Below are 72,089 nucleotides of genomic sequence, written 5' to 3' on the forward strand. Positions count from 1 at the left end.
TCACTTTGCTGTGTACCTGAAGCTAACCAACATTGTAAACCAACTATTATTATACTTCAATAAGAAAGGAGAACAAGAAAATTTGAAAAATGAAAGCAGTATGTGAATAAAGCTATCTCTTCTTCTGTTATTACTTAGAACCACGGACCATCTGTGATCCAGGTGTAATAATCAGCAAAATTGTTTTTCCCAATTGGACGATGACTCCGGATCTTCAGAGCTGCAAGAGTTGCAAGAGTCTAGTGATCACTTTCAGTGGAAGCGTGAGCAAGCCACGGTCATGCCTGGTATCCAGGGAATTTATATATGTAACTTCATTCGTTTTTAATTTCATGAAAGTAAAAGAAACTAAATGGAAGCTAAAGGAATCTCTACACTTTAAAATAAACCTTTATCATAAGAAATTATTTTCTAATGCATTCCTTGAGGGTTAAGGAAAATTCTGAAATCAATTAAGGGATTGGAATCTTTGGGGTTTTATAAAACTAAATCATTCACGTTAAGATGAGATAAACTTTCTCTAATAATAGATGAAGTCATTAGCACAATGCCATGTCCTCAGCCCATCTCCTGATTTTTGTAAGTTATGTTTTTATTTTGTCAGGATAGAACGACTCACAATCTTTTCATTAGCCCAATTTTTGCAATTACATCATGTTCACTTGATGTTTAAGTGAAAGCACTGCTCCTCACTGGGCTTCCCCAGTGGCTCAGCGGTAAAGAATCCACCTGCAATGCAGAAGTTGCAGGTTCAATCCCTGGGTTGGGAAGATCCCCTGGAGGGGCACATGGCAACCCACTCCAGCATTCTTGCCTAGAGAATCCCATAGACAGAGGAGCCTGGCAGACTAAAGCCCATACAGTCGCAGAGTCAAACACGACTGAAGTGACTTAGAAGGCACGACTTGCTCCTCACCGATCATCATACTACAGCTTCCCAACAACCTGAGTTCAGTTCATCTCAGTTCAGTTCATCTCAGTTCAGTTTCTCAGTTGTGACCCCATGGACTGCAGCACACCAGGCTTTCCTGTCCATCACCAACTCCCAGAGCTTGCTCAAACTCATGTCCATTGAGTCAGTGATGCCATCTAACCACCTCATCCTCTGTCATCCCCTTCTCCTCCTGCCTTCAATCTATCCCAGCGTCAGGGTCTTTTCCAATTAGTCAGTTCTTCGAATCAGGTGGCCAAAGAATTGGAGCTTCAGGTTCAGCATCAGTCCTTCCAATGAATATTCAGGACTGATTTCCTTTAGGATTGATCTTCTTGCAGTCCAAGGGGGACTCTCAAGAGTCTTCTCCAGCACCACAGTTCAAAAGCATCAATTCTTCAGCACTTAGCTTTCTTTACTGTCAACAACCTAGATTCTTTATCTTTTTAGTTGGCTGAAGTTTCCAGCCAAGTAAGTTTTCAAAGAAGGGCTCGTGACCATTTTTTTATGATAGCCTTTGTCCTTGAGTGACATCTTGGCTGGGAATAACATCCTTCCTTCACACTTTCCATCCTCAGAGCTTCTCCAGAGCCTTTCTCTCTTGCCTTAGAATGTCACACACTGCTCTGAAGGAGTCTGACACCAGCTCCAAGTTCTACTCTGTAAAGGACTAGCTCTCAGCCTAAGATTTTCAAGGATTTTTCTTTGATTCTTGGAAATATCGCTGTTGAGTATATGTATCCATTTCCCTAGAAAATGATGAGATTTCTAAACATGTGTTTTGCTTCCTTTCTGTCTCCCTGTTTCACCTATTTCTACCCTACACTGGAGCCAGAAGACAATCGAGACGCTTCCTCATCCACCTTTCTCCATGTGGGTCAGGATTCTGTGGCTTCTGAGGAGGCGAAGGGAAAGGAGTCACTTCCCATGCTCTGTTGTCATTTTCTATTTTGTTCTCTCTGGGGTCTCCTGTTTCTTTTCTTTGCTGCCACTTTTCATGAGTGATGGCATTCTTTTACTCCTGATGATGGTTTTTGCTGGCCCTTTACTATGTCTTACATTTCTTATTCTGTAAGGCAGTTTGATTAGTCCATCTTAACATAAGTATCCCTGGAATTTATATTCTTAAGTTCCCCAGCTAATGCACACGCCCAAAAAGAACAGTGATGGATGTAGGTATGTGCTCAGTCGTGTCCAATTCTTCTGTGACCCTATGGATTATAGCCCACCAGGTTCCTTTGTTAATGGGATTCTCCAGAATACTGAAGTGGGGATTAGGCACGGGGCTTCCCAGGTGGCTGAGTGGTAAAGAAACCTCCTGCCAATGCAGGAGATATAGGAGACGGGGTTCAATCCCTGGGTTGGGAATATCCCCTAGAGGAAGAAATGGCAACCCACCCCAGTATTCTTACCTGGGAAAAAAATAAAGATAACAAAGCAGGTTGCCATTTCCTCTTCCAGTGAATCTTCCCAACACAGAGATCAAACTCCATCTCCTGGGATTCCAGCATTGACAGGCGGATTCTTTACCACTGAGCCACCTGGGAAGCCCAATGTATGTATTCTTATGCCCAACAGTACTACTCACTTTTCATACTTACCCTCTCAGAGATTCAGTGCGACTTTCTTTGCAAAAGGGGAATAAAATCTTCCTGGCTACAACTTGATTGTGAAGTTGTGATGACACACGAGTTAACATATAGTCACATATTTCAGAAAGTTTTCTCACACTCAAGAGAGCCAACAATATGATTGTATTTTCTGCTTTCTCTTTATATAAACTGAAGAATTACTCAAACTAGGGTATTTAGTTTTTACACCAGTTTGGGTCCTAGGGTTGCTAAACTAGTTACCAGATTTTTTAGGGATTTCATTCTCTACTACATTTTAGTTAGAATAGCTGTTACTGTGGATAAATGTAAAATTCATTCCTTTATTGTAATTTTTAATAACAATTTTTTATAGACCTTAAACCCTGAAAATAGTCAAAGTGGCGCAGTTTCAAAGATTATTTTTAAATGGCCGATTCACTTACTTGTAACCAGAAACCATGTCATAAATGAAGACTAAAGGAGAAAAAGAGAAACAAAGATGAAACAATAAGTTCTCTTTACAATACTGTTCATGGTGGGTGGATGACTGCAGAAAAACAAAGCAGCAAAAAGAATTTCCCTCCAGTTCCACCCCAGGGACAGGCAAAGCCCAAGACAAAGAGCTGAAAACACAGAATTGGGAGGTCCATGTGCATTTTACTATCTATTAAGCCAGGAAGGTAAAGGGCATGAAATACATGCTCCCACTAATTCCAGTATTCTTGCCTGGAGAATCCCATGGACAGAGGAGCCTGGCGGGCTGCAGTCCATGGGGTCACAGAGAGTCAGACACGACTGAGCACACATATACAACTAATTCCTAGGACCAAAAGCTTTGTGCTGGCTTGCGAGTGTAACCAAGGGGAAGGCCTCCTCCAAATGAAGCTCTGTTGGCTCCTTTAAAACCTCATAACTTTACACTGAAACAGATGCAAAGAGGAGTTTATCAGATGCATTTATTTTTATGGCTGAGTTTTCTTGTGTGTTCAGTCACTCAGTTGTGTCCAACTCTTTGCAACCCCATGGACTGTAGTCCAGCAGGCTCCTCTGTCCATGGGACTCTCCAGGCTAGAATACAGGAGTGGTTGCCATTTCCTTAGGATTCTACTAATATGGCACCTACCTGTTGAGTGCAGTGACAGATAAACTTTCTTTTCTCCTTCCACGAACATATCAGTATCTCTGTTCCTTGCTGCAGACTTTCCATCTCAGAAGACCAAGAAAGACACCTGGCTTCCAAACCTACTTACCTTCACTTCCTGAGATCAAAAGGCCACTTCTTAGCACACACAAGCTTTTCTGCTCACACCTCAGGAACCCGCATCCCACAGCCGTGTTCAGACAGGGTCAGTGACGGCCCATTAAGAAATGCTTTCAGGATCCCAGAATCTAGAGGTCTGGAAAACAGCCTTGGGATACCTTGTGGACCCGTATGAAAGGAGCCAAACAGTAGGGTGAAGAAAACTTGGCTTAAAATGACAATGTGTTTCAAAGCTGGGTATATTTTATTTATAAATAACATTTAGATACAGAAGTTAATCAGAGATTCTCCAAGATCCCCCAGAGTATTAGCACAGACACACCAGAGAGGAAAGAGAGCATGTTTATGGGTTTCTGCCATCTGGCAGCTAAACCCAAGGCTGGTTCTATCCAGACATCTCAGTAGACAGAGGGCCGGATCACTGGCAAACTACAAGCACTGGATTTATTTTTTCAATCGTGGATACTCCTGACTCAGTTCCCTTAATACCTTCATTCCTATTATCAAGGTTGTACAATTATATTCCGTCCATTATATGACTTCAACTTAAACTTGTTCTTCAACTGTCATGAGTATTACAGAAAGTTATGAATAAACCACATGTGAAGGTTAACTCCGCTGCTCCCTCCCTAATCATCGTCCCTGTGAATTTACTCCATCACATTCCACATGGTGTGAGAGCATCTAACAGAACTGTTGAGACACTGTTCTCATTCATTTCTCAACAGTATCCATTCTGGAAAGTGTAAACAGTGGGATTTTAGAAGTCTGTCAACATCAGCCACACTTCATTCGCTGGTACTTTGCTTTTTAAAAAACCATCAGATGTAGACACCGACACTCGGAAGCCCAAAAGTATCTAACAAAGGTCAGACTCTTCCTCTGTTCTCAGCAGCACCAACTCAGTAACTGTTGGGGAGCCCAGGAAACAGGACTGCAAGGACACAGAGGGCTGTGCGGCCCCCACGTGGGAGGGGCACAGAGCTCATTCCGTGGCAACATGGGTGGCTGTATTCATTTGCACACACGCATTCCCATAACTGCATTCACAGCACGGTCGCTTTGTTGATCTCACTGTATTTTCACATTTCAGAGAGTTGAGAAAATTATTTTTCCCATTTGACATGTCATTCGTTCCAGATAGGTATGATATTCATAGCCTCAAAAAACAAAAACCTAATTTGTGGATGGGAGAAGAAAAGTTCCTGTTTGCAAATTACTAGTGTATATGCATAGTCTGACGGCCACACGGCATTTATAAGGCCTCAGAGCTCCTTCCGAGGACCCCGCACCCCATAATCAGACCCCAGGGCATCTCAGGATGGAATCTACAATTCCAGCTGTTCTTCACTCATGCACTTAGGTTCACCTGTCTTACTTTCACTGTGAAATAGAAAAAGAAATCTGTAATATTTTGCAAGGCTTTCTGCACCGGGAGAAATACCAGCTATCAAACTGAGAGAATTGAGACTGAGTTCTTGAAAATCTAAATTCTTCCTTTTTTTTTTTTTTTTTTTTACAAAATAATATAAACACATGCCTCTGTAAGATCCTGAGGGACTTAGACTTTGCCTTTTCTTAATATGATCTTGGGCCTGAACCCACTTTATTAAAGCCTTCAGTTCCATATTTGAGGAGGACTGCAATGCCCTTCCCTCACCTTGCCAGCAAGCCTTGTTTAAATACTGTAAAGATCACAGTAGGGCACTCGGTGCTTCAGCAGAAAGAACTGGTAAGTTAAGTTACAGGAAGAATGCATACAAGGCCAAATAAACAAACAAGACAGAACCATTTTTTTAAAAGAACTTTAGAAATGAATTGTGCTGCAAAACTACATCTGTAATGGCAGTGTCTTGTCTGCCTGACTATTTCAGAGGCACAGCATTAATATAAACAGAGCTGTCTAATGTACTTTCCAGGACAGAGCCCCTCGGCCAAGGACTAGCTCGAATTCATCCTACTGCTGGGCGAGAATGACTTCAGTTTGCTTTACTGGCAACGTTTTTAGTGACGCATCCTACACTTTAAAAAGGGCTGGAAACCAAGCACGTGATAAGAGCCCCGTCTGTGTGTTACTTCTCCTGCTTCTTGGTTGATTCTCCCGCACCCGGCCGGAGGCTGCCCCGGGTGGTGTCACCGGCCCTGGCGTCCCTCCTCCGGCTCTGGCTCTCCCGGGAGACCTGCTGCACGGCCCGCAGGATGGCATTCTGCACGATCTGTCTGCTGGTGGTCTGTAGCTTCGCCTCTTCAGGCTCACTTCCAGGCTTCTCCCCTGGCCAAGAACAAAAAGGGAGGGGAAATGCACAAGGTTAATTTGTGGTGGTGGGGGGGTGGAGTTAAACAGGCCAGGGCTAGTAGGAAAAAAGAGGCTAATAAATAAGATTGCTAGAGGGGCCCACCACATTAGTTGCGAGGAGCCCTGCATAGCAGGGGTTTCCCTGGTGGCTCCAACTAAAGAATCCGCCTGCAATGCAGGAGACCTGGGTTTAAAACCTGAGCCGGGAAGATCACCTGGAGAAGGAAATGGCAACCCACTCCAGTATTCTTGCCTGGAGAATTCCATGGACAGAGGAGCCCAGTGGGATACAATCCATGGGGTCGCAAAGAGTTGGGCACGACTGAGTACCTAACACATACCACTCTTGTCTCCCAGTCTCCCTTTCCAGCAGAATCTCCACGGGTCTGCCCCAGTGATGTGCCCAATTTCTACTCCCATCCTCCCAGCATCCTCTGGTGGTTCTGCTCCTCCAGGTCCATCTCATCGCTCTGTCACTTCTGACTGCGTCGCCCTCAGCTGCACGTTGCTGCTGTTCAGTTGCTCAGTCGTGTCCTCCTCTCTGTGACCCCAGGACTGCAGCATGCCAGGCTCCCCTCTCCTTCACTGTCTCCCGGAGTTTAATCAAACTCATGTCCATTGAGTCAGCGATGCCATCCAACCATCTCATCCTCGGTCACTCCCTTCTCCTCCTCCCCTCAATCTTTCCCAGCATCAGAGTCTTTTCCAATGAGTCGGCTCTTCGCATCAAGTGGCCAAAGTATTGCATGAGTGGAGCTTATTAATGCAGACCCCCTCTGGGGCTGGAAGAAAGCCAAAGAGAAAAGGAAGGGCAGGGCATTTCCTTTGGAAGAATTGTTGCAGACCCTGTGAACATCACTTTGCTCACAATTTACTGGGGGAAATGGAACCACGTGGCCACACTTACCACACAGAAGACCACAAATACAGTCACCAACCAGATAGCCATGTGCCCAGCTCACAACTCAGGGAGGCTCTATTGCTAAAACAAAGAAATGATGACTTCCATGCAACAGCAAGGCTAAAGTGAAAAGCAAGAGGATGTATACTGGCAGCAGGTCCAACTGACCCTCGGGGAGATCAGCCTATGACCACCAAACAGCGTAAGTGCATGGGCAAACAACAAAGTACAAAAGGTCCAGGGATGTTCCTAGAAAGATTATCTCAGCCAAACCCGATCTGTGTGAACTCTCAAATGATCCCTGTGTGAAGTGACCTTCCACTCTTTGGGTAGAGGACGGAAGCCTCTAAGGCTAAGAGTAGGATAAGTTCTTAACAAGAGACAGAGAGAGAAAAGAAAATCTACTCTGAATTTAGCTAAAATCCAAGCTAAATCGTCTTCCCCTCCCTCATCCATTATGAAGGAAAATTGATTAAGAAGTCAGAGGCAGTCTGTGAGATGCTGTGTCTGGGGGATCCCTTTGGGGACTGGCAAGGCGGGTTTAACCTTAACTGCCCTCATCACCACTTTGCTCTGGGTCAGGAATTTCTACTTATGGCACAGCATGTGGGACAAAAGAGGTGCAATGAGCTCAAACAGAGAAAGAGAAGGAGGAAGATGAGGATAAAAGCCGCTCAGAACATTCAGTTCAGTTCAGTCGCTCAGTTGTGTCCGACTCTTTGCGACCCCATGAATCACAGCACGCCAGGCCTCCCTGTCCATCACCAACCCCCGAAGTTCACTCAAACTCATGTCCACAGAGTCAGTGATGCCATCCAGCCATCTCATTCTCTGTCGTCCCCTTCTCCTCCCGCCCCCAATCCTTCCCAGCATCAGAGTCTTTTCCAGTGAGTCAACTCGTCGCATGAGGTGGCCAAAAAGCAAAACAAGAAGTTATAAACGGAACCATTAAAGACTCCGAATAACCAAAGAGGTTCTGAGAAAGAAGAATAAAGCGCGAGGTGTCACATTTCCTGATTTCAAGCTATTTTATAAACACTACAGTAATCAAAACCATACGGTGCTGGCATAAAAACAGACACGAAGACCAGTGGACAGAAGAGAGCCCAGAAATAAACCCATGCATACATGGTCGACTAATACTTGACAGTGGAGCAAAGAATACTCAATAGATAAAAGAGTCTCTTCAATAAATGGTGCTGGAAACATGGAAGGGCCAGGGAGGGTCATACTGAGTGAAGTAAGCCAGATAGAGGAGAAATGTCATATGACATCCCTTATATGTGGAATCTAAAAAGAAATTATACAAATGAACTCACAAAACAGAAAGAGACTCACAGACTTAGGAAATGAACTTATGGTTGCCGAGGGAAGGGACAGTTAAGGACTTTGGGAAGGTCATGGACACACTGCTATATTCCAAATGGATAACCAACAAGGACATACTGTACATGGAATTCTGCTCATCGGTAGGTGGCAGCCTGGAGGGAAGCGGAGCTCGGGGGAGAATGGGTACACGTATATGTATCGCTGAGTCCCTTCATTGTTCACCTGAAACTGTCACAACATTGTTAACCAGCTATACCCCAACACAAAAAAAAGTTGAGAAAATAAAAACGTTTTAAAAATGGTACTGGAAAATTCAGATATTCACATGTAAAAGAATAAAATTAGGCCCTATCTCATGCCACTCACAAAAATTAACTCAAAATGGATTAAAGACTTAGATGTAAGACCTGAAACCATAGGGGAAAAAGCTCCTTGACAAGGGTCTTGGCGACAAGCTCCTGGCTAGACACCCACAGCCCAAACACAGCAGAAGGCAGAGCCCCAACCGAAACCCTCAGTGTTGCCATTTACTTAAATGTGGGAAACTTACTTGAAATTAATGAATCACCTACACATTGCAGGTGGCCTACGCCTTGCGTTAAATGATGTAAACGTCCGCTAGCCTACTTAGCATTTACCAAATCGTTTTGGTATTTCACAAAAGATGATGAATCGATTTAATTAGCTTTAAACTTGAAACACCCAATATAAACACGCTGAAATCAAGAAACTGAGATGTGACTAAATCTGTCTTCAGCATCTCATCTTTCCACCCTGAATGGTAACCCACCCCCTCATCCCCCCACACGCATTCAGGCATCCATCCCTGTGGTCAGTTTCTGGAGAGACCGCCCACCCCCACCCCGTGGGGCTGGCCTCCAGAAGGCTGCCACGAGCCCTCGTGTTCGCCTCCTCCCCTCAGATCCTACTGTTCCTCCGGGCACCTCCCCTAACCGGAAGTCATCAGAGGACCTCAAGCGCAAGGTGGTTAGTAACTGGTCTTAATTCCCTATATATCTCCATCAAAACCTTGCTTCTGAGGACCTTAGGAATATCCGATAAAAAATACACTGTTTTCCCCCCTAACAACCTAAGTGTCATCTGCCTCTATGACATTAACCCTATTATGTTCCAGTTTGGTGGATGTTGGAAAAGGTCAATGTTCCCATTTGTAAGGCCAAGTCCGATTAGTGATTTTCCCTGGATCGCACAGAGCTGGTGGTAAAGGCTGTATAAGAAGCAGCATCTCTAGCTGTCACCTTTCCCCACTGGGTCACTAAATATGCAAATTGCAGACATCCCTATCAGGGCAGCTCGGCTTTTGTTTTGGTCATAGACACACATATACACACACGCACACGGGGTGGGGGGCAGTTTTTCACTCGAGGAAGCTGAGGCAGGAAAAATGCTCGTGAAAATGCCACCTTGGAAATGAGTTGGGTATTTAATGTTCTGAACACCTGGATAGCAAATAACTCGATCAAGACTGGGTTGTGAGTTCAGAGAGACCCAAAAGGCTGTTCTGATCTCTACGTGGATTTCTGCAAAATTCAGATACAAGTTTCCCTCCTTTCACCCCAAAGATGCAGGAAACCAAGTCCTCCAGCCCCCACTTTCTTGCAGTGAGCAGCAGCTCTAGAATTTCTGTGCAGGAGAGATTCAGAAAGGGCAATGCAGAGGAATAGGGAAACCAAGAGTCTGACTCCAAACGAGGGTACATGACACTTTTCACAAGAATGAAAAGATGTCCATTCTCCACATGTCCATCCCTCCAACAGCATGGGGTGGGAGGGGCAGACCACCCTGTGACAGCCACCACCCCCTTCTCATCAGCTCATTTCTCCCGAGTGGCCATGTCACCCACTGCCCCTCCTCCCCTCCTGGAGCCCCCAAACGACCCCAGCTGGCCCAGACTGTGGGCTCCTGCAGTCCCCCACCCCAGGGATGTGCCAGGAAAGGAGAGCAGGTAGGGTCACGATGGCCACTCCAGGAACATGGGAGCCAGGTATGAAGGGGACAGGAAAGTTAAGAACCGTATGAACCTGTGTGTTTAAAAAGGTGACACACTAGGCCCGAACAGGAAGCAGAACAAGATGCTGGGAGAATTCGAACTCTCCTCTCTCTGGAAGCCAAGTCCCTACCCCTGGGGTTCCCTCCACCCCCAGAGGCTCAGCTCCCCGCCACCGCCCCTCCAGCGGGGCCGGCCGGGTTCTACGGCCTCTGCTGCCCCCTGGTGGCCACTCCTGGGGTTGCTGCAGACCGGGATGGAATGTCCATAGACATAGAGCTATCTGCCCTGCTCCCCAGATGGGGTGTGGCTGTGTACACGAATGTCTGTATGTATGAATGTATGTGTGAATGTGTAGATGTGTCAGTGTGTAACTGTGTGTGTGAATGTTGTCAGGGGAAACCTTAAAGACAAGACTGTGGTTTCATTTTATCACACACACTTAGAATCACCAGCGCATCCACGGTGCTTTCTGATCACAGAAAGCCTCTGTGCTATGCTTAGTCATTCACTCGTGTCTGACTCCATGGTCTGTAGCCCGCCAGGCTCCTCTGCCCATGGGGATTCTCTAGGCAAGAATATTGGAGTGGGTTGCCATGCCCTCCTCCAGGGGATCTTCCCAACCCAGGGCTCGAACCCAGGGCTCCCGCATTACAGGCGGATTCTTTACATCTGAGCCACCAGGGAAGCATGAGGCCATTTATAGTTTGTCCTTCCAAGAGCTCTGGAGCAGCTAGAAACACAGTCCAGAGATTTCCTGTCCTCATTCAGATGAGAATTACTTGACCGAATTACCAGCTCTCGTAAATATTTAACGAACGGTTCTGAGTTCCTGGTCAAAACTAGGCACACACTGTCCCTTTTTACTCAAGATGGAAGGGGGAGAAGGAGGCAAAGGAGGAAGGAAGGAGAGAGGAAAGGAGGCAGGAAGGAGCTGATCCTTGCTGAGTGCCTTCAGAGGAATCCTTAAAAAATAGAGGCAAAAACCCTCCTGTACTGGCCTCCTTAAAGATGAACAGCGTAATCCTCACAATCACCATTTTCTGCTAAAGAAGGAATCAGATTCCCAGCTGTGACAAGTCATCAGCGCAAGATTAGGGTTTAATATTTTACCTAAATAATCTTTCAGTAGTAATTCTTTGTCCCAGGGTGGGGACAGGCATATACAGCAAGAGCCTGAGAAGGACAAGCAGAGGCGCACTGTGCTCTAACATAAAGTAAGATCTTTCTTACTCTCCTTGAAGGAGCAGTTCCCACCCTTTTGAAGACAATTCCACTGTCAGCTTAAAATATTTCACAGATCTCCTCATGCACAACCCAATGACAAAAAGAGGCTATGAACCGAGAAATGTTTTCTGATGAACGTGAATGTTATTCATCTCAACAGAAAAGGAGTTCTGTGAGACTGTCTTCCAATAACAGGAAGTGGGAGCTACAGGCATGGGGTCCCCCATCCCCTGAAACAGTGCCATGGTCCTTGGGTCCTTCTGGTTCCCATATAAGCTGAGAGATGCTGGAAGCAGTGAAAAGCTGACAGATGTGATCTACGAATTCCTAATGGAGGAACACGCGCAGGAGCTGGGGCACAGTGTGGAACTAACCTTCCTCCAGCCACCATCCAGTTCTGCCCACTCCAAAGGGGCACCTAACCCCTTGCAGCAATGCCCCACTAGTGTTCTGACCACAGCCCAGAGAAGAAAAGCTACTTCCTTATGGAGTAGCTCTTAGAAAGTCTCCCATCAAGAGGGAACAAGTGAACGAATAGCCGTCAGGAATGAACCAGCCACCCGTCTGCCGACAGCGGCCTGACCTGTGCTGCTGGTCTGTCCCTCCTCACTAGACCATCAGCCTCCAGGACATGACCCCATTGGTCCTGCTCACCTGACCCCGGAGCCCAGCCCTGGTCCACAGCTGACACTCAGGATCTGCCCAGTGAGGGACTGCCACCCCAGGCCCCCAGGTTCTGTTCTCCAACCAGTTCTGTCTCCTCCCTTCTCTTGGCTCTTGGCTGCCTTTGCTACCTTTTGCTGCTTCACTGTGATAAAAGTCCAGCTCAGGAGGAAAGCGCCTGGGAGATGCCCTTCTGGCACCAGCCTCCATGCAGAAAGCACCCTGACATGAGAATATCAGAAAGGCTGCTCCAATTTCCTGGCCACATGTAACCTGGTCAATCACCGCTTTGGAAATTTTACAGCAAGTTCTCTCTCATTTCCTACCAGCCAGTTTTCCTCCTTTCTCTCCTCCTTTCCCATCCTTACAGGGCCCCTCCTTTCCCATCCTTACAGGGCCCCTTTGTGTCAGTTCTCAACACCCTCCACTTGGTTTCAAATACTTTTCAGAGCAAGGGAGTGTGGAAAGGCCCACCGGATGTTACTGGGTGATTTTACTCCTATTGGCCAAGCGTCTGCCAGAAAGACGCTCCAGGCAGGCGTTTATCAACCCCTGGAAACCTGCACAAACCAGGCTCGAATGAATCAGTTCACACGATGGCTGGGAGGCCATCAGCCTATGCAGAGGCCCTGGCCTAGAAGCACGGGGTTCAAAGTCCACCTTTAGGCCTTTCTGAGCTCATAGGAACAAGCCTCCCATTTGTCACACAATACACACAGAAACCTCTGATTTGTTTTTGAAGCAGAGGAGTGAGAAGGCAAGTCACCATTGCTTCCTCTACAAATTGGACAAAGAAATGAGTGGCCTTCCTCAGATATGATGTCGAGTCTCCCTTAGGGCAACAGTCTAGTAGATGTGGCTTTTCTTTTATTACGTGTTTTACAGAACCATAAGAATCTTGGCTCTTGTCACCATGTTGGGGTTAATTAGAAAACAAGAACAGGTGGCTGGAAATAGAAAAGGAAGTGAAAAGCAAGATCAGATGCTTTATGTCTTTTTTTTTTTCTTTCCAGTGATATTTCAGAGGGAAGAGAGACTGAAGGAAAATAAACCCTGACGTGAGGAGCGGCTGTCAGACCCACGGAACATGTATGTCACTCTGGGTCTCAGGGAGCCTTGGCAGTCATCCTCAAAACCCCAAGTCAGGGCACAGCAAATGCACCGCACACTTAGTGCAAGAATCAGACTCAGAGAAAAGAAGAAAGGAAGGGAGGGAGAGATGAAGGGAAAGGGAAACAGTACTGCTGAGGATGCAAATGAGCTACCCCAAAATAAAACTAAATTACTAAATTCTGATTGAAATTGCAGGCAGTGCCTGGAAAAGTTTCTTCCAAGTACATCTCAGTCAAGTTCCAGGCACTCTCAGGGTATCTCATTCCTCAATTAAATCTGATTTTTATATTAAATCTGATATATTATGCTTCAATGACAAAATTTTTTGATTATTCAGAAATCATTTCAAAAGGCACTATGAAAGGTACAGGATGAAGACTTTATACTATGTTTTAAAAATACAATCTATGGAAAAAGTCCTTCTCATATACATGCTTGAAACTCTTTGTATGTTAAAGTCATGTTGTCTTCTTGGCAGCCTTCAAGCTCTTTTTTCAATATTTGATTGGCCTTATGGTAACCCATTCCAGTATTCTTGCCTGGAGAATCCCATGGATGGAGAAGCCTGGTAGGCTACAGTCCACGGGGTCGCAAAGAGTCAGACATGACTGAGCGACTGAACAGAACAGAACAGAACAGACATGGATTAAAACGGATTCTAAGAAGTAACAAAACTAGAAGATACGCTCCCAAATCACTGAATGATTAACAGGTAGAATATTTGCAAATGAGTTTTTAAAACGCTGGCAGATAATGTTAACAATATGTGTGTTCAGAAGGCTGAACAATATGACTCAGTATCTTTGAGATCCATCTGGTAGACTTATGGGAGTCACATAATGTACTGGGCAGTTTATTTTAAAAATCCAATAGTACAACAATCAGGCCTTTTTAGAAAACTGGGAAAGGGGTAGAGGTTGTCATTTTATCAAATGATCAGAAAAGATATGCATTTGAATATATAGCATTGGCAGATATTACACCTGGAATATATTCTCTATTTGTGAATATATTTGGACTAAATTCTCTAACTGTGTGTAGAAAATTTATAGCAAGACGGAAATAAAGATGGCTGGGGGGAAAAAAACTCATATTTTAATTTAAAATTCACATGAAAAAAACAAAAAATAAATATACATGGAAATGATTTTATGTAAAATCATGTTAACCCAGGGGGAGGAATAAATTAATCCCAGCAAGATGATAAAAAGATAAAAAATATGCCCTATTAATGCCTACTCTAATTACAAAGTTCATTTGCCTTTACAGAGTAGAATTCTGTGAAGTTGAAAGTGAAAAAGTGGAGGTTGTTCAGTCGTGCCTGACTCTTTGTGACCCCATGGACTGTAGCCCACCAGGCTCCCCTGTCCCAGGAATTCTCCAGGCAAGAACCCTGGAGTGGGAATCCATTCCCTTCTCCAGGGGATCTTCCCCAGCCAGTGATGGACCCAGGTCTCCTGCATGCAGGCAGATTCTTTACCATCTGAGCCACCAGGGAAGCCCTTCTGTGAAGCTGAGGAGAAAGTAATTCAACTGCTTGTGACTGATGCTGAAGCTGAAGTTCCAACACTTTGGCGACCTGATGCGAACAGCTGACTCATTGGAAAAGACCCTGATGTCAGAAAAGATTGAGGGCAGGAGGAGAAGGGGGCAACAGATGATGAGATGGTTGGATGGCATCACTGACTCAATGAACATGAGTTTGAGCAAAGTCCGGGAGATAGTGAAGGACAGGGAAGCCTGGAGTGCTGCAGTTCATGGGGTTGCAAAGAGTCAGACATGACTTAGCAAACAAAAAACAACACACTTTAGAGCCACTGGTGATTTCAGATATATGAACATTTTGTACTTATTTTACTAAACGAATTTTTCATTCACTCAAAAGAAAATTAACTCAGGAAAAGCAAGTGAAAAATGTGTATCTAACTTCCCCTTCATTATCTCTAATCCAATGAACTCAACTGTTTTGCACTGAGCACACACTGATTGAAAGTGACCTTGGCTAATCCTCAGTCTCCACCCAGTGCTCCAGACAGCCAGTTGATTATTAGAAAAAGCAGTCTGCATTTCCCACAAGGCAGAACCCACACTGGGCGTTGATAAAGGTCTGATATGAAAAGCCAGCTCTACTCCTAAGCTAGTGAGTAACTTGATACAATTTACCTGACCTATCTGAGTTCAACTTTCCTTTTCTAAAAATCCTCTCATATTCAGTATTGTAAAACGTGCTATGCAATTACTGTGATTAGCTATTATTTTCATGGCTTTTAAACTATATGATTTTTAGTAAATCAATTACAATGTACACAGTATCCAGAAAGATTATAAGCATCTATTAGTGAGAAGGTTCCCTGAACTAAATAATTACCTAAATTACCTAAAGTGTCCCAAGTCCTCCTCCAAACCAAGCCCCCTCAATTATTATATTACCAATTATTGGTAGAAATTAAAATTCTCACATCTTAAAGGAAAGCAGTTGTGGGTTGTTTTGTTTTTTTTTTTTCCTGTTTTGCTGCAACAAAATGCTAGAGTTTTAGTTTTTCTGAATTCAGTTCAGTTCAGTTCAGTTCAGTCGTCAGTTGCCACTTTTCCCTTTTCGTTTTGCCCTCGGAAGCATAAAAAGTCTTCGCTACCCTCCTTCTCCCTCCCTCTCCTCCCTGACATCAAGCACCTACAACCACTGTCAAGGATTGCTTCATGGAACAAGGCACTATTTTTTGTCCAAAAACAGCAAATTTGATTCTCACCACCAGTTTCCATATGCTCCATGGAATAAGAACCATATATAAACCCCAACACCATGTTAAACACACAGGAAAGATGAAAGCTGCTGATAAATATCAACTCCAGAAAGAAAAGTTTGTTCGACATGGATAAAAAGAAGGTCAGACCCGGATTTCATTCTTGGCTCCTACTTTATCAATCCACAAAATGACATTTGAAATTATTTGCTTAGAAGTTGATAGAGTGTGATTTAAGGTTGCTGCTGCTGCTAAGTCACTTCAGTCGTGTCCGACTCTGTGTGACCCCATAGATGGAAGCCCACCAGGCTCCCCCATCCCTGGGATTCTCCAGGCAAGAACACTGGAGTGGGTTGCCATTTCCTTCTCCAATGTGTGAAAGTGAAAAGTGAAAGTGAAGTCGCTCAGTCGTGTCCGACCTTTAGTGACCCCACGGACTGCAGCCTACCAGGCTCCTCCATCCATGGGATTTTCTAGGCAATAGTACTGGAGTGGCTTGCCATTGCCTTCTCCGGATTTAAGGTTCAGTTCAGTTCAGTTCAGTTGCTCAGTCATGTCCGACTCTCCGCGACCCCATGAATCACAGCACGCCAGGCCTCCCTGTCCGTCACCAACTCCCGGAGTATACTCAAACTCATGTCCACAGAGTCGGTGATGATTTAAGGTTATGAGACTGTTAATCACAGTCAACATCTCCAGTAACTCTAAGCCAGAGTTCACTGAGGCATGTTTCCTTTTGAATTAGTCATAGGCACTACTTTTAAATATGTTCCTGCTCCTAGAGTCATGATAGTTTTCACAGTCTGAAAATTGTAACACGTGACTGGATTAGATGACAGTGACAGCAATTTACCACATTAACATATATAAATGTGCTGCTAGTTATTAAAGAATGGCCCCCTTGTCTATCATATTAATAAAAAGTGAAGAATTAAATAATACAGGAAGAGCATTACATGTGATTTTCATTTCTACATATTCAAATGTTTTTAAATGAGATAATCATTAAGGCAGAGTGATCCCAGCACCAAAACAGAACAGGTTAGAAAACCTGGAACCTGACATTTGGTAAAGAAGGCAGTTCGAATAATTAGAGAAAGGTAGTAAGAAAACTGAGTGGTTTTTTTTTTTTTTAATTTTTTAAATCTCTAACTCCAGATGGATAAAAACTGGTGAACGCTTTTCCAAAATGAAGAACATGCAGTCTATGTACGTAGATGTATATGGTAAATGTATATGTATGTAGATGTGTATGGTTGGAGAGGGAAATGCCACTGAGGGCAGAAGGCAAAAGGGAAAGGAGAAAGTAAAGAACAAGGGCTCTGCATGGACCAGTGATGACGGTGTGCCCTGAGCTGAAAGTGTGATCAGCTAAATTTAACCCATTTGAGTTCAAAAAGAAGGGAGGAAGGGAGGGTCAAAAATGTAATAGGGAATATACATCTGATATTGGGGAGAAAAAATCCTTCTAAGAATAAAAACAAAGAAAGAAACCACAAAGAAGATGGATAAATTTTACTACACCACAATAAAGTCTTCCATATGTCAAGAAACACACAAACAGTTCTCAAAAGCAATAAAGTAGGAAAAATATTGGCTATACATGGAAAAAATGACTGATATCTTAGTATATAAATAGGTCTTGCAAATCAGTGACAACTCCAATATAAATAGGAATGAAATATAATGAGCAGTGGGGATGTAGCTCAGTGGTAGAACACAAGCTTTGCATGTATGAGGTCCCAGGTTTGATCCTCGGCATCTCCACTTTAGCTGAACTACTGTTTCAGCTGACTTCTCACTGTTTAATCCTTGAAAGGAGCAATATTAAAACAAAAATAATGGAACTATAATAAGCAATTTACAAAAGAAGTAACCAAATGGATCCACTAAGCCCAAGCATTAGCCTGTGTACCTTCCAAGGCATAAAAATGTGAAAAAGAATAAACCCACAACCACAAAAAGAAGAGAAAATGGAACAGAGGACACCAATGAAGACAGACCTTCACAAATTTCTGGAAGAAAAGCATATGAGATTGAACAGACAGAGGAAATGGGGAAAAAGCCACATTCTAAAATATACTATAAGAGGACTGCCAGGAAAGTGGGACTCAGTCAGCCCAAGAGAGCAAAGAGACTCTGGGATTGGAACCGACACTATTATGGAACAGAAATAAGAAGTAGGGTTTAACACAGGCAGATTGTGAAAAAAAAAACAACAGCAAGATACATTCATCCAGTATAAAAAATGGAGAGATGATGGCATGCATCTCTCCCCAGGAAAAACTAAGCCAATGAAAATAGCAATAAAATGATGGCTAATCTCTCCCTCATGTCCACAATATGGCTGCAGTAGATCCAGGCATCACAACTTCATAAAGCAATCTCCAGAGGCAGAATGTAGCTATTTTCAAGAGCTGGGAACTTTTTACTAGATGCCTTCTTCCTTTTCCACCCTGAACCAATCATTGGCAACAAGAACAGAACTACCATTATAGCCTAGATGGTTATAGGCTACCTGAACTGCATGGATGAAAGGTTGAAACCAGGACAAAAACAGGACTCTTACCCAGATGAAGGAGAAGTTGCTATTGTCCAGGTGAGCATCAGTGTCTCCCGTATCAATATGATTAATTTTGCAGAAATACCGGGCAACCTCATCCCATCAAGAGTCTATAACAATTGACTTTACAACAGAAGTGATGTTCTACAGGGTAGTCTCATAAACCATTGCCACTTCATATAACAGGAGTTTATTAGTAATAACCATATGACAATATCTTGAGTTTGATGACATTGTCCTGGTTCTACCTTAAATATTTTACTTTTCACCAATGCCCACTGAAAACATTTCCCTTACAGTCCAGCTGGTGTTAGATTTACATTTACTTTTCCCATGTTGCCTTCTTTCATATTTCCCCTGCCTGAAGTGCTCTCTGCCAGCCTTTGATACTGCTGCCACTGCGGCTGCCTCGAGGTAACCTGTACCGGACACCTGCCACGTTCCTGACACAGTGAGCACGTTTCGTGAATTTTCTCCTTTGTTCCTCTACCTGCAGGAAGTAGCGCTGTTTCTCCTACAGCCAGGAAGAAAGGTAGGGCCTCAGGCACTGCAGACTGTAGAGGAGACCACCATTTCTTTCCCTGCCCCCAACCCAATGAGTCCTCCCTCATTAAAACATATTCATATTCTGTTCTGTTCCGTCGCTCAGTCGTGTCCGACTATATGCGACCCCGTGGACTGTAGCCTACCAGGCTTCTCCATCCATGGGATTCTCCAGGCAAGGATACTGGAGTGGGTTACCGTTTCCTTCTCCAGGGGATCTTCCCGACCCAGGGATTGAACCCGGGTCTCCCTCATTGGAGGCAGAAGCTTTAACCTCTGAGCCACCAGGGACCTACTATTACAGCCTATGCAGAGCAAGTAAGTTACTCTTCGCCTGCAGCACCTCAATCTCATACTGGCCTGAAGTTTTAGTAACTGTAACCACTGAAATTTTATATCGAGAAAATGTCAAATCTGCCTTTGGGCGCCAGCAGACAGACCCTGTTTTGCCCCAAGTTTCCAGAAGGACGACTCAATAAGCATTAGTTTAGCCAAGACCAATGGAAATGGGCTTTTTCTAGGGAGAGCACTGGCCAAGCTGTGCCAACATAATGATGATCACAGAGGCGTCATTAAGAAGAGAAACTTTATTTTCAAAGAACTGGTCCAAGGTAGCAAGACTCCCTCCTGCAGTCTCACATCAGCATCTCAGCCTGTGGGAGTGGGTTTGGGCTGGGGCTCGCTGGGCCCTGGGGTGGGAGGTAAAGGTTTCTGAAATGAACAAGGGCCGCCCCCCACCACATCCCAGCTCCCTCCTGCCACCTGAAGACCTGGACTGCGCCATGCACTTCTCATCTGCCCACTTCTTCGGGTACCGTCTCCTCGTATGGTTATAGCTATTTGTATATGAGAGTGGCAAGCCCTCACACATTCGGGATATTTTTTAAAATATTATGATTTTTAACAAAACTACTGCCTTGTATGCATTATGTGGCAAAATAAGTGGTATTAGCAGTTTGGCAGAATTTCATCTGATCCTATCAACCACAAAATAAAAGCAGAAAAACCAATTTTGCAACTGAACACAAGTACACTACAAGATAGAGAAAAGAGCTATTCCTTCTATAATCAGGCCTTTCATTCCAAAGCTCTCTAGAGACAGCATTCATTTCTTGTCTTAATTAATTATTTAGAGGTCTATTTCCATGATTGCCAGCTCTGTAAGTTTCCAGAGTCTGACCTGAAATAACAAGCACTCACAACTTTGGTCTCGTGACCTCAGTTCTTTCACTGTAGGGCTGGGCAAGTTAGCCTCTAACCCTCGGTTCCCTTTATGTCAAAATTAGGGACAACTGATAACTGCAGAGTTCTCTGTCTTTCTAACCAAAGAATTTATACAATCCCCTTAGCACATTTTACATGCTCTGCAATAACAACAGCACATGTGCTTACTGCTTCATATGTACTAAACATTTTATTTATGAACTGACTCACAAAAACCACATCAGCAAGTTAAAGGTTGTGTTTTCCCAAAATGACCACAACCATATCTCTGGTCTCCTGTGTTCTTCAGAACCTTGCCATCCCTCATCAAGAGATGGATTCTGTTCCCGTCCCCTTGACCTTGTCTGAGCATTTGGGAAGGTCTCAATGAACAGAATATGGGAGAAGGGATGGCTTGGCTTCTAAGGATAGGCAGTACCACATCCACATGGATTTTTCCTCCCTTGGGATGTTCACCGTGGATCCAGCCTCCACAGTGTACAGGAGGTCAGGCAATGTGGGAAGGCCACATAGAGGTGTTCCAACCAATAGCACCCAGGTAGAATCTCAGGTGACAGCCAGCATCAGCCATCAGTTGATGGAAGTGCACACGGCTTCAGATACTTGTCATCCCACCGAGCTGATGCAGTGGAGCAGAGACAAGCTATCTCTGCCAACTGCCCATCCCTAAATTGAAGATTCATGACCCAAATGACTAGTGTCCTGTTGCTAAAGCCACTACGTTTTGTGGTGGCTTGTGATGCAGTAGTAATAACTAGAATAAGGTTGGTCATGTTTTATCATTCTTTACACATGAGGAAACAAGCCAAAAAAAAGACTATGTAAATTGCCCAATATCATACAGCTTGTAAGCAGATTCAAACCAAGGCAGCCTGGCTCCATAAACTGGGCTCTGACTATACTGTATACTTACTTAATAAGTAATTATTGATAGAATGATTAGTCCTTGATTCATAGCCCTATTTATTCCTTGTGATACTTCACAGACCAAATTATTTAATATATTTTACATAATTTTAATATAATTATATGTATCGATATTTTCCTCCAAGAAATCATGTTACCAAAGGCTAAGACAATTCATAAAAATGTCTGAATAAAAAACGTTTTTGGGGGGGAAAATTTCCATCAGAAAAGAGTTTTCCTTGGTCTCTTTCTGTTGGTACTTTACAAGAATGTAAGAAATTGAATTCTTACTGCCTGGAGAAGCAATTTCTAAGGTGCCTGACTCAATTCATTTATACCAAATCTATAAAACTCCCTCCTTCATGTTAATTGTGAAGATCAGGGTCCTGCCAATGAAGAAAAAAGTCAAGATGGAAGAAAATAGAGATGGAATGTAGATAACACACTTCTTGTTTGAACGTTTATAGCATAATCAGATACTTTGCAGAAGGACAAAAGATCTGGTGAAAAGTCTTACTTAAATATTTTCTGAGTTCTAATGCATGAGGATTATTTCCTTTCACAACTGGTTAAAAATCATTTAATCATTGAAATCCTGCAAGTGGACACTGTAACATGCAAAATAAAGAGCCTAAGAAAACCATATTAATTACTACTAACCATGGAAATGCTCAGATCCTCTCCCCAGAACTTGCTTTGACTGACCAGACACTGCTGTATAATACATGTGAATTTCCTTCAGATGTAACGAACACAATCACTGAAAGCCTTTTGTAGAATTAAACAAAAGTTTTTATTTTTTTTTTAATGTAGAAAAGCAATTTATTCCATTATAAGCACTTACACAGTTAGTCAAGGAGAGTAACAGGCCTGCTGGTGAAACAGGTCACCCAAAATAGAGATGGTATCAAACTAGTGGTCAAGGACTAAGTCCTTAAAAAGAAAAATAAAAGCAACTCTTATCCTGGATTAATTTAATTTTAAAAACAAATACAAGCTATTGATTCACTCTTCTCAACTTAACTGGACAGTCTACCTGTGGTATAACTGTCAGGTAAAAACATACATCTTTACAACTTGGTGGTCCCAAGTTTTTTAAAAAACCATTTCACAGAAAGGAAAGAAATAATATGAAAACAGCTCAAGAAATACACTAACAAGCAAAAATATATGGGGAAGGAGGAACACATTGTTTTGACTTAACTGAAGAAACTGAGAGGAAACCGGTCTTTGTAAGGAAATGTGCATCCTGGAAAGTTCGGCGTGTAGGAATTTGTATGACTTGAATCTCCCCTATTTCCTGAATAAAAACAACATCTTGTAGTATTTATACTTCATGGCTCAGACACCTACCTCACTTAGCTCTATTTCTTACTCACTCTAGTCTTTACTTAAATGAGTCTGAAAAACTTGGGGATACAGCATAAGAAGAAAAATAACCACACACAATATTCCCCTTTTTGTGGCTACTTTTAGACCTCTGTTACTAGAAAATTCCTAAAGAAAATTTAAATATAAGTCTGTGGCTTTGCTGAATCAAGAAGCTCCCAGTTAATATTTAGAAAACACCTTCTGTTTGGACTAATAACATTGTTGATAGAACTTATTATAGAGGGATAACCAAACAAAGTCTGTGTCTCAAAACCAGTGTTAAATCAATCTCAGAGTTGAGAGGAAAAAAAGGGGAGTCTAAAAATCACAAGTGCAGACATGACCTAAGATCCTTCTCCTTCTGGATCCACGCTTCCTTCAGGGTCTTCATCATTATAAATATTCTCAGCCATTTGCCACACTTGCATGATATTGTCTTCTGATACAGAACAAATCACCCTAGGTTCGTTGGGATTCCAGGAAAAATCAGATATCTTCGCAGTGTGACCACCATGAATAAACAACAACTCTGGTGGCCCATCTTCTGCATCTTCTGGGGATTGTTCCTCTCCAATTTTACTTAAATCCCAGACATTCAGTCTACGATCAGTACCACTGGAAGCCAAAATAGTCTCATTGTGAGGCGACCACTGAACCTGGAATATTTCATCCTTATGTGATTCAAAGCAATGCAACTTAAGTTTCAGATTTCTCAGATCCCACAGGGCAACAGTCTTGTCAGCTGATCCTGTGGCAAGAATGAACTCACTATAAGGATTGAAAGAATGGCAGTTCACTTCAGCAGTGTGAGCATCAACTGAGTGGCTTGGTTTGGAAGTATTGTTAGAACGAGTATCCCAGATCATGAGTTTCTGATCATCAGCAACCGACCCAAAGAGGGACTCATGGAGCAGATGCCAGGAGACATCCTCTACTACTGCCATGTGCCCTGTGAAGATGGTCTTCGCATCCACAACTTTCCCTTCCTTTTGAACAGCACTTATGTCCCACAGGCAGATGGTGTGGTCATCTGAAGCTCTCAGTAAGTGCCCACTGAGATTAGGATTCCAAGAAAGCCCATAGCCTTCCTTCTGATGTCCATGGAGACGCAAGTCTGGGTTGCACTCTCCAGAAGGGTCTGGTTTAAAAGGATGTTTTGTATAGTCAAAAACAAGGACATCACTGGGTGGAGTCTTTGTTGCAATGATGCAAGGGTTCTGGGGCATATAGCGTGCCCTGCTTACCTCTCCTTCATGGTTGATCTTTATTTCTATTTCAATTTTTCCACTAACCGAGCCAAAACCTCCAAATTCTCCTTTTTCACTGTCGTAGTGTGAAGCATCAAACTGAACATCATCATTAGGGAGCTGCACACTGGCTATCACAAGGTGGTTTTGTTCATCTGACGTGTGTGTCCCCAGGACAAGTCGATGAATACTGAAATCTTTCCCTTCTGGTCTGGTTACATCTGGAAGCCGCTGTGCAGTTAGGCTAGGCCACTCCAGAGCATGGGTCATCACCAAATCGTAAAGAAAAGGGGTGTTCTTTTTCCATATTTTGTATTCTTCGTTGATCACACGTTCTTCTACTGCGTCATCAAAGGTTGCTTCCTTGTCTGCCATGGCTGGTAGGCAAGCCGGCGGGGATCCCAGGGCTGAGCATTGAGGGAAGGGCGGGGAGCCTGCGGGCGCTCGCTCTGCGCGCGGCCTCTATTGTTTCCTGCTGCCAAAAGTTTTTAAAATATCACATTATGGAGCATAGTAGGTGTTTTCTGGTGTGTGCTGCATTTTATTGTGTAGCTGCCTCAACTTCTGCATATTTTTTGTTTTCCAAATCATTGATTCAAGATACTGACATTTTCCCCACATCCAAAAAGATAATCAGCCATCAGTGACATGAAAGACCAACAAAAGCAGCTGGCGACTCGATTGTGAGCCAAAACAGAAATGAGGGGCTGACTTTGGTTATATTCTAATTGGAATAAAATCATGTCCTTTCCTTTGATGGAAAAAACAGAGTCAAGACACTGGGTAGTTATTTTTCTAGTCTCTGTGGGTCATGTCTGTTTTACAGGAGCCCAGGTCTGGCACAGAGTGTTTGCCTCATAAATAATTAACAAGAACCAAGTTCAGGGACTAGCCTGGTGGCTCAGGGAGTAAAGAATCTGCCTGCAATGTGGGAGACCTGGGTTCGATTCCTGGGTCAGGAGGATACCCAGGAGAAGGGAATGACAACTGGGAAGAGAATTCCAAATATTGGAATGACCCACTCCAATATTCTTGTCTGAAGAATTCCATGGACAGAGGAGGCTGGCGGGCTACAGTCCACTGGGTCACAAAGCGTCAGACACGACTGAACAACTCACATTTTCACTACGACTTTTTTTTCAAGCTCTGGGAATTCAGAAAGAAGCTTCAGAGAATGGTCTTGAATGCTGGGAGCACAGAGCAATCATTAAGCCCTGGACCACATGGAGGGCGGTCAGCGGCAACTGCCATGTGAGCACCTGTCCAGACTGGCCCTTCTTTGCCATCATCCCCACCCCTGCCATCTTCTGTGCATGGTTAGAGACCTCGAAATGGGATAACAACCAGAAAAGGGGTGGAGGATTGATTCTGGGCTGTCTGGGACCTTTGCTCACACCCGCCCCCCTCCTGCTGCACACATCCTGCTACAGGAAGACAAGCCAAGAAAAATACTTGGAGCACTTGCCCTGGAGCCTCCCTTCCCACTGCCCTCCCCACTGCACCCCCTGACCCCGACCCCCAGTTCATTCCACACCTGCTCTCTGCTCCCTGCCCTACGTTCTCTGGCTGCCTAAGCCAGCTCTTCGCCCATGGACATTTTTTCCCAACTTTGTGATGTGCACGAAAGTCACAATAGTGCTGTGGACCCTGGTACGTGGCCTGGCCAGGACAGCCCGGGAACCAATGCACGAGATGGGCCAGGCTCTGGAGGGCCACCGCGGCTCACTGTCCTGCCCTGAGGGAGAAGCAGTGCCCCTGAGGGTTCCCTTTCAAGGGGGGCACTGCCTACTGAGACCCTGAGGGCCATGCACCACATCCAGAAGCCGTCGAGGTCCACGTTGGAGAACCTGTCCTCATCAGCAAGATGACAGCAAAGAGCAATAAGCAGAACTGCCTGCTCAGACAAAGCAGAGAGGGGCCCGACGACTGCAGGGCGAGCAGAAAGCGGCGGTCTCCCATGAAGTGACCATGACACGGAGGATCTCGGAGCAGAGACCACCAGGGGAACAGCTCCACAGACAGAGAACTGGCGCTGTGTGCAGACCTCAGATGCTCTTCAGACACAGAAGACCAACCTTTCCAGCAGTGCCTTTGATGGGGGGCAGGACTGGCTACTGCACAATGTTCAGGGCATCCCTAGCCTCAAGCCAGGAGATATGCCAGCAGCCAGGGCCAGCTTCACGGGCATGTGACTGATGCAGTCACATGGAGCCCCACCTTCAGAAGGCTCCTACGCTGGATTTAATTCCCTGCTGTTGCCGCCTTGAAATCTTAACAATCGTATCAATGAACTTGAGTTCTAAAAGTGAAGTTGGATGAGAGACCTGCCCAGAGGAGATCCACGCAGCACATCATTCTCAGCCACCCCATACGCATGTCTGTGTAGCTTCAATGATGCCCCGTGAGCACAGAATTGCAACAGATAATGATATGTATTGCCAGGTGGCGTAAGTGGTAAAGAACCCACTTACTAATGCAGGAGATGTAAGAGAGATGTGGGTTCAATCCCTGGGTCTGGAAGATCCCCTGGAGGAGGAAATGGCAACCCACTCCAGAGAAGAGCCTGGCAGGCTACAGTCCATAGGGTCGTACAAAGTCAGACACAACTGAGCACGTACACGTGATATGTATGAATTCAGTGAGATGCAAGGCCCCCAAGCAAGGACTACTGTGTTTTGTCTACAATACAGGGAGGGATTGTGGGGGGCAGCCACACTTGCTGTTAGAACCACAGCCTGCTTGGAACCCAGGAAGAAGGCAGTGATGTCTACGAAATGTGCATGACCAAGGGACCCGATCATATTCTTTCTCGTTCTGGTAGGTTCCCCTGTATTAGCCAACAACCTAAGCTGAAAACAACAACACAGAAGGAGAAGGAAAAACAGGATGATCCTTATTTCCTTTTTATCAGGCCCTCCTAAGTCATCAGGAGCATAAGGTCAATGTTGGTAGAACATGAGCATATCATGAAGTGAAATAAAGACAGTTCAGTAAGTTTTGTGCAGTGTTTCCACTGTTCTGGTCAGAAGTACATATGAATGCTGCTGTTGTTGTTTCATCACTCCACCATGTCTGACTCTTTTACCACCCCATGGACTGTAGCCTGCCAGGCTCCTCTGTCCATGGAATTCTCTAGGCAAGCATACTAGAGTGGGTTGCCATTTCCTCCTCCAGGGAATCTTCCTGACCCAAGGATGAAACCCAGGTCTCCTGCACTGCAGGCAGATTCTTTATCATCTGAGCCACCAGGGAAGATCTAACAGATTGCATAAATATATGCAATACCTAAAGTATTTATCTCCCACCCCCCCCCCCCACACACACACACCAACCTTGGCATTCTCAACATCCCAGCTCCATTCCCACTAAGGCTACTAAAGGCCTCTCTCCCCAGGCCAGGAGGCAATGACTCTCACTAAGAGCTCTGCTCTAAGGTACTGGGAGGGAGAGCTGATCTGCCTGTTCTTTTTCCTGAATCCCATTCTCTGGGTCTTGAGCTCCACCCTGCTATCAGGGCCCCAAAGGCACAAGAAAGAACACATAATGAAGCTTTAAATGTTGTCCTTCTTGACTTAAGTTAATTTTAGAGCAAAACAACTATTACGTATGGATTTGTACAGCATGGCCTGATTGGTGGTGAAATAATTTATTCTGAAGCATGAGTCAGATTGCAATTAAGTCTATAGGGCACTTCATTCCAAATTCCCTGGCTAGGGGTGATCAAAATCTCATCTACTATACTGCAAGAAAGACTGGATTTCACTTTTTATTTCTGAAACAAAGTAAAATTTACATGGGAAGACAAACAAAAATTACACAAGAACATTAGAAATAAATTCCATGGAAAGAAAAATGAACAACTTCTATCAGACAACACAACACAGATGTGGACTCTATGAAGGCCTCTTCTCTAAATACCAAAGAGATCATTCAAACATAGTTTATGAGATGTGTTCAGATACATTCATAATCTGAATATATTCCACATACCGAGGCTTAAGGTCTACTGGAAGTCCACCATCTTGGACATAGTTGGGCCTAATCACTTTATGTCATGTCCTTGGGCTATGTCATTCTTGAAAAGGTTGTACCCTGCCCCCTTCCTGTCTCATGCCTAACAAGATTTATGAAGGACAATGTTCTTTATAAATAATGATAATGTGCAAAGAAGAGTATCTAAGGATGTGTGTGTGACCAAAGACATACAATCACAAAAAGGGAACTTAAGCCTCCAAGGGAAAAAAAAAAAGGCATAAAGAATGTGAATCAATACCTCAAATCCCAAAATATCAATTTACCCTAAGTAGCAGTTAAACATGAAAAATACACCAAATATTAAAGTATACCTTTACCAGAAAAGCATCATTCAGATTTAATTTTAGAGACAATTAGAATCATTCAGATCAGCAAGACAGCCATCTGCTTTCAAGTACGCAGCTGCGCGCCTCTGAACAGCAACTTTCCGTGATTCATAACTTATTCATCCCAGGATGCTCTCTGACATCTGCTTTACCATCAGTTCAGCTTGTCAGAGCATTTCACTTCAAAGTTTCATAACCTTTATCCAGGTGACACGGTGAACCAGGAAGGCAGTCTTCTTGCACAGAGGGAATCAACTCTATAGCTCCCCAAGACTGAGGATCCAATTGTGAAATCATATACATGCATAAGTGTATAAAATACACATTCTTGGGACATCCCTGGTGATCCAGTGGCTAAGACTCCATGCTCCCAATGCAGGGGGAGCCCAGGTTTGACTCCTGGACAGGGAACTAGATCCCACATGCTGTAATTAAGACCTAGTACACCCATATAAATAAATAAATAAAATATTTTTTAAAAAATACACATTCTTAGTCATTGCCTTTTAAAACAATGATGTCAGTAATGGCTACTGTTCCACCCCCTGTCAGCCAGGCACTTCAATTTCACCTTCATCACCACTCTGGAAAACAGATAGTCTGACCTTCAGTTAACAAGTGAACAAATCAGCAAGATAACATGCCTTAGCCAGTGCCACTAAGTGTGAACAAGGCAGAGGTGAGCTATTTGTGTCCAGGCCCATAGGTCCCCAAACCCAAGCTTCTGCAGCAACTAATTTGCCTCACATTTGAATTGCTATCAAATAACTGATATATTCTCATGAGTGGTATAGAGGAGGAGAGACTATACTTAACCCAGTGCCATTTATTCTCAACCCAAGGAATGTCTTGCATATAGCGATTAGTTAATATAAATACTTTAGAGATGATAAGGCCCTGTGTAAATCTGTTAGATTTTTTGCTCTCTAGGTCATCTTTTGCCAGTTCTAGCTGTCTACTCGGAGAAGGCAATAGCAAGCCACTCCAGTACTCTTGCCTGGAAAATCCCATGGATGGAGGAGCCTGGTGGGCTGCAGTCCATGGGGTCGCTAAGGGTCGGACATGACTGAGCGACTTCACTTTCACTTTTCACTTTCACACATTGGAGAAGGAAATGGCAGCCCACTCCAGTGTTCTTGCCTGGAGAATCCCAGGGAAGGGGGAGCCTGGTGGGCTTCCGTCTATGGGGTCACACAGAGTCGGATACGACTGAAGTGACTTAGCAGCAGCAGCTGTCTACTGCTTCACTCTCCATTACTGACAGCTGCCAGGAGAAGATGAAGAATCCAGCAAGTGTGAAATGACGGAGCCTGTTTCAGGGTGGTTGAAAGAGTACCTCGTGTCCTCTAACTTGGCAGAAGAGATGCTCAGGACACAGAGATTCTCCTCAAAGCAGACCGGTTTTATCTGTTTTCTTTTGTCTCTAATTCTAGTGTGCAATGTATTTTTAAAAGATATTGTGTACAGAAATAAGTGCATTTGACATCAAATCTTGGTTCTGAAACCTAAAATTGGTCAAGCATTCTGCACCTCACTTTTACCATCTGTAAAAATGGGAACAATGACAACTTTGCTCTATGCCTCTTTTAAAAATGACGTGCAGAAGACAACTGAATGGCATGAAAAGATAACGGTACATCGTGTAAATAGTCATGTCCAAAGATAACAGGCATGTCACGATAACTTTTTTGCTGAAAAAAGTGGGAGATGTAGTTACAGAGGCAATGTCTGAGAAGTTATATATAAAATATTAACAGTTGCTTCTGGGTAATATTGTGATGTTTATTTTCTTTTTGTTTATCTGTGCTTATTAAAATTTCTAGAACTATAACAGTAAAAATTTTCAATTGATGAAATACTGTTAAATTTTAAATGATGATGGGGAATTAGAAAATGCAGTAATTATACAACAAAGACATCTCGGCAGTCAGTAGCTAACTTACCACCTTTAAAGCACTACATGTGATTAAAAAGCAAGACCCAACAATATGCTGTCTATAAGACACCCACAGTGGACGCAATGACAAAGGTATTAAAGTAAAGGGATGGACAATAATATACAGATAATTCTCATTATTTACTGTAGTTATATCCTATGAAGTCACTGCAAACAATGAATTAGCAAATATGGAACTAATGCTCCCAAGGAAAACACAGGATTAGGTTCCTGCAAACCTCTGGTCACAACACTGTTACCAACTGATCAATATATAACTTTGTTTTATTTATGTTTCTGTTTAAAAACACTTTATTATTTGCTTCTTTTTTTTTTTTTTTTATGTTTTGGCACCCCCATACAGAGTATTGGATCTTAGTTCCCAACCAAGGTTGGAACTCGTGCCCCTGCAGTAGAAGTCTTAACCAGTGGACTGTCAGGGAATTCCCAATGACACCTTATTTAATACATGATGTTGACTTACTAATATTGATCTCAAAGCTAACCGCACTATAACTGATGTTTGAATGGAGCTTATATAATAAATTCCTTCTCCACAAGACACATCACAACTTTATTACACTTAGGACATTAGACAACACCTCAGCATTACAACTGAGGGCCACCTTAAACAGTGAAATCACATACACACACACACACGAAGCACAAACGTGTAAAAAACTAAATAGAACACAAAAAGCACATTTGTTTACAGCATGAGAACTGAAATAAAACAACAAACCACTGCCTTGTTCAACCTCAGCTAGGAATATGTATGTCAAGCAACTCACATTTTTTTGCCACTCCATACATGTCTTTGAATGACACAGAAAAAGTGCTGTGAACACTGATTTCATTTGATGTGTTTTACTAATAGCTTTTAGTGAGTAGGAAAACTTATAAATATGAAATCTGTGAATAATGAGAATCAACTGTACCATGCAAGCAGTACTCAAAGGAAAGTTGACGTGACTACATGACTATCAGTCAAAACAGTCTTCAGAGTAAGAAAAATTACCAGAGATAAAGAGGGACACGACTTAATGATAAAAGAGACAAATCACCAAGAAAATGCAACAATCTTAAATGTATTTGTGCCTAATAAGAGAGCAGCACAATACATGAAGAGAAAGTGATAAATCAAAAGGTGAAATGGAAAAATTGAGTTTTGTGCTAGAGGCTTCAACATTCTTCATAGACCAAGTATGCTGACTATCAACTAGAAAAGAGAAAAATGAACAACGTCATCAACCAACCCTATCAAAATGACACTGATAAAGAACTTCACCTGAAAAGAGCAGATACACAAGCTTCACCAAGACAGACAATGCTCTGTCTCAAAATCAAACCTCACCTAGTTTAAAACAATTGAAGCCATAGAAAACTTATTTTTCTGACCATAACAAAATTAAACTAGAAATAAATAAAAGAAAGATATGTAGGTGATCTTCAAATAATTGGAAACTAAACAACACAGATTTCACAAAATTCCAACCAAAATCTCAGCAGATTTTATGTACATATGGGCAAGCTGATTCTAAAATTTATATGGAAAGGCAAAGGAACTATAATAACCAAATCAATTTTAAAAGAAAAACAAAGTTGAAGGACTTCCACGCCTTGATTTTAAGACTTTCCATATAGCTGTGTCATCAATAAGTGGAAAGATAAGATGAATGAAATAATGAGCCCAAAAACGGGCCCACACAAATATAGTCAAATAATTCTGGACAAGTTACAAAGGTAATTCAATGGAGAAACAGTGTCTTTCTAAAAAATGGATTAGAACACTTGGATATTCATATGCAAAAAAAATACACTTGATCTATAATTGATACCATATACAAAAATCAACTTTGTTGTAAGTCATGTCTGACTCTTTACAACCCCATGAACTGCAGCACAGCAGGCTTCCCTGTACTTCACCATCTCCCGGAGTTTGCTCAGATTCATGTATATTGAGTAGGTGATGCCATTTAACCATTTCATCCTTTGTCGCCCCCTTCTCCTTCTGCCCTCAATCTTTCCCAGCATCATGGTCTTTTCCAATGAGTCAGGTCTTCACATCAGGTGGCCGAAGTATTGGCACTTCAGCTTCAGCATCAGTCCTTCCAGTGAATATTCAGGGTTGATTTTCTTTCAGTTCAGTCGCTCAGATGTGTTCAGCTCTTGCAATCCCATGGACTGCAGCATGCCAGGCTTCCCTGTCCATCACCAACTCCTGGACCTTGCTCAAACTCATGTTCATCGAGTCAGTGATGCCATCCAACCATCTCATCCTCTGAAATCCCCTTCTCCTCCCTCCTTCAATCTTTTCCAGTATCCGGGTCTTTTCTGATGAATCAGTTCTTCGCATCAGGTGGCCAAAGTAACAGAGCATCAGCTTCAGCATCAATTCTTTCAATGAATATTCAGGATTGATTTCCTTTAGGATAGACTGGTTTGATCTCCCTGTAGTCCAAGGGACTCTCAAGAGTATTCTCCAACACCACAGTTCAAAAGCATTAATTCTTCAACACTCAGCTTTCTTTATAGTCCAACTCTCACATCCATACCTGACTACTGGAAAAACCATATCCTTGACTAGACAGACTTTTGTTGGCAAAGTAATGTCTCTGCTTTTTAATATGCTGTCTAGGTTGGTCATAGCTTTGGACCAACACTTTTGACCAAGGAGCGAGCATCTTTTAATTTCATGGCTGCAGTCACCATCTGCAGTGATTTTGGAGCCCAAGAAAATAAAGTCTGTCACTGTTTCCATTGTTTCAGCATCTATTTGCCATGAATTGATGGGACCAGATGCTGTGATCTTAATTTTTTGAATGTTGAGTTTTAAGCCAGCTTTTTCACTCTTTCACCTTCATCAAGAGGCTCTTTGGTTTGTCTTCATTTTCTGCCATAACGGTGGTGTCATCTGCATATCTGAGCTATTGATATTTCTCCTGGCAATCTTGATTCCAGCCTTTGCCTCTTCCAGCCCAGCATTTCATGTGATGTGCGCTGCATATAAGTTAAATAAGCAGGGTGACAATATACAGCCTTGATGTACTCTTTTCCCAATTTGGAACCAGTCTGTTGTTCCACGTCTGGTTCTAACTGTTGCTTCTTGACCTGCATACTGATTTCTCAAGAGGCAGGTCAGGTGGTCTGGTACTCCCATCTCTTGAAGATTTTTCCATAGTTTGTTGTGATCCACACAGTCAAAGGCTTTGGCATAGTCAATAAAGCAGAAGTAGATGTTCTTCTGGAACTCTCTTGCTTTTTCGATGATCCAACAGATGTTGGCAATTTGATCTCTGGTTCCTCTGCCTTTTCTAAATCCAGCTTGAACATCTAGAAGTTCATGGTTCATGTACTGTTGAAGCTTGGCTTGCAGAATTTTGAGTATTACTTTGCTAGTGTGTGAGATGAGTGCAGTTGTGCAGTAGTTTGAACATTCTTTGGGATTGGAATGAAAACTGACATTTTCTAGTCCTGTGGCCACTGCTGAGTTTTCCAAATTTGCTGGCATATTGAGCTCAGCACTTGAACACCATCATCTTTTAGGATTGATCAACTTATTATGGAGTGAATGTTTGTTGGCCCTCCAAAATTATGGTAAAGCCCTAAGCTCCTATGTGATGGTATTAGGAGGTGGGGCTTTGAGGAAACAATTAGGTTTACATGAAGTGTTGACAGGGGGCATCTAATCCCATGATTCAATCTAAACATACAATTATAAAACTTTTAGAAATTCTCCCTGACACTGGGTTAGGCAAAAAGTTCTAAGACATCATCAAAAGTAAAATCTTTAGAAGAAGCAAATTGATAAATTAGATTGCATCAAAATTTAAAACTTTTGCCCTTAAAAATGGTCAAAGTGTTAAAAGAATGAAAAGTCAAGCCACAACTAGAAGAAAAATATTTACAAATCACATATTCAATAACAGATTTGTATCTAGAATATATAAAGAACTCTGAAAATGCAAGTATAAGAACAGAAACATCTCCCCACAAAATGGGCAGAAGATTTGAACAAATACTTCACCAAAAGAAGATACACCTTCAACAAGGACCAGCTATATACCACAGGGAGCTCAATACTGTATCATAACCTATATGGGAAAATAATCTGAAAAAGAGTGGGTACATATATATATATATATATATATATATATATATATGTATAACTTAATCACTGTGCTGTACACTTGAAATTAACACATTGTAAATCAACTCTATCCCCATATGAAGCAAAAATTAACTTACAAAAATAAGACGCACATATGGCAAATAAAATTCTGAAAAAAATTATTAAAATCATTGGCCATTAGGGAAATGCAGAATAAAATTACAATGAATACCATTACATGCCTGTTAGAAAAACAACTGGAAATCATAAACTGCTGATGGTAATACAGAATGGTACAAATTCTGAAGAACATATACCTACTATAAGATCCAGTAGTTCCAAGCCTAGGTATTAATATTTATAGACTCATGAAAACCTATGTTCACACATAACATGTACAGAAATGTTTATCACAATTTTATTCATAATCACCCAAAATTGAAAATAACCTAAATACTCAGGCAAAGGGATAAATACCTTGTGAATCCATCCTTACAATGGAATACGACTCAATAATAAAAACGAATGAATTCTTGATGTAGGCAAAAATGTGGATGAATCTCATTGACATTATACTGAGTAAAAGAAGCCAATCTCAAGGGTTACACACCATATGATTCCATTTATATAATATTCTGGAAAAATCTAATCTGTAAAAGTGGAAAACAAATCAGTGGTCACCAGAGGTTAGTGGTAGGAGAACAGGGCTGATTACAAAAAGAGTAGCAGAAAAAGATTTTTTGACACAACAGAACTGTTCTGTGGTCATTACACCATTCTATGCAAGAGTTATAACTCATAGAATTGTACATCCAAAAAGAAGTCAATTTAACTGAACATAAATTTTTAAAAATAATAAATTAATAAAAGTTTTTTAAAAAAGCCTTTATGCCAACAGAAGAGAATTTAAGTTGGCAGTGGAAACAGTGTCAGACTTCGTTTTTTTGGGCTCCAAAATCACTGCAGATGCTGATTGCAGCCATGAAATTAAAAGACGCTTGCTCCTTGGAAGGAAAGTTATGACCAACCTTGATAGTATATTAAAAAGCAGAGACATTACTTTGCCGACCAAGGTCCGTCTAGTCAAGGCAATGGTTTTTCCCGTGGTCATGTATGGATGTGAGAGTTGGACTGTGAAGAAGGCTGATCGCCGAAGAATCGATGCTTTTGAACTGTGGTGTTGGAGAAGACTCTTGAGAGTCCCTTATACTGCAAGGAGATCCAACCAGTCCATTCTAGAGGAGATCAATCCTGGATGTTCATTGGAGGGACTGATGCTAAAGCTGAAACTGCAATACTTTGGCCACCTCATGCGACGAGTTGACTCACTGGAAAAGACTCTGATGCTGGGAAAGGTTGGGGGCGGGAGGAGAAGGGGACGACGGAGAATGAGATGGCTGGATGGCATCACCGACTCGATGGACATGAGTTTGAGTGAACTCCGGGAGTTGGTAATGGACAGGGAGGCCTGGCGTGCTGTGATTCATGGGGTCGCGGAGAGTCGGACACGACTGAGCGACTGAACTGAACTGAACTGAAACCTTACAGTTAAGACTGCCTGCTATATAATTTATTTATTCATGGATCTCTCAGGAATTGGTAATAGGTTTATGTAAATAAAGAAAAGCTATAACCCCCTTGTAATATATATTTTCTTAAATACTTTTGACAGCTCTCTCTAGAACTATTTTTGCTAAATGTTTTTCAAACTAAACTTAGAAGTCAAAGGAGTGTGTGCATGCAAAGTCACTTCAGTCATGTCCGACTCTTGGGAACCCTATGGACTATAGCCCACCAGGCCTCTGTCCTTGGGATTTCCTAGGCAAGAATACTGAAGTGGGTTGCCATTTCCTTCTCTGGGGGATCTTCCCAACCCAACGATCAAACCTGCATCTCCTTCTTGCAGGTGAATTCTTTACCACTGAGCCACCAGGAAGGCCCATGAATGGTATAAGAAGAAGGAAAAGGGTAGAACTGAATTGTCTACCCTAAGTAAAGTGAAAAAACCACGCAAAGATCCTGCCCAACTTAAGCTCTGTCCCTTATAATCTGTAGATTAATTGAAAGAAGAGAATGCAAAAATATGGTAAGAATGAATCATAACTAGAGCTATATAAACTTCATTCCACTGTACTCCTGGACTTAAACTGGCTTCATGAGTCTCTGTCACTTTTCACTTTGCCTTTAAGGTAAGCAGAGAGGTAGCTGGACAATTCAAAAACAGGCCAGTGTGTGCAGGCAAGGCCAGAACTAGACCTCAGGCTTCTTGTCTCCCTTTGCTAAATTAACCCAGAAAAGCTACAATGGGTTTTGAAGGACATAGTACCCACTGACCCAATGAACAGCCCATTGTTAGTTTTTTATTGTTTTCAACTTGAATTTTCTAACACTTTCAAAATTAATTTTGGTATAATCATAGCACTTGTTTCTGTTCCCTCCCTTCAGGTTGGCTTGGAGAAAGCGGTGTGGGAGTGTTTCCCTTGACTTAGTACAAAACATCTGGAGCCCCAGATTAAAGAGATTTAGAAGAGCGATAGTCCTAGAAATGGGACTGTGATGCTGAAAATTTAGCAGGGTTTAAAAAAAATAATTCATTGTTCTGATTTTCTTTCAGAATAATGTCACAATGATCAGTAGACAAGCAGGTAATTGACATAATATTTTTAGTACCCTGTCCTTATTGCCCCAAAATGCTTATGACTTTTCAAGAGAAATTCAAAATTGCAGATATGACCCAAAAAGTGTTTCCCTATGGGTTTCCATACATATCCTATTCAGGTCAATTTATGCCATCTCTAAGGGTTATAAAGAGATGGCACTAATACAAAACTTTGGGAGAAATGGAAAAATAAAGCCCTATCTACACAGTGGGCTGCTTAAGCCAAGTCAGTCCACTCCAGAAATTCCCCACCACTCATTTCACAACCTTTCACCCACAATCAGGCCTTAGGAGAATCCCTGTCCAATCCCTGTTTTGGGAAGATCCCCTGGAGAAGGAAATGGCAACCCACTTCAGTATTCTTGCCTGGGAAATCCCCTGCATAGAGGAGCCTGGCAGGCTACAGTCCATGGGGTTGCAAAAGAGTCAGACATGACATAGTGACTAAACAACCAAGCTAACATCACCCAACAATCCTAACAACACCAGTCCATCTCCCACCTTCAAAGTATAAGAACACTTCGCTATGTCTGACCTTGGACCAAAAGGCAGCTACCCCTGAAATGGTAGAGCATTTTGTCAGGAAGCTAGGCCCTGAGGTATGGGAGTGGTGGGGGCGGCGGGGAGGAAAGGGAATCTGGAGTCAGAAAACTCCAGCTGAGGTTGACAAGATTATCTGGAACCACCACCACCCCAGGAGGAGGTAAACTAGAGATGACACTGCTTATCTCAGAGGGTAATCTGAAGATCAAATGAGATAAAGACCTGAAAATGCTTTATAAAGTGTTAGTCACTCAGCCATGTAGACCGCCAGGCTCCTCTGTCTACATTTTTCCAGGCAAGAATAAAGAAGTGGGTCGCCATTGCCTCCTCCAGGGGATCTTCCCTACCCAGGGATGGAACTGGCATCTCCTGTGTCTCATGCACTGCAAGAAGATTCTTTACCTGCTGAGAAATGGGGGAAGCCCCATAGAGCATGTGCTCTACCACTGAGCTACACCCCCACTTATAAAGCATTAGGTAGCTTATAAACAAAACAAGGAGTTGCTGTTTTCCAATTCTCCAGACCCTGGATTGGTTGAATGGTTCTTCGCTGAACAGAACCTGACTCCCCCTTGAGTTATTTGGGACAGACAGCAGAAGGGCTCCGGGGCTTTTCTCGGAGTCACTGCCTGCGGTGAGTGTCCAAACTGACAGACACACTTCTGCCTCCTCAGCTGGTTGCGGGGAGGTGGGTGGGGGCAGGGTGAGGCTTCCTTTTCTCCTGTTTTTATTTGAATGTTTTGAAGGCCAGGCGCAACTCTTACCTTTAAAAAAAAAAAAATGCATTTTACCTTTCCTCCCTAGCTAGCTGAGGTCCATGGCCACAGCAAATGCAAACCAACCTTTCAAGTTAAAGAATCACAACAAAGTTAAAGACTTTCAGACCTCTCTCTCTTTTCTTTACTCCTTCTCCCCGCCCCTCCCCGCCCCAGCGGTCTGCAATGATATTACTATCAGAGCCAGTCATTTAAGAGAGGGGGTGGGGGGAAAAGACGGAAGGTCGGTCCCGGAGGGAGAGAGAGCTTCCTACATTAACAATGGTCAAGTTTCCCTGCCACTCCCTAACTCGACTGACCTCAGCCGAAACACGCGGCCCAAGTCCTTTCTGGGGCGGGAGGGAGGCCAGGGCGGTGACTCAAATACACCGGCCCGCCGGTCAACCGCAGGCAAACCTGACTCTTAGCCAACTTGTAGCCACAGACAGCAGCAAAAGCACAGAAGTCCTTCACCGTCAGCTCCAAAAACACACTGCAACCGCCGGCGGCGCCGCAGTGGCAGCCTCGGTACCAGGTCCAATTCTTTAAGGAGTACGCGTCCCTCCTCCGCCCTCCGTCCCACTCCCCGGGCGGCACACACTTCTCCCCTTCAGGAGGTGCCTGGTCGCTCTGCCACTTCTACGGAGGGGGAAGCGGCCCAGAAGAAGGTTCCCATCGAAGTAGCCCGAAGCCCACTACTCCGTGCCCCATCCCTCCGCCCTCCCGCTCAGATGGGGGCGCGTGCTGCTAGCCAAGGTCCCCGTTCCCAAGATGCCGGAGTCCGACGGGACACGGAGGGGCAGGCGGGAAGCAGTGATGGGGCAGGACCGAGCCTGAGGTTCTTAGAGGACAGATGGGGCGGGTCTGGGGGAAGAGGGGCCCTCTCTCCCGCCCCCCCCCCCCCGCCCAACAGACAGTAACTCCAAACGCACAGGTGCCCCGTAGGTAAAGGCCTTTTCTCCCGATCGCCTCTCTTCTCTCCCTTGCTTCCCTTCGGACACCTGGTGGAAAAGCAAGGTGCCGGTGTACCTGGAGCGAACACCATGATTTCCTCCAGCCGCCGCGCCCCAAAGTAAGGAGAGACAGACGGGCAGGCGGAAGGTGAGGGGCCGGCTACGGCTTGGGGGCCGGTGCAGGGCGCTGGGCGCGAGTCGGGCGGTCAGCACCTCGGACAGCTCCAGCCGCGCGGTCGCGGTCCCGGCCCCGCGCGCTCCGCCTCCACAATGCACCGCTCTGCCCGGCGCCGCGACGCGAGGAGCAGAGGCTGCTGCTCGGTCCAGCTCTCATGCCCGCGCCAGCGCGGCGCACCCGCTGCCTGGGGAGCAGCACCGCTTCCACCGAGAGGGACCGACGGATGAGGAAAAGAGAAAAGGTAGGTAAACGACCGGCTTCCCGGCAGGGGGCAGCTAATTGCTTCTAATTACCTGCTGTCTCTCGCCCCCCCGTGGATGTTGGACTGACATTTAGGATGAGTTTGCCCTTTAAACACACACACACACACACACACACACCTCAAAAAGCTTTGCTCTAGAGGCTGACTCGAGTTCTCCAAGTTAGGTTGGCTCAACAGAGGGGTGGGGCCCCTCTGTTCAGTTAAGAGGTCCTTGGAGTCCATGACTCCGCTCTCGCCCCCACGTCCCAACCTAATGTCAGAAAGGTTGCTGGAGGGAAGAACAAGTTGAGGATGGAGCGTGTGAGGAGGGCGCCACATCAGGCCCCCTGCTCCCAGGCTGCTCTGAAAGCTTTGAGCTTGGACACCCTCAAGGTCATCGTGTGAGAGACAGCAGGGCCATCCAAAGCAGAGGAAAGAGGCCTCGGTGAGGCAGGTCTCCTCCACCAATACACACATACACCCCCTGTGAAAGGTGGGGCCAAGAGAGTTCCCTTCAGGTGTGAGAACAGCCCTGAGACCAATCAAGAAACATCAGTGATTTCCCTGCCTTTATCCAAATGAACGCCCAGCTGGGTGTACACCCAGTTCTACTCTGAAGTTACCCAGACGTGGCCCCCATGCTCACTTCAAGCTTCTAATACACTGTTATTTTAAAACATTTTCTCCTTCTGCCAAGAAATGCTTGTGTGGGGTGGACAGCCCACTCTAGATACTACCCAGCTTGAAACAAATCTATCTGGGTTACAACCCCCGAGCTAGGGTGACATAAGGATCCTCTACACTCAAAGCAAACATCAGTGGGTTTGGCTTTTGGCATCTGTTTTTGCAGCTGAGTGGAGTTTTCCAGGAACGAAGGGTGAACCGGGTCATCACCGGTGTTTCACTGAGGTTTCTTCACTTGCACCTCTCCCTGGAAAATGTAGCTTTTCTGAAAATACCAGATTTCTTACTAATTTGGTTGGTGGCCATAAGCTCTACACTCTTTTGGCAAATAGCAAACATTCAAATGGCCTTACTGGCACTAGTTTTGTTCAAAGCCATCTGATAGATTGCAAATGCAAATAGTTTTACAGCTCTTGGACTACAGTCTGCATGGAGGCATATGGGCAGTCTGAGCAGAAAACAATCAGTACTGCTCTTAGCACCTGGTTCAACGCAGCCTTGAACAGATGGGGCTTGCCTCAGCAGCAACAAGACGCAAGTCAGCTGATGGGCAGGATGAAGGGTGTGTATATGCAGGATGTAGTTTTCCCACTTCCTGGGTTACACCAGAAATGGGAAACCAATGATGCTTCACTCTCTCTGCTTTATTACCAACAGAAGTGCAAGACACTATTTGAAATACTCTTTAAACAACTGAAAGACCTTTCTTTTAACATGCTCAAAAGGTCTCTCTTTCATAAGCTTAAATTTTAATGAGTTTATTCCCTTAGTGTGTAAACAATTTACTAAGTTCAAGAAAAGCAATGGAGTGTAGGAAAATAAAAAAGGCTTGGGAATCAGCCCGCCTCAAATAGAACATCTTCACTGTTTACTAGCTGTGTGACCTCAGATAAGTGACTTAACTGTATTATCTGCAATAGAAGGATTACAGTATCTTGAATGTTTGTTGTGAAGATTAAATGTGATAATGGATTTATTAAGAGCACTGGTGGTTTAATCACTAAGTCCTGTCCAACGACCCCAGGACTGTAGCCTGCCAGGCTCCTCTGTCCATGGGATTTTACAGGCAAGAATACTGGAGTGGGTTGCCATTTCTGTCTCCAGGAAAAAATAATGGAGTGTAGGAAAAGAAAAAAAGCTTGGTAATCAGTCTGCCTCAAGTATTAAACACATTCCAGGAAATTACTGGGAGTGGAGAACACTCTGAAAGTGAAAGTGAAAGTGACTCAATCGTGTCTGACTCTTTGCTACTCCATGGACTATATAGTCCATGGAATTCTCAACGCCAGAATACTGGAGTGGGTAACCTTTCCCTTCTCCAGGGGATCTTCCCAATCCAGGGATCGAACCGGGTCTCCTGCATTGCAGGTGGATTCTTTACCAACTGAGCTATGAGGGGGGACACCCTATAGGAATGCAAACTAAATATGTTAGATATTCTCCTAACCTGTAATTCTCCAACCCGACTGTGCATGTGAATCCCATGGAGATCTGGTCAAAATGCAGATGATGACTCAGGAGATTGCAGGTGGGCCTGAGATTCCGCATTTCTAACAAGCTCCCTAGTGATGTCCACGCTGTAGGTGCTGCTGGTCCGTGGGCTACATTTTGAGTAGCAAGATTCTGATGTATTAGCATTTAAAAAGAAATTACTTCTAGCACATCTTTTTAAATATTTAGAAACACACCCTTCATCCTGCCCATCAGCTGACTTGCCTCTTGTTGATGCTGAGGCAGGCCCCATCTGTTCAAGCCCGTGTCCCTTTTCAGTCAGTCCCAATCCACCTCTGTGTGTCCCCAAGTCCCTGATCTGCTTTCTGTCACTATAGTTTTTCCAGCTTTTTCTAGAATTTCAAATCAATGGAATCCTATAGTGTGTACTCTGTGGTGTCTGGTTTCCTTTGCTCTGTACATTGTTGAAATTTACCAATGTTGTACCTCTATCTGCCACAATTTGTGTAGCTCAATAGTGCTCACGGACTTCAAGGATGTTTTAGTTTCTGGCTATGATGAATAAGTTATTGTCAATGTTCTGCATAAGTCTGGGTGTGGATAGCATGCCCAGTCAGTCTGTTCTCTGATAATCACCTAGGAGTAGAATGTATGGGTCTTAGGGTAAGTATCAGTTTAATGTTGTAAGAAACTATCTAGCTGTTTTCCAGGGTGGTTGTAACACTTGACATTCCCACCAGAGTTCTAGCTGCTCCTTGTCTTATATCTCATCAACAGCTAGCATTGTCAGTCCTTTTACTTTTCTGCCTTCTACAGGGTATGTAATGATACCTCACTATGGTTTGAATGTATGGCTGGGAATGCACTAGCCAATGGGATCCAAGTGGTAAAGAAATTAAGCCATGGGGAACTCTCTAAGGAGGAGAATAAGGGGTCGTTCTGGATTAGGAGTTGTGAGGTTGAAAGAGGAGCTTCACAAGAGCAAAGTAAGAAAGCTGCCAGGACTGGAGATGGGATTTCTTGGTTTAAGGTGGAGACCTGAAGGACAGCAAGGTCTCGAGAGCACCTCTGGAAGTGACTGCAGAACAGTCCCCAGGGAGGAAGTGAAAGAACCCAGAGACTGAAGTGAGCAATGCAGCGGTCACTCTGGAAGGCTGGTGGACAAAGACGAGGAGATAATGGGCCTCACGGCTTGGCTTCCGTCAGTGGATGCTGGGCAGGGGCACGGATAGTTAGAACTACTGAGAAGTTGCCAGGTAAATCTAAGGAGAAAACAGTTACAAGGTCTTTGAATAAGCCAATAATGCATAACTAGCATGGTAACAGGCTTCTCCGGGGTGGCTCACAAGGTAAAGAATTCACCTGCAATACTTCCTTGGTGGCTCAGACAGAAAAGAATGTGCCTGCTATGCAGGAGACCTGGGTACAATCCCTGGGTAGGGAAGATCCCCTGGAGAAGGAAATGGCATCCCACTCCACTATTCTTGCCTGGAGAATTCCATGGACAGAGGAGCCTGACAGGCTACAGTCCATGGGGTCGCAGAGTGGGACATGACTGAATGACTAACACTTTAACTTTCTTTTCTGGTCATTGATTTTTACACCACTTTAAGTAACAACAGTAGACCTTAGGCTAGATCTTACTGCTTCAGAGAGAGACTGACCTGAGTTCAGAAAATAAACAGTCACTTTCCTAGCATCTGAATGTTAAAATTAGTGCTTGAAATGCAGAGCAGGGGCTAAAGTCTTGAAAGCTGAGGCTTTCAATCAATTGCCAGAGCAGAGAGGAAAGGTTTTGAGTCCCAGCCTCAAGGTTAAGCTTGTAACATAAATAGAGTCGGAATGAAAAACAGGAAAAAAGCATAGCCAGTTTTGCATTTGTTTTAGTTTGTTTGAAAACTCATTCAAACCCCAGAGGAAATATTTTGCATTTATTTTGCTTGAAATCTCCTTTGGGGCTTGGAGGTAAGGTTTCTGTTGTTGTTTTTTTAACAAGGATAAATAAGAAACTATAGATTTAGCAAGGTCTCCAAACAAAGGGACTGTATCTCAGCCTGCTCCCAGCCCTGGTCAATCCATGGAGAGGTGGGGCCTGTCAACTACCAATTGGCCTTTGCCATGTGTGCTTGCCATCTACCTCTACAAGGATTAAATCATTTGTGCTGCTGCAGCTGCTGACCTTCAACACTCCTTGAAGGAGTTGAGGGTGGAAAACAGAAATGAGGTCCTCTGTACTCAGGGGAAAAACTGGCAGGACAGGTCTTCAGATGTTCTCAGGAGCTGATTTTATGAGCCCAATTCTTGTATCTCCTCCTATCTAGAAAAGCAGTAAAATCCTTCATGGTGACAACTGTTCCTAGCAAAGACTAGCAAAGGCTTCATGAGACGTCACGAGAAACTTTTTGGAAAAGTACGTGCTTGATTGCATGTATTCCCCTCTTTACCAAAATCACATCTATACTGACCTTCCCCCCTGCCCCTGTGGAGCAGTTTCTCAGAGTTATCTGAGGTTGTCGTCTAGGATGCAGTCTTCATATTACCCCAAATAAAACTTCACTCTCATGTTGTGCATTTTTTTTCAGCCAGCAGGCCTCAAGGGGAAATGACTTAAGAACCCAGATGAACTTGGAAAAATCCCAAGATCTTCATCTGACTTCCAAGGGTTCGTAGCTCAGAAAATCCTCCAGCCTCTTGAAAATTTCCAGGCTGAGGCTAGAGGGATGATGTACAGATGGCAAAGTGAATGGTCAGGCAGGTGAGCTTCAGGGTCACCTTCTAGGCCCCTTCCAGCCCTAGAGAACACTCAAACACACAGAAGGGCTTGGACACATAGGAGCAGGTCTCAGGCTCCATCTCAAGATTGGTCTTCAGGTCAGAATAAGGAAGGCTCCAGAGGGACCGGAGGCTGTGCAGAGACGTGGGCATCTGAGATGTTGGACCAGGTATCAAGTCTCAAAAGCAAAGGACAGACAAAGTCATGTCTCAGTAACTGCCTAGGCAGCGTGTGCTTGCTCAGTCACTCAGTCGTGTCAGATTTGCAGCCCTTTGGACTCTAGCCCGCCAGTCTCCTCTGCCCATGGGAGAATACTGGAGTGGGTTGCCATTTCCTTCTCCAGGGGATCTTCCCAAACCAGGGATCAAACCTGCATCTCCTGTGTCTCCTGCATTGAAGGAGGATTCTTTACCTACTGAGCCATCAGGGAAGCAACGCCAAAGGCAAAGCAGGTACTTGCAAACTGGACACCCCATCCCCACCCCCTCTCCTTGAGTTTAGACACAGCCTCAGAAGAAATGTCCACAGTGGAGATCCTGTATTAGCAATTTAAAATCCAGAACTTTACTCAGAAATTTGAGTAATCAATCATTTTGACTGAGCCTGCCTAGAAGTAACTAGATTAAGTTTTCTGCTATCAGACAAAATGATAAAAAGATTAGGTCTCAGTTATTTAAAAAAAAACAAAAAACTTTTTCCCCATCTGAGATCTGTGACTCTCTACCGCTGGTACTAAATGCTTTTCTTCAGTGCTTGTTTAGGACACGCACACAGCAGTTTTGGCCAGCTGAGATGCTCTTCCTTCCATCCCACACACACCCGTCTCTTTCTCATCCCAATCCAAGTTTAGGTATCACTCCTAGAGAGGTTTTTCCTGTCTAACTAATCTTCGTATGTGTAACCACCAACTACTACTACACACACATAAATATACACACCGTTTATTTTCTAATAGGATCCTAGATTCATTTTTGTTATCTCCCCTTCCCCAACTTGGTATTTCATAGTTATCTGATGGCCTGGTTAGTGTTACAGTGGTATCACCATAAGGCCAGGACCTGTTTAATTATCCCAAAGCTCACACTTCCCAGCATGGTCTCAGATCTACCTCAACCATTCGAGAAATACAGCTGAATGACTGTGTCAAGCTCTGGGCTAAATTCTTTGCCTGACTGTGTCTCATTTAATCCTGAGATAGATGCTGTTATTGCTCTCAATCTAAAAGCAAGGCAAATGAGGTATAGAGAGGTTATGTAGTTTTGCAAAGGTCACACAACCAGTAAATGGTAGAGCCAGAATTTAAACTCAAGTAAGAAGGATTCATTCACCAGTAATGCTGAAGAAGCCGAAGTTGAACGATTTTATGAAGACTCACAAGGCCTTTTAGAACTAACATCCAAAAAAGATGTCCTTTTCATTATAGGGGACTGGAATGCAAAAGTAGGAAGTCAAGAAACACCTGGAGTAACAGGCAAATTTAGCTTGGAGCACGGAATGAAGCAGGGCAAAGGCTAATAGAGTTTTGCCAAGAGAACGCACTGGTCATAGCAAACACCCTCTTCCAACAACACAGGAGAAGACTCTACACATGGACATCACCAGATGGTCAACACCGAAATCAGATTGATTATATTCTTTGCAGCCAAAGATGGAGAAGCTGTATACAGTTAGCAAAAACAAGACCAGGAGCTGACTGTGGCTCAGATCGTGAACTCCTTATTGCCAAATTCAGACTTAAATTGAAGAAAGTAGGGCAAACCACTAGACCATTCAGATATGACCTAAATCAAATCCCTTATGATTATACAGTGGAAGTGAGAAATAGATTTAAGCGACTAGATCTGATAGATAGAGTGCCTGATGAACTCTGGACGGAGGTTCATCTGGACGGAGGTGACATTGTACAGGAGACAGGGACCAAGATCATCCCCATGGAAAAGAAATGCAAAAGAGCAAAATGGCTGTCTGAGGAGGCCTTACAAATAGCTGTGAAAAGAAGAGAAGCGAAAAGCAAAGAAGAAAAGGAAAGATATAAGCATCTGAATGCAGAGTTCCAAAGAATAGCAAGGAGAGGTAAGAAAGCCTTCCTCAGTGATCAATGCAAGTAGAGGAAAACAACAGAATAGGAAAAACAAGAGATCTCTTCAAGAAAATTAGATATATCAAGGGAACATATCATGCAAAGATAGGCTCGATAAAGGACAGAAATGGTATGAACCTAACAGAACTCTTGCCTAGAAAATCCCATGGATGGAGGAGCCTGGTAGGCTGCAGTCCCTGGGGTCACTATGGGTCGGACACGACTGGGCGACTTCACTTTCACTTTTCACTTTCACACATTGGAGAAGGAAATGGCAACCCACTCCAGTGTTCTTGCCTGGAGAATCCCAGGGGCGGGGGAGCCTGGTGGGCTTCCGTCTATGGTGTCACACAGAGTCGGACATGACTGAAGTGACTTAGCAGCAGCAACAGAAGCAGAAGATATTAAGAAGAGGTGGCAAGAATACAGTGAAGAACTGTACAAAAAAGATCTTCACGACCAAGATAATCACAATGGCGTGATCACTCATCCAGAGCCAGACATCTTGGAATGTGAAGTCAAGTGGACCTTAGAAAGCATCACTACGAACAAAGCTAGTGCAGGTGATGGAATTCCGGTTGAGCTATTTCAAATCTTGAAAGATGATGCTGTGAAAGTGCTGCACTCAGTATGCCAGCAAATTTGGAAAACTCAGCAGTGACCACAGGACTAGAAAAGGTCAGTCTTCATTCCAATCCCAAAGAATGCTCAAACTACCGCACAATTGCACTCAGCTCACACGCTAGTAAAGTCATGCTCAAAATTCTCCAAGCCAGGCTTCAGAAATATGTGAACCGTGAATTTCCAGATGTTCAAGCAGGTTTTAGAAAAGGCAGAGGCACCAGAGATCAAATTGCCAACATCTGCTGGATCATGGAGAAAGCAAGAGAGTTCCAGAAAAACATCTATTTCTGCTTCATTGACTATGCCAAAGCCTTTGACTGTGTGGATCACAATAAACTGTGGAACATTCTGAAAGAGATGGGACTACCAGACCACCTGACCTGCCTCTTGAGAAACCTGTATGCAGGTCAGGAAGCAACAGTCAGAACTGTACATGGAACAACAGACTGGTTCCAAATAGGAAAAGGAGTACGTCAAGGCTGTATATTGTCACCCTGTTTATTTAACTTCTATGCAGAGTACATCATGAGGAACGCTGGGCTGGAAGAAGCACAAGCTGGAATCAAGACTGCTGGGAGAAATATCAATAACCTCAGATATGCCGATGACACCACCCTTACAGCAGAAAGTGAAGAGGATCTAAAAAGCCTCTTGATGAAAGTGAAAGAGGAGAGTCAGAAAGTTTGCTTGAAGCTCAACATTCAGAAAACAAAGATCATGGCATCTGGTCCCATCACTTCATGGGAAATAGATGGGGAAACAGTGGAAACAGTGTCAGACTTTATTTTTTTGGGCTCCAAAATCACTGTGGATGCTGATTGCAGCCATGAAATTAAAAGACGCTTACTCCTTGGAAGGAAAGTTATGACCAACCTAGACAGCATATTAAAAAGCAGAGACATCACTTTGCCAACAAAGGTTGGTCTAGTCAGGCTATGGTTTTTCCCATGTATGGATGTGAGAGTTGGACTGTGAAGAAAGCTGATCGCCGAAGAATTGATGCTTTTGAACTGTGGTGCTGGAGAAGACTCTTGAGAGTCCCTTGGACTGCAAGGAGATCCAACCAGTCCTTCTAAAGGAGATCAGTCCTGGGTATTCATTGGAAGGACTGATGCTAAAGCTGAAACTGCAATACTTTGGCCACCTCATGCGACGAGTTGACTCACTGGAAAAGACTCTGATGCTGGGAGGGATTGGGGGTAGGAGGAGACGGGGACGGCAGAGAGTGAGATGGCTGGATGGCATCACTGACTCTGTGGACATGAGTTTGAGTGAACTCCGGGAGTTGGTGATGGACAGGGAGGCCTGGCGTGCTGTGATTCATGGGGTCGGGGAGAGTCGGACATGACTGAGCGACTGAACTGAACTGAAGAAGGATTCAAAAAAAAGCGAAGAACGACTGACTGCAGAGCACCACGTTTTCTCTTTCCACAAACACAGAAGGCAGTAGCTGGGCTCAGTGTTCCTGTGCACGAGGAGGACAGTGACCAGTGGACCCTCCCAAGGCCAGGTCACAGGAATGTGGGCCAGCACAAGCTCCTCCTTCCTGGACGGGGTCAGGGGCCATTTTCAACCCAAGGGAATAGTTGGTCGATGACAGAGTAGAGGGTTCAGATGGCCCCCGCCATCTATGTGGGGAGAAATCACAGACGAGGATGCGATAGGGGTGTATCTGATTCAGGGAGATTTGGGGATAGGTTAAAAAACAAACCATTGGAAAATCTTCTTTTGTCTTTAACTACTACCCTGCAGCAGCCATCCTTGTTCCAATTCCAAAGCTCAGAACTGTCTTGAATGAGGTGACAGGTGGGCTGACGTAGGAGATTTTAGACTCACTTTATTTGAAACTTTATCCATCATCCTTGTCCCATATAAATACCCTCCTGTGTTCTCACTCTCTCAAATAGAGGCAGCATCTTTCATCTACACTGGAAGTCAAGTGATCCTTTACTTGCCTGACTTTACTTTCTAAGTATTTCTTAAATTTACCAGCTACTTTTTTTAAAAAATTGGTTAGTTTTGGCTGTGCTGAATCTTCACTGCTTTCTGCTCGAGCTTTCTCTAGCTGCTGCCAGTGGAGGCTGCTCCCCAGTTGCAGTGTGCGACCTTCTCATCGTGGTGGCTACTCTTGTTGCAGAGCGCAGGCTCTGGAGCTTGGGCTCAGTAGTTGCAGCCCATGGGCTTAGTTGATCTGCCCTTTCAAATGGTATGGGAAAATAATGTTTAAGATTATCAGTTAAGCTACATACCTGAAACACTGGAAATCAACTGTACTTCAATTAAGATATTTTTTGAAGATTAGTCACCAAGTATTCATCTGACACAAATTTGCTTAACACCTGTGGAACACAAAGCAGAGGGTCAGTCACTGTGGAAGGTATAGAAATAAGATGGGATCCCTGCCCTCAAGAGGACTCCGTTCTAGGGACTTCCCTGGCGGTCCAGTGGTCAAGACTCTGTGCTTCAAATGCAGGGGGCGTGGGTTTGATCCCTAGTTGGAGACTAAGATCCCACATGCTGTATCGCACAGTCCAAAAAAAGGAAAAAAAAAAAAGAAGCTTCTGTTCTAATAAAGGAGAAAGACCAACATACAAACGATGGTATTGCAAGCCAGAATAGCATTAAATGCCAAGTAGCAATGGCAAGCCACTCTAGTACTCTTGCCTAGAAAATCCCATGGATGGAGGAGCCTGGTAGGCTGCAGTCCGTGGGGTCGCTAAGGGTCAGGCACGACTGAGCGACTTTACTTTCACTTTTCACTTTCACACATTGGAGAAGGAAATGGCAACCCACTCCAGTGTTCTTGCCTGGAGAATCCCAGGGGCGGGGGAGCCTGGTGGGCTTCCGTCTATGGTGTCACACAGAGTCGGACACGACTGAAGTGACTTAGCAGCAGCAGCAGCAATGTAAAGCCGGAGAAGGCAATGGCAAGCCACTCCAGTACTCTTGCCTAGAAAATCCCATGGATGGAGCAGCCTGGTAGGCTCCAGTCCATGGGGTCGCTAAGGGTCGGACACGACTGAGCGACTTCACTTTCACTTTTCACTTTCACACATCGGAGGAGGAAATGGCAACCCACTCCAGTGTTCTTGCTTGGAGAATCCCAGGGACGGGGGAGCCTGGTGGGCTTCCATCTATGGGGTCACACAGAGTCGGACACGACTGAAGTGACTTAGCAGCAGCAGCAATGTAAAGAAAAACCAAAGAATTCAAACAATTCTCCAACTTTACAGAAATGAGGTTTTTCTCGAAATAAGTTTTATATAAGTTAAAATTAGAGAATCACAGGCCAAAAAAAAAAAAAGTGTAGGAGTTCCCTGTGGTCCTGTGGTTAAGATTCCATGCTTCTACTATAGGGGGCATGAGTTCAATCCCTGGTCAGGGAAATTCCACATGCCACGCAGTGTAGCCAAAAAGAAAAACAAACAAACGTGTAAAGTTTAATGGACAAATACCCACAGACATCTGAGCCTCTGTCCATGGAAAAGCATTCATTTGACCCTGGTCTGACATTTGAGACTTTAAATGAACAGCCACTTCAACACAGAGGGAAGATATACACACTGCCAGTATCTTCACATATATTTAAACTGAACAAAATAACGTCGTTGCCCACTTGATCTGTATGTACCCCATATATACGCATATACATACACAATGTGTGTATTATATGACCAAAACTGCCCTGCCCTGCAGACACTTGGAGTTCACACTTACACTTTCATAAACCGTGGGAAGGATGGTGTCCATTCCCACAAATCCCGCTCTCTCTCTGTCTCTCACCATCCTTCTCTCCCCCTCTGTGTGCGCATGTCTGCACACTCGGCCAGGTCCGACTCTCTGTGACCCCATGGACTGTAGTCTGCCAGGCACCTCTGTCCATCAGATTTCCTAGCCAAGAATACTGAAGTGGGTTGCCAGTTCTCCTCCTGAGGATCTTCCTGACCCAGGGATCAAACCTGCATCTCCTGTGTCTCCTGCTTGAAGGAAGGGTTCTTTACCCACTGAGCCACCAGGGAAGCCCCTTTCTCCCTCTCTGCTGTACCCTTATTTCTCCCTACAAGAAGTCACTGTTTTGAGTGGTAAGTCGAGGAGAGAACCTGATACGTGCTGACTGACGCTGCTTCCTCCCTGGACCTCCGGGGAGCCGGGAGCCTGCAGAAAGTCTGTGTCTCCCTCTGTTCCCCATGTGATCACACCTCAGGGACGATGCGGGAAGACCTGCGATGTTCCGCACGCCTGTGGCTCTGGTGGGTGCAGTGACCTCATTTGGGAAGTCAGTATCACAGAGCCCGTTGGTCTGCTCCTCTAATCCACATTTTCCAGTATCAGACTGACCAGGAATAAAACAATGTTTTAATCTATCCCGGCCTGACTCCTTGGCCTCATCTGCTAATGGGTTTGAAACTCCACCCAGCAAGAAGTTCATCAGAACCCCTCCAAAGCCAGTGTCTTGGAGCACAAATCCGGGCTCAGGTGATCTGTAAGAACTCTTCCAACTCCACAGTGAAGCCTAGGACTTACACGCCTGCCTGTTAGCTGGAGGCAGTTGAGATGGAGACAGAACATCACAGACTCATAGATTCTAGAAGTTTAAGGAAAATAGAATCATCGGTTCACAGCTTTTCTGTGAGAAACCCAAAACTCAGAGAGGCTCACATGGTTCCAACAGAACCAGGAATGTGACCCAGGCCCCCTGACTCCCACCCAGTCCAGTGAGACCTGCATCTCAGGAAAACCTGAGTATCAATCCCACTTATTCCTGCAGAAGAAACAAAACAAAACAGAGTGAATGTCTTCCAGAAGGTTTTTCTCCTAACGATCCCTACTTTCCCCACATGTTTATGCTGACTCACGGCATAGCAAAAAAAACAAGTGAAAGATAACGTCCCTCTTAAATACTCCTCTCTTGGTGGTTTTGGTCCATCAAAGAAAAAGCCTGTGATTTCCTGTAATCACCTGGGTAACTGAAGACATGTCGGCCGATGATTCATGATCACCAACCTCAAAAGCACCCTTGACGTTGTTTCCTTGGTCGGTGACTTTCTCAGTCTTCCACCCGCTCTAAACCACAGACAGACACCTCCTGCACACACAGGTGGTCCTCCCTGCTTCTCAGGGACACTGAAGACCTCAGGCCACAGCGTCCTCTCCTCCCACGTCGACCTGGACAAACCCAGATGTACATGAGCCCAGATCCTCCTCCTTCCTTCCAGTTACAGCCGGTCCGTACCCTTTGGCCCACCTCTGGCCACTCTCCCCATTGTCCTCCCACCTGCCCAGGTGAAACGCCACCATCCATCCTCTCTGCCCTCTCCCGTGTGCTCAGCTGGTTCCTCTCGCCTGGATCCTGCCCAGCAACATCTCAGCTCAAATCTCTTCCAACAAAAACAGAAAACGTTCTCTCTCAAGGCTACTCCCACCTCCACTGTGACCACATTCAGGGCCAGACCAGATTGCTCAGTGGACTGAGCACTCAGGTACCCTCTCCCACGTGTAAAGTCAATATTAAAACAACGAACAGAAGGCCCAACAGAACCATGAGCTGCTGGCAATGACTCCTTTAGTTCATTGTTTCAAATTGTCAAGTACTAAATTCTTGCCTATTTGTTTTGCTATGAGCTTTGCCTCGAGCACACACTCAATCTGCTAAATGGGTGATCCAGAATTTTTGCCCGTTCTCTTATATTCACAACCGAACTGATTGGATTTTCTATAACTTGCTGTCTCCATTAGTCTGGCTTCTGCCCTAGTCACTCCACCACGAGGTCTATTGCTGAGGTCTTCCCTGACCTCTGAGCATCTCACAGGTGCCTCTCAGTCCCCATCTTAACTCCAGCTCTCAGTAAACTTTGACTTGATCAATCTCTCCCTTTCCTTTTGGAACAACTCTTTTTTTCTTGGCTCTGTGATTCTGTGATTTTCCTCCCTTCTCTGACTCCTTCCTCCTCTCTGAGCCTTTAAAAGTTAGGGAACCTAAGTTCCTAAGGAACCTAGGCTCCTCCTGGATCCTCTTCAGTTTTTACTTTACAGGCTTTCTCTAGGGAACCCCATCCAGTTCTATGGTTTTATTTATCATGAATTTTTAGAACTCTACAATTGATCATTCAAAACAGAGCATGTTTAAGAGTAAAGGAGGGGTACTACTAGCAATTATGCCCAGACTGTTCAGGGCCAACTTGGATACATGGTCACCCTATCTCTACGCCAGTGAGTCCCAAATGCACTGCCCCAATGAAGACCTCTCCTCTAAGCTCCAGACTTAGAGACCAACTTGCCTACTCACTGTATGCACTTGGATTCATTAATTCTCACTTTTAACAAACACTGAGACTTTTACAGGCCGAGCACAGTCCCTGACGATATGACAGGTAACCAAGGAGACAAGGCCCCTCTCCTCATTACCCTCACATTCTCGTTGGAGAGGGAGGAACAAAAGCACAAACATATAGAAACAGCTATTTTTCACCAGGATGAATGTTGCTATGGAGAAAAACTAAGTGGGAGAAGGGAATAGGGAGCAAGTGCTGGGAAGAAGTTGGAAAGTTTAAATAGTAGTGATCAGGTAAGCCCTTATTTAGCACAGAGCCAGATGACCTAACACAGTCTCCCCTGTAATCAGGCATGACAAGGTGACTGATTTGGGGTCAAAGGATCACTTCATGGGAAATAGATGGAAAAACAGTGGAGACAGTGTCAGACTTTATTTTTTTGGGCTCCAAAATCACTGCTGATGCTGACTGCAGCCATGAAATTAAAAGACGCTTACTCCTTGGAAGGAAAGTTATGACCAACCTTGATAATATATTAAAAAGCAGAGACATTACTTTGCCAACAAAGGTCCGTCTAGTCAAGGCTATGGTTTTTCCCGTGGTCATGTATGGATGTGAGAGTTGGACTGTGAAGAAAGCTGTTCACCGAAGAATTGATGCTTTTGAACTGTGGTGTTGGAGAAGACTCTTGAGAGTCCCTTGTACTGCAAGGAGATCCAACCAATCCATTCTAAGGGAGATCGATCCTGGGTGTTCATTGGAAGGACTGATGCTAAAGCTGAAACTGCAGTACTTTGGCCACCTCATTCGACGAGTTGACTCACTGGAAAAGACTCTGATGCTGGGAAAGGTTGGGGGTGGGAGGAGAAGGGGACGACCGAGAATGAGATGGCTGGATGGCATCACCGACTCTGTGGACATGAGTTTGTGTGAACTTCAGGAGTTGGTGATGGACAGGGAGGCCTGGCGTGCTGTGATTCATGGGGTTGCGGAGAGTCGGACATGACTGAGCGACTGAACTGAACTGAACTGAACTGGAATGAGTGCCAAGGATGAGCACCACTTCCAGTCTGTCCTCTGTTCTCTCCCCCATCAGCTGGACGTCAGCACACACGGGGATGGAAGAAGAGCTGCTCTGAGCCTGGGTCGCTGGAAAGAAGGCTCACACCTTCTTTGCACTGACTGGACTTTACATTAGTAAGAAATAAACAACTATTTGGTTAGGCCACTAAAATTTTGGAATTTACCCAGCAGCTAGCGTCAACTAACACAACAGTGATGCTATTAGCCCAATTAGAGATTCTGCAACAGAAGCTGATGCAGAGATAAGGATTTCAAGTTAGATTTAGTTTGAGCCTTTTGACACACAGAAGCAGTTGAGAATAGTGGTCCAGAGGTGAGAAGAGAGCTGGAGGCAAAGATCTGGAAGTTTTGGAATACAAAGGAGTGGAGTCTTTTCCTAATTTTAATAACAAAGGGAAAGAGTGCAGAGGAGGAAAAGACAAAGACTCAGGATGGAGAGTATCAGCATTTCAACAAATGCATTAAAAAGAGGGGTCAGAAAGTAAGAGAACATGTTCTCAAAATTTTTCATGATTGGTATTTTTCACAATAAACCCAAATAGTTGGTCTTAGAATTCTGTCCCTTAAAGGACCACTTAACCTTGTTAAACTGAGAATCACAGAAGCCATATTACTGCCTCCACTATTAAAATCTAGAGTTCAATGAATTCTTTAATGCTTTGTTTCCCACACTGAAAGCTCCGAAAATTCACTTAAACCATCCTTCCCACCCAAAACGCCAAAATTCATTTAAACACTGTATCCAGCTTTGCAACCAACAAATGGCCTCTGATAAACCCTCTGACATTTACAATCTCTTTGGTAAAGACACTGTCTTACCTGTATCATCAATATTCTAATTTTTTATTGCTTCCAAAATGCTTGCACATGCATTACTCAGCTGATTCCCCTACAAATCTGTAAAGGTTGGTACCTATAGCTGGGGCTCCAGACGCACTGACAAATGATCAAGACAGACTGTTACCTTAGTACGGCGCCCACATCAAAGCAAAGCACATTCATTCCAGGAGGCAGGAAGCCTGTCTCCTGAGGATATCTGCAAAAAATATATAACCATTTAAAATGCTATTTCAGTTCCATACGTGATCCATTCATCAAGCCCGTATAGTTTATGAGTCTCACAAGTCTTTTTAATGTGATACCGGGGGACAGCTCACTTCCTGACTCACAGTTTGAGTCACTATGAACAATGGCCCAAAGAGACTGAACAAGTGATAAAGGTACACGCTGGAAATAAAAACAACCGTTTATTTGCTGGTCACACTGTCCTTTGTCATAACTGCTTTCAGCAGTTTGAAATATATTCTGAGTAACCCCACCCAGACAGGGACATGGTTCCGCATTTACTTGCCTAAAGGAAGTAACTGTTTTGAAATATTCCTGATGTCACTTCTTTTCTAAAAGATTTGTGAGTCAAATAAAAAACAACTTTGAGATGAGTTCTCCTACAAATCCCCACGTTTGCCTAGGCCACTTCTTTGAATGTCTTCAAGGTTTATTCTAAAATGACTAAATGTACATGTAGCTGATTTTATGTGTCAACCCGACAAGATGATGGTGACTAATTGTTTGGTCAAAGATTGGTCTTCATGTTGCTGTGAAGGTGGTTTTTTTTTGGATGTGACTGACATTTAGAATTATTGACCTTAAAGTGAGCAGTGACTCTCCAGACTTGGGTGGGCCTCACTCAATCAGTTGAAGGCCTGAAGAGCAAACACTGAAGTTTTCCCAGAGAATTCTGCCTGAGCTTTCAACTTTACATCTCACCAGGTGGCGCTAGTGGTAAAGAATCCTTCTGTCAATGCAGGGGACTTAAGTGATGCGGGTTCGATCCCTGGGTTGGGGAGATCCTCTGGAGTAGACAATGGCAACTCACTCCAGTATTCTTGCCTAGAAATCTCCATGGAAAGAGGAGCTGGCGAGCTACAGTTCATGGGGCTGAAAAAATTGGACACTCCCCCCCACACACACACACAGAGAACCCTGTCCAAAAGTAGGGGTGTACCATCATTCAATATATTTTCAAGCCTTTTAATACACCTTGAGACTGCATAGAACCACACACATACACACACAATGGGTCTGGTTCTTGTTTGTAAAAAGTAGCTTTATTTTGGTAGGAAATACACTTGAAAGATATTTTCCTATAGAATATATCCACGAATGTAAAGAATTAGAAATGACTAAAAGAAGAATGTATTAGTCAGGGTTCTTCAGAAAAACAAAACCACCCTTGAAACTCTTTTAACCTTAACTGCTTCCCTAAATGCCTTATTTTAAAATACAGTCATACTGAGAATCAGAACTTCAATATATGAATTTTGAAGGGACCCAATTAGACCCATAACACACTTTAAGAAACTTGATAAAGAAGAGCAAATTAAACCCAAAACTAGCAGAAGAAAGTAAATAATAAAAGATTAAAACAGAAATAAGTGAAACAGACAACAGAAAAACAATAGATTCCATGAAATCAAATGTCTTGTTCTTAGGGGGTAAAAATTCAACAAAATTGACAAACTTTAGCTAGACTGAGGGAAAAAAAGATGTAATAACTAAAATCAGAAATGAAAATGACACTGCAACCAACTTTACATAAAAAGAATGCCATGAATAATTGTTCACCAATAAGCAAAATTGAAAAATATCCTAGAAACACACAAATTACCAAAACGGACTCAAGAAGGAACAGAAAACTGTCTGAATTGAACCAGATGGAACGCGTTCCTTTCATTCATACAGAGGCGGCGTTAATCTCGACATGGTCCCTTCCAATCTACAGACCCTGCGCCACCTTAAGTTCAACCTCACATTCTAACACCTGGCACTCGGGAAGCTTCCGCCAACGACCCACCCGACTTTATAAGCAGTGTAAGTGTGTCAACTCTGAGTTACTTGTGTCCTCAGGAAAACAAAAACACAAACCTACCAAAGAACCAGCAAGGGCTTCATAGAGCCGGGAGGCTGGGATGCTGTAGGCTAAGGCGTCAGGCACCTGGGAGGTGCAAAGCCTCCTGGCAGGTGGGAACCCCAAGGGACGGCCTATTCTGCAAGCACGGGGTGGGGGGGGGCGGGTATTAGAACGGCCTCCTCCTGGCTGTGAGGTCTCGGGTGTATAACATGTTAACACCCAGGAATGTGGAACCTCAAAAAACTTGAAGACTGCGTAGTACCTCGGGAGGGGCCGGCGAACCCGCAGCCGCCCAGGGATGCGCGGCTTCCCCTTTAAGCACCTGCGCACCGGCCCGCGGAGGGAGTCCACCGGAAGTGGCTGCGCGCTGCCACGGCGTCAGATTCCTCCGCCGAGCGCGGCGCCCGGTCCCGCGGCTCGGCCGCCAGTCTGCCCCAGGTTTCCTCCCTTCCCCGCCGCCCGCCGGCGTCAGGACTCTCGGCTCGCCGCTTCTGCGGCCAGTAATGCTGGCGACCCTGCCCACGGGCGCTCGGGCCTTGGCCCGGCCTGGACCGCGGAGGCCGGACGCGCCGCCGCCGTGACCCGCCCCCGAGTGACACGCACTTCCGGCGGCGGGAAGGCTGGGGAGCGGGGTGGGCGGCGACGGAGGCGCTGGCGGTCCCGCTGCAGGACGTCCTGGGCCCGAACCGCGCGCTGCGCAGGATGGAGGCGCGCTCGTGGACCAAGTTCGGCGGCTGTTGTGCCAGAAGGCCGACCTGCTGTCCCAGGCACGCCCGCCCGCCTGCCCCGTGGCTTTTCCCGAGGCCTTTCGAGTCTGCGAAGGCTGCTGCAGACCGCCCTGGACGATCTGGGCCACCCGGGAAGTGCCCGAGCTGGTCACACCTCCGGGGACACCGATGGAGAGCTGAGGCCCTAAGACGGATGCCAGGGTTCGCGTGCCTGGCGGCCAGATAGTGACCCTTGTACCCTAGGAATCTGTTTTCCACATACTTTGTTTCTATTCTGAAACAACAGTTTCAGAGATTGTACCTTTTAGTCGGAGAAGTCCAGGTGCTGGACAGTACATTTGAAAAGTACTTCTTTTTAAAATGTAAATATGTATTTTACGTACTTGGGGTTACAGGAGAAGCAGATGAGTAAGACCAAGTATATCTCCACAGGAACACAATTGTGAGAAAAAAATTCTAAGTCCATGTTCTGATGTCGTGTGCAAAGAATGGCATATTGGATTCTTTTATGGCTTTTATTAACTTTTCACCACGTGTTAATATGACTGGAAGCCAACACAATACTGTAAAACAGTCATTCTCCAGTTAAAATTAAATTTTAAAAATTAAATACGTGTTAAAAACGTGCATTTTTCAAGGAGGCAGAAGACGAGTAATTTTTATGTTTGCTCCTAAATGAGCAAAGATGGTATTTTTTCAATATGGGTGCTGCTGCTGCTGCTAAGTCACTTCAGTCGTGTCTGACTCTATGTGACACCATAGACGGAAGCCCACCAGACTGCCCCTTCCCTGGGATTCTCAAGGCAAGAAGACTGGAGTGGGTTGCCATTTCCTTCTCCAATGTGTGAAAGTGAAAAGTGAAAGTGAAGTCGCTCAGTCGTGTCCGACCTTTAGCGACCCCATGGACTGCAGCCTACCAGGCTGCTCCATCCATGGGATTTTCTAGGCAAGAGTACTGGAGTGGCTTGCCATTCTCAGACTTATAGCAAAAAGAATGGCTGGGCGGGGGCGCGCGGCGTGCATTCTTTGAGCTGTAGTCACTTATTCTCCTATGTTAGATGACCTGGCTCCCTTCCTTTTATGTAAATTACTTGCTAGTTTGGGCCTCAGTTTTTCTTCTGTAATTAAAGGCATAACTTGATCATTACAATTTAGTTCAGAATTCTGTGATTCTCTTATGGGGCCAAATAAGGGGAAGAAAAAGAAAGATCGGAGTCCTTTTAAAGAAAGGAGTTCTTAAAATCCTCTAGGGACCAAAGTCTGTACTGCTGCTAAGTCGCTTCAGTCGTGTCCGACTCTGTGTGATCCCAGAGACGGCAGCCCACCAGGCTCCCCCATCCCTGGGATTCTCCAGGCAAGAACACTGGAGTGGGTTGCCATTTCCTTCTCCAGAGCGTGAAAGTGAAGTCGCTCAGTCGTGTCCGACTCTTCGCGACCCCACGGACTGCAGCCTATCAGGCTCCTCCATCCATGGGATTTTCCAGGCAAGAATACTGGAGTGGGGTGCCATCGCTACCTTCCCTTAAATGTCCATGGATTTTGTCATTCTGGTGGGCAGCACAGCCTCACTGAAGTAGCGGATTGGGAGTCTGGGATTAGTAGATGCAAACTCGTGTATAGGGAATGGATAAACAAGGCCCTACTGTATAGCACAAGGAACTATTAGTGTATTCGGTGTCTTGTGATAAACCATAATGGAAAATTATATGAAAATGGTCACTTTGCTGTACTGAACAAATTAACACAAGCTGTACAGTTGTATAGTACAATTATTGTATATGAACCACAATAAAGTAAATTTTAAAAAATAATAAAATTGGGCTTCCCTGGTGGCTCAGTGGTAAAGAACCCACCTGCCGGTGCAGGAGACATGGGTTTGATCCTTGTTCTGAGAAGATCTCATGTGATGCGGAGCAGCTAAGCCTGTGTGCCACAACTACTGAGCCCGCTCGCCCTAGAGCTCGTGCTTTGCAATGAGAAGCCCACGCACTGTGACTCAAGAGTAGCCCCTGCTCACTGCAACCAGAGAAAGCCAGCAGGCAGCAATGAAGACCCAGTGCAGCCATAAATAAATAATTTTTAAAAGTCAGGTGCACTTAAAGGTTCATGCGGGGGGCGTGGAGGGGAGAGTGCACAAGTGTCTTATTTTGAGTTTGGTTTATATGGCTTTATTTGGGCATTTTGTAATTTTCCAGAAAATCAGGCAACTCCAGCTATTCAACTAGAGAATGCACCTAGAGCCAGATGAGCATCATTTTGCATAATGCTGCTTTTACATCTCTGTCACACGCGTTGTAACAATTGGACCATCTTGCCTAAGCCAAGTCTCATCTAATACATTTATTTCAGACATCTTCATTTCCTGCCAACTAATTGAAGGTCATGGACCAGCAAAGCACTGACTACCTATGTGATGCAAACTACAGATAACTATTCAAGTTCAGTGAAATCCTTCACCTTTCCTAGATCCTTTTCAAGTGGCCTGCTGTCAACAGTTGTCTGCAGTGATTCTTAAGCTTTTGGAGCATCAGCCCCTCCTGAGGGACTTAGTAGAAAGCACACGCTTTCTGCTCTGGCCATATCTCCAGAGTTTCTGAGTGGGTCTGGGGTGGGATCCGAGAATTCGCATTTCTGACTTCTAGTTCCTAGGTGATGGCAAGCCACTCCAGTACTCTTGCCTAGAAAATCGCATGGACAGAGGAGCCTGGTGGGCTGCAGTCCATGGGGTCGCTACTAGTCGGACACAACTGAGCAACTTCACTTTCACTTTCACACACTGGAGAAGGAAATGGCAACCCACTCCAGTGTTCTTGCCTGGAGAATCCCAGGGATGGCGGAGACTGGTCGGCTGCCATCTATGGGGTCGCACAGAGTCGGACAAGACTGAAGCGACTTAGCAGCAGCAGCAGCAGTTCCTAGGTGATACTGAGGCTGTTGGTGTGAGGGTAAAAGAAATTAGAAGTAACAAGAATATCAAATGTTTCACGGTGCAAAGAAAGAGAGAGCATTAACTTTTAGAAAACTTCCCCTTGTGGGCTCTTTCTCTGCCTTTTGAAATGTATGTAGGTCTTTGTAAAGGCTAAGTAAGCCCCTTGCCCATTTCACAATACAGGAATTTTCTCTTTGAAAGGGGCCCTGGAGCCAGCACTTAGAATGTAACCATCAAGAAAGCAGTAATAGCAACCTTCCCTCCCAGTTTCCTGGGAGTCTAGACGCCTAATTCCAGCGGTGGCAGGGGGGTGGGGAGGTGGGGTGGGGTTTGCTGTGTGTGTGTCTGTGTCTGTGCGTGCGTGCTACTAAGTCCCTTCAGTCGTGTCCGGCTCTTTTCCGTGACCCTATGGACAGTAGCCCATGATGCTCCTGTGTCCCTGGGATTCTCCAGGCAAAAATGCTGGAGTGGGTTGCTATGCCCTCCTCCAGGGGATCTTCCCAATCCATAGATCGAACCTGTGTCTCTTAGGTCTTCTGCATTGGCAGGTGAGTTCTTTACCCCTTCAGTTCAGTTCAGTTGCTCAGTCCTGTCTGATTCTTTGTCACCCCATGGACTGCAGCACACCAGGTCTCCCTGTCCATCACCAAATCCCAGAGTCTACTCAAATTCACGCCCATTGAGTCAGTGATGCCATCCAACCATCTCATCCTCTGTCGTCCCCTTCTCCTCCTGCCTTCAATCTTTCCCAGCATCAGGGTCTTTTCAAATGAGTCAGCTCTTCTCATCAGGTGGCCAAGGTATTGGCGTTTCAGCTTCAGCATCAGTCCTTCCAATGAATATTCAGGACTGATTTCCATTAGGATGGACTGGTTGGATCTTCTTGCAGTCCAAGGGACTCTCAAGAGTTTTCTCCAACACCACAGTTCAAAAGCATCAATTCTTTATCCCTAGTGCCACCTGGGAAGCCCAATTCAGCAGGTACTGTCCCCAAATGCCTTCTGTCGTAAAGATAGAAGAAATCAAATTTTCCTTCATATGAAGGTAGTTAGTCCTGTCACTTGAGCATCAGTTACCTATTATCTTGAAAACATGGAGGTAATGGGTTTCATTTTCCTGGCTACCTAAATGGGTGCGATTTCTTGATGTTTTTGCTATCTGTTTAGTGGCTTTTCTGTGATTCATATCACTTTCTGGTTTAATGCTTATTCAAAACAAAACCATTTTCTTTCTCTTCTATCTTTGTGAAGAGGTTTTCTAGGTTGACAAGAGATTTTGTTTTGATTCAATTTTTCTGACATCGGTCAGGGCCACACTTTGAGAACCACTGCACAACATGACGGAGAAGGCAATGGCAAGCCACTCCAGTATTCTTGCCTAGAAAATCCCATGGATGGAGCAGCCTGGTGGGCTGCAGTCCATGGGGTCGCTAAGGGTCAGACACGACTGAGCGACTTCACTTTCACTTTTCACTTTCACGCATTGGAGAAGGAAATGGCAACCCACTCCAGTGTTCTTGCCTGGAGAGTTCCAGGGACGGGGATGCCTGGTGGGCTTCCGTCTATGGGGTCACACAGAGTCGGACACGACTGAAGTGACTTGGCAGCAGCACAACATGAACCGACCTGTTGAATTTAAAATTTCTCTCTAGAACTTTACCTTGTTGGTCTCAGCCTGTGGTATTTTATTTGATTTTTGGTTGGGCTGGACCTTTGTTGCTGCTGTGGACTTTCTCCAGTTGCGGAGAGCAGGGGCTGCTCTCTAGTTTTGATGCACAGGCTTCTCACTGTGCTGGCTTCTCTTGTGCAGACACCAGCTCTAGGGCCCCCTGGGCTGTAGTAGTTGCAGCTTCCAGGCTTCAGTTGGTTCAGTCGCTCAGTCGTGTCCGACTCTTTGCGACCCCATGGACTGCAGCACATCAGGCCTCCCTGTCCATCACCAACTCCCAGAGTTTACTCAAACTCATGTCCATTGAGTCAGTGATGCCATCCAACCATCTCATCCCCTTCTGCTCCCACCTTCAATCTTTCCCAGCATCAGGGTCTTTTCAAATGAGTCAGTTCTTCGCATCAGGTGGCCAAAGTATTGGAGTTTCAGCTTCAGCATCAGTCCTTCCAGTGAATAATCAGGACCCATTTCCTTTAGGATGGACCAGTTGGATCTCCTTGCTGTCCAAGGGACTCCCAAGAGTCACGAGTCTTCTCTAACACCACAGTTCAAAAGCATCAATTCTTTGGCACTCAGCTCTCACATCCATACATGACTACTGGAAAAACCATAGCTTTGACTAGATGGACCTTTGTTGGCAAAGTAATGTCACAGGCTTAATAGTTGTGGCGTACAGGCTTAGCTGCTCTGCAGCATGTGGCATTGTCTAAGATCAGGGATCAAACCCATATTCTCCTTCATAGGCAGGCAGATTCTTTACCACTGAGCCACCAGGGAAGCCCCAGCCTGAGGCATTTTAAATCTTTGAATTTTCCAGTTCTGAGTCTGTCATTCTCCCTACTTTATATCAAAGTTGATGAATTGATGAATCTACAAAATTGATGAATCTACGTTTTCCAAAACATTAGTCAGTTCAGGAAAGAGGCAGGAAGGGTCCCTGTAACTGCAGTGCTTACATTATTAGTCACCAGCCAACCATCTATTACTTGCTCTGCTAGGGCTGTGGACATAGTGCTAACAAGACAATCCTGATTCTCCAGAAGATAAAGGAACTGGCCATCATCATGCTGGACTGCAGCAGGGAGGAGGCAGGATGGCACCAAGGGGCACCCCAAGCCCAGCCATGGATTGAATGTTTGTGTCCCTCCAAAATGCATATGTTAAATCCTAACCCCCAGAGGGGACAATTAGGGAGTTTGTACATGCTGCTCTATTTAAAATGGATCACCAGCAAGGACCCACTGTACAGCACAGGGAACTCTGCTCAATGTTAGGTGGCAGCCTGGATGGGAGGGGAGTTTGGGGGAGAATGGATACATGCGTATGCACACAAGGTTGCTCTGCTGTTCACTGAAACTATGGCAACATTGTCAATCGGCTACACCCCAATACAAAATTAAAAGTTCAAAAGAAAAAAAAGAAACCCTAAGTCCCCAACATGCTTGGGAGTAATTAGGTCCTGATGGTGGAGCCCACATAGATGGGATTAGAGGCCTTACAAGAAAAGACTGGAGAGCCTGCTTCCTCTCTCTTCCAGGTGAAGATGAGGAAAAGAAAGAAAAAGTGAAGAGTGAAGTTGCTCAGTCATGTCCAAGTCGGACACCCCTGAGCCACTAACGCTACTTTGGAGGCAGAAATCGCGGACTATACAGATAAGTGGATGTGGGGGTGTTTCTCCCTCTCTCCCCGGTCAGGAATATTGCAGGTCCTATTTCCATTTTTCTGCTTCCCTTTTGTTTCTCTCCAAGAAGGAAGGAGGGAATAAAGTGATTGGGCAGAGCTCACTACTCTTCTGACATCTCTTTCCTTGTGGATGGGTCTGGGGACACTCCTAGCCCCGCCGTTTGCTCAGGCCGAGCTGGTCCTCTGGTTCTTACTGTCGCTTTGCCGTTTGTCACTATAACAGACTCCTGACTACATTCCTTCTTACTCCCCTCCAGCCCACTGTCTACACAGGTCATGGTTACTTTTTTTGTTTAATTTCCTCAATAGTTATTTGATTTACCTGACGAGACTTGGAAGCCTCTGTTTGGCCTGCAACAGTGTGGATGTTAGTAAGAAGCATTTCCAGTCAACTTCCTTCTTCTTGATGCAGAAGTGATGCCATTTTAATGAAATAGTATTATTCACACTTTCCATTTTTCTCACTGGCCTCTATTGTTTAGCATCACCCCTTTGTCAGGAGAGTGTAAATATCTGCATCAAAAACTAAAGCCACACAGAATCTCCCACTGTTTTAAAAATGAGAGATGAATAGGTTGATAGAGATATTTTCCATGTTTGAAAGGCTTATTAAAAATAAAACCCCAAGAATCCATTACAAGTTATGAAAAATGCATTGACTGACATTTGATGTTCAAGCAGGCTCCAAAAGAGCAGGATAATTAAAGAAGACAAGTAAAAAGTCCAAGAAAATATATGAAGCTTGACTAATGAGCATGTTAAAAATAAATAATGCATCTTTGAGTTATTGATGATCATATAATTCATGAATGCTGAGAAAAACATAACAAGGAGTGATTTGTAAAAAGTCATCAAAAACAAGGAGGGACATAACCAGCTCATTGCTATCTTGTAACTGATTAAAACTCTAAAAAGAAAGGAATAAAAAGCAAACAGGGTGGAGGGGATGGATAAACAGAAAGGAGTCCGATTGAATAATGTCTCCCCCCAACTTTTTTGTCCACCCAAGAACTTAAAACGTGACCTTATATAGAAATAGGACCTTTGCAGATTTAATTGGTTACGTTAAATCGAGAGCATGTTGGATTAGGATGAGTCCTAAATATAACAAGGCTGGTGTCCTTTTAAGAGGAGAGGAAGCAGAGAGCCATAGAAACATGCAAGGCAGATAGGCAAGTGGCAACAGAGGCAGAGACCGAGCCATGCAGGGGAGCTCAAGGCTCCCAAGGCAGAAGTTGTGAAAGAGGCATGGAAACCCCAGAGGGAGCATGGCCCTACTGAAACCTTGACTGATGCTCCCCGAACTTTGAGAGAATAGATTCCTATTCTTTTAAGCCACCCAGTCTGTGGTCCTTTGCTATGGCAGCCCCAGTAAAGTAATACAAAAGAAAAGAAAGAAAGGGAGGCAGGGAGGGAGGGAGAAGAAGGAAAAGAGGAAGAATAAGGAAGTAGGGGAGGGAGAAGGAGTGGGAAGAAGGGAGAGGAGAGGAGCGGAAGGAAGGGAGAAAAAAATTAGTGTGAATTTCAGACAGTAAATCATGCCTTAAAGAACGGAGAAAGATCATAATCTGTGAGTCTCTCTCCTCCCCTGGCAAAGTCATTAAACTAATCTGACCATTGTAAAGGACTCATGGTCGGATTCTGACTTACTTTCTACTTCCACAGAGACCTTAATAGACAGAACTCGGTCTCCACTTCTATCTCCCCAAACTCTGAACCTGAATGCCCCTCAGGGCTCCTCCTAGAACCCGGTCTGCCTGGCTCTGACCCATTCAAGACTGAGATCTTACGTCCTGAGACCCTGAACAGCCCAGGCACCAGGTCTCTGACTATCCATCTCTGTGGATTGGTCCTTAAGACCAGATCTGGTTGTTCAGTTTATCTGACTACCCAGCCTGGTTCCCAAAACCCTAGGGCCTGTTCTGCTGTGAAACAACCAGCTGCTGCTGCTGCTGCTGCTGCTAAGTCACTTCAGTCGTGTCCGACTCTGTGTGACCCCATAGGGGAAGCCCACCAGGCTCCCTCTTCCCTGGGATTCTCCAGGCAAGAACACTGGAGTGGGTTGCCATTTCTTTGGGTATAAACATGAGTACTAGACAGATTCCTCCCTGGGAGGGGTTAATAGTGTAGACTTTGTCAAAACTTTCTATATATGCATAATTTCCTTGAATAGAACAAATGTTTGGTACTCTAGAAACTTAACACGTGAACATCTGGACGTGCAAAAATCTATGAGAGCCAAGTCTTTATGTGCAGTAAACTGCCAATGCCATTTTGAAATTATGAATTAGCTTCAATCTCTTAGATGTATAGCTTTCATACTTACAGGGATTAAACACATGCACACACATACACTCACTGCCTTTTAACAGACTTTCGTGGGCCTAGAGGAAAGTGCAATTGCAAACAATATGGTTTGTTTATGCAATAATAACAGCAAATATCAACTGAGATCTGAACAATCTGTCACCATTATAGTGGTTTCAGCCCATAGAGAGGCAAGTTCAGGACAAAGTATTCTTGAAGATTCACGTTAGTTTTTAATGCCAAAACTCACTGTGCAAAAAACTAAGTGCCAGCAACATCCAGGCTCTCAATGTTTCAAAGTAGCCACCTCTACTTTTTTTTCATGGCACTTAACTTCTTGCCTTGTTAAATAGTATCTGTGACTGAGGGATTACATTATGTCACTTTTCTCGGTCTCCAGACTTATGTCTATAAACCAGAGACCAAGTTTTATTCATCTTTGTATCCACTTTTCTCACCAATATTCACAGCTTAGAGCTTTCCTTGTGTGTTTAATGCCCGACTGGGAGTTAATTTGAGAAACAAAAGTTGGAGATGGAGAGTTAGGGTGGATTAGTAAAGGCATGTGTGTATCTCTTTGTATCAGTTCATGATAATTGCTTCTTAGCTAATATGATAGTGATTCTCATATTGGAATGTTGTACACATAACTTTTAAAATTTAAAAAAAAAAGATTCTCACCTATCCCTGAGGCTGGCTTCAATTATTAGAATGTCACATAAGCATATACATAGTAAGGCAACTATAAATCCTTATATGAGTTAAATATGGAGCTCTCACACAACTATTAAAATTACAAATTAAATACAAACCAAATTTCAAAACCAACAATGGGTTTAAGTTCTATTTTAAAGAAAAGAGTAGTATTATGGTTATGAATTATTTAAGATTATGACAACCTAATCACCTAATCCATAAGAAATGTCTTGAACTTGTATCATATGGAGGTAAAAAAATGTACATTTAAGTGGTTTACCTATAAATGTTTAAGGTACATGTTACTTTACCAAAGTTTTTGATTAAGTGACCAATCTTTTATCTGCTCAGTGCCATTTGCAAGATTGCAACTCTTAAGCACTAAATCTACTTTCATCCTTATTATTCCATGACAATACTAGTAGAATTTTCTGGTGTCTATTCAATCCTAAACACAAATACAAAAAGTAGAACATGGAAGCAACTGGCAGTCATGTCTTGTTGTTCAGGATGCCTTCCACAAAATATTGGGCATTAATTTTTTATAATTTTAAAAATAAAGACAATATTTAGAATTTCTTATAGAAAACATGCAGTAGTATTATGGGTATGAATTATTATGGGCAATATATTAATGAAATGTTTCATTCCTAAGTAACCATCTTTTTTAATAGGAACCTTCTAAATGAGAGTCTTTTAGAAGATAAAAGTACTCTCCAGGAAACCACTGAAAAGGTTATTCTACCCCATTTAAGTGACTTTCACAAAATTAGACTGAATATGATACCATACAGAGCATGCAATAGACTGAAAAAGGAAGATTCTTATCTTCAAAGAAAAGGATCAAATTCGTACTGGTTTCTTCAATTTTATCTTGAAAAACTGAAGCTATTTCTATACTCCCTACAACTGCTAGTGTAAGTGTTAAAAGAAATTGTATGAAACTTGTAGAAATACCACCTTTCTGAGATGTAAACTGGCAGCTAGTAACAAGACTTTATAATTTTTGATATATCTTGACTCAACAAGTGATTTTTATCTTAATTAAGCCAGTCAATCCTAAAGGAAATCAACCCTGAATATTCATTGGAAGACTGATGCTGAAGCTCCGATACTTTGTCTACCTGATGTGAAGAGCCAACTAATTGGAAAAGACCCTGATGTTGGGAAAGATTGAGGGCAAAAGAAGGGGGTGTTAGAGGATAAGATGGTTAGAGAGCATTACCAACACAATGGACATGAATCTGAGCGAACTCTGGGAGATAGTGAAGGATGGGGAGCCTGCCTTGCTGTAGTCCATGGGGTCGCAGAGTCAGACGTGACTTAACAACTGAACATCAACAAGTGCACCTCCTAAGACAAATCTGAGGGACATACACTGTGCTGAGATGTGAACAAATATTTGGTCAGAATGGTGAGCTTTAGACACACAAAAAAAACTTAAACATAATGTTAAAAAAATCATAAAAATAAAAGCTTGAATAAGTAAACTATTTTAAATACTGGAATACTACACAAAAACAAAATTATACTGTGCAAGAACTTTTGTGAAAGAATTCTCCAGGCCAGAATACTGGAGTGGGAGGCCGTTTCCTTCTCCAGGGGATCTTCCCAACCCAGGGATTGAACCCAGGTCTCCCACATTGCAGGCAGATTCTTTACCAGCTGAGCCACCAGAGAAGCCCAATGTTAAAAAAATTATAAAAATAAAAGCTTGAATAAATAAACTATTTTAAATACTGGAATACTACACAAAAACAAATTTATACTGTGCAAGAACAGTATTGTTACTGAAAAATGTTGTTTAATGAAAGAAGCACGGTAAAAACAGGGTATATGACATGATCCTATGTTTACTTAAATATATTTATAAATACATAAGAAGGTAGCTTAAAAGAAGCTTCCCTGATGGCTAAAGAATCCACCTGCAATGCAGGAGACACAGGTTCGATTTCTGGGTCAGGAAAATTCCCTGGAGGAGGAAATGGCAACCCACTCCAGTTTCTTGCCTGAAAAATCCCATGGACATAGGATCCTGGTGGACTACAGTCCATGGAGTCATGAAGAGTCAGACATGACTGAGCAACTAAGCACAAGCATAAAAACAGAGAAAAATGTCTGGAAGGCATACACAAAAATGTCAAGAGAAATTTACATGGTTATTGGAGAAGGAAATGGCAACCCACTCCAGTGTTCTTGCCTGGAGAATCCCAGGGACGGGGAGCTTGGTGGGCTACTGTCTATGGGGTCGCACAGAGTCGGACATGACTGAAGTGACTTAGCAGCAGCAGCAGGATTATCTAGGGAATATTCTGTAAGGGATAAAACAGACTGAATTCCAATTATAATGGAGTTTGTATTCCAGTGGGGGAAAGAGAAAACAAACAAAATAGTAAATTTACAATAGTAAGATATAGCATGTCATATGATAATAAGTACAATGGACAATGAATGCCTAGGTGGAGGTGAGGGGTGGGGGTTGCTGTCTGAATAAAGGGTCAAGAAGACTTCACTGATGAGGTGACATTTGGTAGTGACCTAAAGGACCTCAGGCATGTGGTGGAAGGGACATTAGTTTCAAAAGGATCCTTCTGGCTGTGTAGTTGAGCCTGGACTGCAATGGAATGGGGCAAAGGCAGAAACAGGGGCCTAGGAGGAGATCACTGTGATTTCCCGGCAAGAGAGGGTGGTCAGACACTGGCTTCATTGTGAAGGCTAAGCCGGTAGGGGGTTCTGGTGTCTAACGTGTAGGGTGCAAAAGAAAGAAGAGGTTCTATAGCCTCAGCAGGTGGGAGGATGGGGTTGCCATTCGGTCAGACAGGGAAGATGGAGGGGGGAGATCTGAGGGTCAAGTCAGGAGCACGGTTTTGAATTTGTCATATCCAAGAAGCCTACCAGAAACCAATATGGAGACCACGTGTGATGTAGTTAGCATGCAGAAATCCTTCTCTCCAAGAACCTCCCCTCACCCCCAGTATGAATCGGGTGCTCTTTCCCTGTGGGCACCACCAGCCTCCACCCCATGCCTACACTCCCCTTGCATGAGACTTCAATTGCTTACGGATCTTTCTTCCCTCACTCAATTGTGAGGATTCTCACTGTATCCCAGGCTCCTCCTACAGGACCTTGCTTGTAATAAAGTGCAGTAAGTATGGAATTGGACCATAAAGAAGTCTGAGCACTGGAAAATGGACGCTTTCCAACTGTGTTGCTGGGGAAGACTCTTAAGAGTCCCTTGGACAGCAAGGACATCAAGCCAGTCAATCCTAAAGGAAATCAATCCTGAATATTCATTGGCAGGACTGATGCTGAAGCTGAAACTCCAATACTTTGGCGACCTGCTGCAAAGACCTGAATCATCAGGAAAGGCCCTGATGCTGGGAAAGACTGAAGGCAGGAGGAGCAGGGGGCAGCAGAGGATGAGATGGTTGTATGGCATCATCAACTCAATGGATGTGAATCTGAGCAAACTCTGGGAGATGATGAAGGACAGAGGAGCCTGGTGTGCCGCAGTCCATGGGGTCACAAGGAATTGGACACAACTTAGTGACTGAACAACAAAATATAACTGAGTTACTTTGCTGTACAGCAGAGACTGACACAATGTTGTAAATCAACTACACTTCAGTTAAAAAAATTAGAACCCTAAGAAAACCCAAAATAATCCAATTAAACATAGTCAAAGGACCTGAATAGATGTTTTCCCAAAAATATATAAATGGCCAACAAGCACATAAAAAAGGTGCTCAATTCATTGCTCCCTCGTAGCTCAGGTGGTAAAGAATTTGCCTGCAATGCAGGAGACCCCAGTTCAGTTCCTGGGTTGGGAAGATCTGCTGGAGAAGGGATAGGCTACCCACTCCAGTATTCTTGGGCTTCCCTTGTGGCTCAGCTGGTAAAGAATCCGCCTGCAACGTGGGAGACCTGGGTTCAATCCCTGGGTTGGGAAGATCCCCTGGAGAAGGAAAAGGCTATCCACTCCAGTCTTCTGGCCTGGAGAATTTCATGGACTGTAAAGCCTGTGGGGTCGCAAAGAGTCCAACACGACTGAGCGACTTTCACTGCTTATTACTACTACTACTACTACTAAGTCACTTCAGTCGTGTCCGACTCTGTGTGACCCCCTAGATGGCAGCCCACCAGGCTCCCCCGTCCCTGGGATTCTCCAGGCAAGAACACTGGAGTGGGTTGCCATTTCCTTCTCCATCACTGCTTATTAGAGAAATGCAAATTAAAACCACAAGGAGATATCATCTCATGCCTGGTAAAATGCCTGATTTCACTTATATGTGGGATCTGAAAAACAAAGCAGATGAATAAGCATGACAAAACAGAACCAGTCATAAAGAGAACAAACAGGTAGTTGACAAGGGGAGGCGGGGAGAGAAACAGGTAAGGGAGATAAAGAGGGACAAACGTCCAGGTACAAACTAAGTGAGCCAGAGGTGTGAAATGCTCAGTGTGGGGAGCAGAGTCGACAATTACCTAATATCTTTGTATGGTGAGAGACGGTAACTAGACTTACCGTGATGATCATTTTGTAATG

At 44.2% G+C, this 72,089-nt stretch overlaps 1 protein-coding gene and 1 pseudogene across 3 annotated transcripts; both read right to left on the reverse strand.

Annotated features, from left to right (window-relative positions):
• Window positions 1–4,015: 4,015 nt before the first annotated feature.
• Window positions 4,016–57,788, reverse strand: AKAIN1 (A-kinase anchor inhibitor 1). 3 transcript variants are annotated; one of them, XR_016036672.1, is made up of 4 exons: window positions 57,551–57,786; window positions 55,586–55,657; window positions 49,516–49,605; window positions 5,926–6,056 (listed from the first exon to the last, which is right to left on the reverse strand). XR_016036672.1 is itself a non-coding variant. In XM_088833375.1 (2 exons), exons 1-2 carry the CDS (start codon window positions 39,324–39,326, stop codon window positions 5,857–5,859), a joined length of 216 nt encoding a protein of 71 aa, XP_088689501.1. In that variant the 5' UTR covers window positions 39,327–39,406; the 3' UTR covers window positions 4,016–5,856. The 3 variants fall into 3 exon arrangements, 1 of the variants encoding a protein (XP_088689501.1); XR_016036673.1 differs by lacking the exon at window positions 49,516–49,605 and having other exon boundaries at window positions 5,929–6,056; window positions 57,551–57,788; XM_088833375.1 differs by lacking the exons at window positions 49,516–49,605; window positions 55,586–55,657; window positions 57,551–57,786 and adding an exon at window positions 39,311–39,406 and having other exon boundaries at window positions 4,016–6,056.
• Window positions 22,566–24,780, reverse strand: LOC129549768 (histone-binding protein RBBP4 pseudogene; annotated as a pseudogene).
• Window positions 57,789–72,089: the final 14,301 nt, after the last annotated feature.

Source organism: Moschus berezovskii, chromosome 28 (genome assembly GCF_049115385.1).
Source record: "Moschus berezovskii isolate FMDL1 chromosome 28, NW_MosBer_1.0, whole genome shotgun sequence".
Taxonomy (NCBI): domain Eukaryota; kingdom Metazoa; phylum Chordata; class Mammalia; order Artiodactyla; family Moschidae; genus Moschus; species Moschus berezovskii.